The following is a 71,775-nucleotide window of genomic DNA, read 5'->3' as shown; positions in this document are numbered from 1 at the left end:
TGTGCCTCACCCCTCCCCTTGTAAAAACTGTCACCAGGGCTGTGTTCAAGTCTGCTGAGGGGAGGCAAAAAGGAGCTTTGGTTTCAGAAGGAATCCTGTCCCCTCAGCATTGCCTCAGCCTATGCCAGGGCTGGATTTCCATCAAGGGTGCCGTGCACAGCACCTCTGGTTTGCATCATCCCAGGATCTGACCTGCATCCACCCAGGGGTGCAGCTCACTTTGGGAAGCACCTGCCCAACACCAGTTAATGCCTTTTCCATGTCTGGCACTCCTGCAGTCACCAGAGGAGACAGGATTAGAGCCTGAATCTCACCGTGGCACCTCAGTGCAGTTAAAATGTCTATTCTACTAATTCCCACCAATAAAAAAGTAAAACAATGATGGGAGCTAAACTCATTACAACCTCTTCAAAGTGTAGTGTGAGAGCAATAAAAAAGCGAGAGAGACAATAATTCTGTGGATGCTGATTTCCATGCAGTGAAAGGACCCCATGAGAGGAGCACACTACAGGCAGGACTTCACCAACCAGTCCCACATCCTCCCTGTCAGGCTCTGCAGGGGAATTAATTTTCCCCAAGACACCGACCCCAGAGGACACCATGGGATCTGTTGTGGGGCAGGAAGGTGGAGACAGGCAGGAATTTGGAAAGGCAGAATGAGATCTGGGCAGCCAGAAACGGGGCAAACCAGCAGGATTCAGCGTCAGGTCAAGAAGCCACTAAGTGAGTCAGGGATGTGCTGTGAGAGTCTGTCCCAGAGATATGGTAATCATGGAAAACTGGGAGATGCTGGGATTCCATGAAAAAAGAATGGATGTGATTGTAAAGATGGCTCAAGGCAACCTGAGGACAGCTTTTTGTCTGCAGAAATGAGTGAGGGAGCATAGAGGAGCCACAGGAGTGAAGGTCACTCAACACCTCCCAGGCAGCACCTAAACCAGTTCAGGCCAGGAGCACAGGTTTGGTCCTTGCTGTGCAGAAAAGCTGTGGATGGGCTGGAGAGGATCCAGGAAAGGGCCACAAAGATGATCCAAGGAAGGGGAAGCTGCCATGTGAGGAATGGGAGGAAGCTGGGTTTGTTCAGCCTGAAGAAAAGAAGGCTGGGAAGAGACCATATCACCATGTCCCAGTATTTAAAAGGTGGCTACAAAGAAGATGAAGAATTTTTACAAGGAGTCACACGGAAAAGATGAGGGTAACAATGGGTAATGGGTACAAGATACTGCTGGAGAGATTCCAGTGGACACATGAGGAAAATTTTTCACAGTAAGAACAACCAGGCATTGAAATAATCTCCCCAGGGAGGTGGTGGATTGCCCAGTGTTGGGTGCTTCCAGGATTTGGCTGGGCAGAATGCTGGTCCATGTCATCTAGACCATGCTTTTGCCAAGAAAGATTGGACCAGATGATCCCTGATGTCCCTTCCAACCTGGAAGCAATGCAAATAAGCCCTATAAGGAAAAAACTGAAAACAGAAGGACATTTTAAAAATCACAGAACTGAACTGGGCAAAAGCAGTTTGCAGGACTGCATTGATTTAAAGTGGGACAATGTGTCCAGTTCCAAGGGTGCATGAAAACTCCTGCCTGTGGGGAGAAAAGGACTGATACCTGTTTCTCTCATGAATGCAGTGCAAGAGGAGCCTGCCATATGGGTTATAAACACAAGATTTCTCCACAGCATTTGCAGAAGAGGTGCCAGGTTGAAAGTCTTCACACATGAAATATTTCTTACTGTGTATTTTCCTGCCCTCATCTTGATTTTCATCTTCAACTCATATTCAAACACAACAGTAATCTGCATTATCTGGGCTGAGGCTCAATTGCTTTCAATCAGCTTCCCTCAGGGAGGTATGGGATGCTCCCTGATGTACAGCAGCTGTGAGACCAGCCCTTGGGTAGGAAAGGTACAATGCTGGGCATCCAAATCCTGCTGGAAATAACCTGTGTGTCCCACAGTATTGGGTTGCAATGCAAGACTGTAACCAGCAGCGTGTATTGTATCACCAGCTGTTAAACCAGGTGTGGCAGGGTTCTTTATCTCTTCCAGGACCCATCCTCCCTGCAGGGGATATCTGCTGTTCATGGGCCATCGAGGCTCACTGCATGGTTGAGACAATTAAATCACCCACTGGGAGATGCTGCACCCAGGGGAGGAGCCCAGCATTCCCACCTGGATAAAGCCTGGGATTCAGAACACCAGGAGCAAACAGCCTGTGTGCACTGGATTCCCAGAGGAACACCAGACCCATCTCACCACCACTGGACCTTCAGAGGGAAACTACACCCTTCTACAGGATCATTGCTCTAACAGAACCACAGCTGTCACTGCAGGAGAACTTAATTGGACTGCTCCCAACATCCTGATCCACAGGGTGTCAAGCTGTGTTCTGACTCTGTCAGTGTTTTTGGTTTTTTGGTTTTTTTTTAGTAGTGCCTTTTTATTTTAATTTTTCTAGTAAAGAACTGCTATTCCTATCCCCATATTTTTGCCTGAGAGCCCTCATAATTTCAAATTTATAATAATTCAGAGGGAGGGGGCTTACATCTTCAAGGGAGGCTCCTGGCTTCCTTAGCAGACACCTGTTTTTCCAAACTAGGACACCCATTTGCACTCTCGCTCAGATTGCCCTTTACTGCAGGACTGATGTGGAGATAGGGCAGGCACAGGGTCTGTATTTGGTACAGGGAAGCAAAATATCTGCAGTGGAGGAGCTGTGTGCACTAACACATTCATTTGTCATTATGAAGTGCAGCAGAGCAGATAAAACCATTAGATATTTAAAAATTAGTTAATGCTAGGATGCAATGATTTGGGCATTCCTAATGCAGCTTTAAATTGGATCAATATTTTCCAGTTCATTTTAGTGTGGGTTTTTAACCCTGCTCTTGCACTCGTGCTCTGAGCAGTGGATGAGGAAACATTCCTACCGGGATGTGACCGTTTGTGTTCCAGGAAGTGCCTCAGCTCCTGGAAACTTGCTAGGCACCATCTCTTTTATTCAAGAGCGTTTAACTGTCATCCAGAACATCTGGGACGATCTCTCAGGGGTTCGTGTTGACAGAACATTAACTAACACACGAAAGCTCTGGGATCCCATGACATGATCCATCACTGAGCAAAGACAAGTTGCCTGTTTCACGTAGGATGAATTCATTGAGGAGCCAAATCATTAGCATAGAAAGGTCATCTACTTGTCTGTCATTATTGTGTGAGGCAGATAGTCTATAATGTGTGCAGCAGTTCCCCATGGAGCCGCAATCAGCCCCTTGCTACACTATTTGATTGTTCTTTTTAAAGCTGGTGAAGAGCCTTCTCACTGAGATCTGCAGCTGTAAACACCTGAAAGGAAATATATAAATTTTGCCTGCTTCTGACTTTGGTATATGAGCATGGACACCCTGAGATAAAAAAGTTTATGAGTATTACTGCTCTCCACTAGACAGTTCAACTTATGGATCCAGATATTGCTTGTAGGAAAATGAGATTTCAGTTTGAAATTGCAGAAGTTTGCACCTGAAACAAAGACTGCATCATATTTTTCTCCATGGTTACAACCAAAGCTGTACCAGATAGTTCAACCAAGTGGCTTTAGATGCCCGCCAACAAATGTCAGCACTGCTGATTCCTCTGGTTGTATCTCCCAGAAGTCAGGCAAATCTTGCCAAGCCAGCACTAGCTGGACAATTTTCACCTCATCGGCCAACCTGCTGAATCTGCAAATAACATCATGAAAATGCCCCCAAAGCAACATATTTTGGAACAAGAAAAAAAAAAATTCAATCATTTTGTTCTGTCAGTGGTGAGCGTATGGTTTATGTCCTTTCATTACAAACTTGGATATCATCCCATTTGGCACTTGAAAAGTAAAAATCCATCCCAGTTATGAATATTATTTTATTGTGACTCGGGCTTTGGAGGTTTGCAGGTTCTCCACTCTTTTCCACAGCGCTTGGTTTCCAGTGCTGCTTGGAAACATGAGCTGTTCTCTGTCATCTCCTTTACCGTACTCATCTACCAAGGGTGGCACCTCATTTCTGGACAGAACACCTCTGCCCTCTCTTGCACTGAGTCCACAGCTGGTGCTCTGCAGCTGGGAGCAGAAAACCAGTGGTAAATTGGGCAGGTAAGCCTTTAGATATTAGAATTCTGGAAACTTAGATTTTGTGTCCTTGAAACGCCATTTCGGGCAGCGCCTGTTGCCCTGCACAGGGGTCTGTGAGCATTCCCACAGAATGACAGTGAGCACACAATGATGAAGTTGCACATTTCAGCTGGTCTGAGGGTCAGGATGAAAACTGGCCCCTAATCACCGGTGACATGTCTTTGGAGTGTCAGTATTTCATGGACCTTGGAGGTTTTGCAGCGCATCCTCTCAGAGGCAGAACCGTCCCACCTGCCTTTGTGATAACCTTGCAAACAGATCTATAGCTCTTCATAGTATTTCATTTCAGAGGTTCCCATTCAGAAAAGAGGCACTGAAAATCCATAACAATTGAAATATAGTGGAATTTGAACCAAGGTCACGCTAGCTTGACAGATGACCTGCCGTGTTCAAAATCAGCCTTACCCAATGTATGTGCTGCTCAGTTTAAAAGTGATGCTCTGACACCCTGAAATTCAGAGTAACTAAAAGAAAAATGTCTGCAGGAAGGGGTGGACTGGGCAGAAGGAAGCGGTATGATCATTTCACCTATCCTCATGCATAAAACAGGCTAGCAAACATTACTCTGAAATTCCTGTAGCGAGATCATAGATCTTCTCTGAGCTCCCTTTACCTCTGTGAAGAGTCAGGAAAAAATCCAGAAAAAAACCCCCAACCTTATTGACTTTTATAGGGCCAAATTTCCAAGATGCCTTGGGGCAGAACAAAAAAAATCCATGTTTTTCTATGCTATAAGCATGACTGCATCCCTGCCCAGCGAGCAGGGCTGATTGCTTCTCTGAGCTCCATTAATATGCTATTGGCATTTTATGCATGGAAAAGGTGACCTATTGCTTTGCCTGTTAATAGATCTCCCACCCAGGAATGTCTCTGCAAACCAGCTCTCTCCATTTGGAGTCGCACTGGTTGACCTCAGAGGGTTGTTTTTCAGAGGATTTTGCAAACCTATCGCAGAACAGCTGCGTGATGCGCTTCTACCAGTTTTGTCCTAATTGACATCGACTACAAACAGGCTCAGCCTAAGCCAGAGTAAGTACTCTTGTGCTGGGGGAGGCTCTGCGCAAGGCTGGCCGTGTGCAGGGAAACCGGGTCCAGTTTGGCTGTGGCCAAGCTCTTGGGTAAAAGCCAGAGGGTTTTGTAAAATGAACAAGGGCAGTTCAGAGGGACGTGGGAGTAATCGGCTGGAGATACCCACATCTGAAGGAAATCAGGGTGATTTGGTTTCTCAAAGCTGTCTTCAAAGCACACATTTAATGCTGCTTGAAAGTTTTCTAAAGAATGCAAGCTCATCAAAATGGAAATTTTCTGCAGGAATGTGTCCACTCCAACAAGGGCTGATCTAAAAAAACCCCTGAAATATTGAGCTCAGGGGGGTGGCAGCAAACCCTTCAGCTTGACACCCCTGGGCTGGAGCAGTCAAAGTTAGTTTCCAAAGGATTTTTTGGCATCCCAACCAGAATGTGGTTTTTTTTCATGTTGAAAGCAGCATGCGGCCATCCCCTCCCCTTGAAACAGGAGCTCCGATTGACCGAATGCCTTCACAAATCCTCTCTGGCAGAAAAAACTGGAAATATTCTACCAGGAGCCTAAGCCTGTGCTAATACTTTTAATTTCAAACACTTGATTTCCTAATTCTTGAGCTGTCTAGTCATGGACATCAGGGCAGCCATCCAGGTGTGCTGCTGGTGCCAGGCTTTGCCAAAGCCACCGCGGATCCAGCGTCTCCTGGGACGCCAGGGCTGGGCTGGCAGGGGCTCTGCACCCCACGCTCCCAGTGCTGGTGCTGACGGCCCCGGGACACAGAGAGCAGCAGCCAAGAGCTGCCACAACCACCTCAAGCTCTGCATGTCTCAAGCAGGGCTGGCAAATAGTGACAAATACACCGGTGCTCTGACTTGCATTTGTCCAGTGTCTACTGTATTAACAAAAGGCAGGGGGGAGAAGCCTAAGTAATGGGTTTTTTTCTGCTTCATTTTACTCCCACCTTCTCTGCCCCCTGTAATCTGATTTTTTACACCTCATTTATGTGTTTTTATTCAGCTCATCTTTGTGTTTTCTTTTTTTTTCACACCTTTGGATCAGCTCGCTCCCCATGTCTGGCACCTGTGATTATATCCTTCAGCTTCACAATGCAGACTTTGCAGAGCAGCATTTAATAACAGGGAGGATTTGACTGACTGGAGCTTTGATAATGGTGGTGGGAAAAGCACAATCACTGCCTTTTTGACAATATACTTTGCGCAGAAAGCGTTCGACAGTGTCACAATCTGATAAAAAAAAAAATCCCAGATTCCACCCATAATTATACCTTCTCTCCTTTACCTATCCACCTTCTTTTCAAAACTAAGCTATTGTGGGTGACACCAGTCTCCGGGAAGGTGGGGGTGCTGGGACACAAACCTGGAGAGAGACAGAGAGGAGGAAGAGTTCATTTCACCACGATTCTGCTCAGCCTCTCCACCTGCCCACTCTCCCCCCTGCCTCTTTTCAGCTGATACATTTTTCTCCGCCATGGGCAGGCCAGCACCGTCTGGGATGGGGTGAGGTTTTAGGATGAAAAAAAATCACCTGATTGCTCCCATTTCTAACAAAAAAGAAGATTGCTGCATATTCAGGAATTTAGAAATCCAGGTGAACTAAGAGGTTTCAGTGTTCGATTGCCAGCTCCACCCAGAGTCCTTGTTGGGAGGAGGAGGAGGGACTCTGGATGTTCAGCTACTGCTGAAAATGAGGTGCATGTGTGCTCTGCTGCCTTGGGGCTTCCCAGGGTGATGGACCCCAGAACATCTACAAGGAACATCAAGAAAATGCCCCAAAAGCAACACGAGGGTGGCAGGCCATGGCCCCAAGGCATGCATGGTGCTTCCCAGCTTTGGGTGGACTTTGGGTTAAGTCACATGGACTTAACTGCTGCAAAACCATTTATAGATATAGGATGGACTGTCCAAAGTTCTTCAAGAGGTGCCCATGCCCTGGCAGCCAGAGATTAAAGCACACTCAATGCCCCCAACACCACCAAGACCTCAGGAAATGAAACTGTTTCGGGGTGTGAGAAGGGGACAGGGCTGTGGCCACCCCCTCCCTCCCCAGGTACCCACCCAAACACTGCAAAGCCAGAAGCTGAGACCCCCCAGCACTGGTCTTCTGAATTAGGCCAGCTAAAATAAAAATAAGGCAGGAGTCTGGGGGCTGCTGTGTCTGAGGAGGGTTTGAGGCAGTGTCAGCGCTGCTGCAGGCAGTGACAGGCCCTCGAGTCCCTGCTCTGCCATTCCCCACGCTTTGTCTCACTGAATTTCCAGTAAGCCAGGATGCTGCATCCTTCAGTGCTGGCAAGGGACCAGCAGTGTGCAACAGTTTTTAAGAAGCATCCCTGGGAAGAGAATCAAGTCCAGGCTGTCCCAGCTGGTGTGGGCGTGGCACACCTGGTGTTAAATGGCTGGGGAAGCAAGAAGCTGAGCAAATATCCAGGAAGGTTGTAAGGGTGGGGGTTACTGGCATCAGCTTCTGGCTTAATATAGTAATGTGGGAAAAAAAGCTGCGGTTGTGATGGGCCCAGGGCTTGGCCTTTGGCAGGAGGGGCTGCCCTCAGGCTGTGATGGATAACAGAGCTCACAAGACTGACCGTGCTGTCCACACAGGAGCTGCTGCGGGCAGGGGTGCAGAGCTGTGCCCATGCCCAGACAGAGCCAGAGAGGGCTAGACACCAAATCCAGAGTCACAGAATTATGGAATGGTCAGGGCTGGAAGAGATCTGAAAGATAACTCATGCTCACCCCCTGCTTTGAATGTTCAGGGACATCTTCCACCAGTCTGGGTTGCTCCAAGCCCTGTCCAGCCTGACCTTGGACACTTCCAGAGATCCAGGGGCAGCCACAGCTGCTCTGGGCACCCTGTGCCAGGGCCTCCCCACCCTCCCAGGGAACAATTTCTTCCTGACATCTAATCTAAATCTCTCATCTCTTAGTTTAAAAGTATTCTCTCATATCCTGCTGTTATCTACCCTTGTAAAAAGTCACTCGCCCTGCTCTTCCAGGTGTCCTATTTAAATACTGAAAGGCTGCTGTGAGTTCTCCCTGGAGAGAGCCCAGAGCCTCTTCTCCTCCAGATGAACACCCCTGGCTCTCCCAGCCTGGCTCCAGAGCAGAGGGACTCCAGCCCTTGGAGCATCTCCGTGGCCTCCTCTGGAGCCACCAGGCCCATGTCTTTCGTGAGCCGAGGACTCCAGACCGGGATGCAGCACTGCAGTTGCAGGTATTCACCCAGCCCTGCTCGAGGATGGAACCCTTCCCTCGACTCAGCTGCATTCAGGGTCAGGGCCAGAGCAAGTATTGACTTGGGCTTCCAAGGGGATGGTAAGAAATCCTCTGGGATTTTGCGACGGCAGGCGCAGCTCGGAGGGCAATGCACTGCTGTAAAATGGGGATTCCATTTTTCTGTAAAATGGGGATTTCTGGGTCACGAGCACAGCACAACCAGGGCAGTGCAAGGGCTCAGCACCCCGTCAGCATTCCCACACCACGCAGGGCTCCTGCACCTCAGGGTGCTCTCAGCACACTTCTCTCAGTTCACAGGTGATCCCACAGCCCTAGGGCAAATAACAGCATCTGGGGCTGGGCTATGGGAACCACCAGAACAATCCCTTTTTTATCTCTGCTGCTGCACTAGGCTGAACTAGGCCTTTTTCTGTTCAGGCTCACTTTGAAATAACACGTTCAAAAAATGAGCCCCCCCACCATCACTGAAAACAGAACCCATCTGGTCTACAGATATAACTGAGATTTGACTTTTGAAAAGTGACCTTGGCTTTTAAAATTAGATTTTGATATTTGTTATATTATGGCTAAGGCCATGCAAATTCTCTTGAGTAAAGGATATTTTTTCCAAAAGAGAAAACTAAGTTCAGTAATGTTAAAATATAAAGTTTATCCCAACACCCACAGGAACATCACCCCTAGACCCACTGCTTGGTTCAAATGTTTTCTAGGTGCAATGTTGCTCTTTTTTGTTTACCTAAATGAAACTTAAAAGCAGAGCTGTTCTCACTGCTGTTCTCTTCCATTCCCCAAACAAAAACACCTATTTTGTCATTGAATGAGACATTTTTGGTAACTAAATTTTTATCGTTCACCCACGGGGAAAAAAAGAAGTGTTCATCCAAAGCATTGCATTTTGGTTAGGCAGTAAATTCAAAGGAAATCTGTATTTCACACAGCTTTAACAGGAGCCCTTGTTTTAAATAACAGAGTGAAAAAGGAAATATCTGTTCTTATACTGTGAACGGCTGAAGCAGTAGAATATCAGAGTAATGAAACAAACATTCACTGACTTATTTTTTCATCTGGGTGGTGATCAGCCCACCCTCCAGTGTGGGTTCTTTGCTTATAGCCCCAAATCAGCACTGCAGCCACACAGTGGGATGGGAATGTCAAGGAGCCAGCCAGACACTCCTTGTGCAAAGGAATAGGAAACAACTCCGTGCTAGTCACTACTTTCGTTATCCCATTGTGCTATTCCTTTTGGGGGAATCGTGTTTTTACACTTTATTACCCAGTGCTGTGTCCTGCTCCATTAAAATCAATGGCAGCCGAGCTGGCAGTCGTTTTGTTATGGCCTTCCAGGCAGCTCCGACACTTCTGGGAATCAGGAGCACAAGAATAATGCCTTTCAATAAGCAGCTTATCGACCAAGCAGGAGTTAAGTGAACCTGTGGTGTACTTCTCAAGTTTCTCTCCTCTCACATGATTATTGCACTTTACTCCTGCTTTGCTTTTGTTCTTTGGACAATCAATCCCTTAGAAGGACTGGCCCCAGCCCCAGCCCAGCAGGAGGGGTGTGCTTCAGTAAAGGGACTGTGGCTTTCTCCCCTTGGTCCCAACAGCTCCTTCCTCTCTAAATTCTGGGATCACCAGCTGCTGCACCAGTAACCAACCCACTGGAGATGGAATTCCAGCTTTCCAGCAAAAGCTGGGCTCAAAACCTCACCCTCAGAGGGGCACAAGGAAGGAGGAGAGGCTGCACAATCTTCAGCACAAAGATTTTCCTTGAGAAGCACAGGAAATATTGTCCATGCTTCCTCCTAACTCCTTCAAACAATTACAATAGAGGCACCGCAGAGAAATCCAGGGAGGAAAAAAGCAAAGTGCAAAAGCAAAGCCAGACTCAGTTTTGATTTTTTTTCAGGGTTGAAATGGAGAAGCCTAGCTAGATGCAATCTGATGATTCACAGTAAAGCCAAAACTGGGACATGACAGACCTTGTGTTTGCTCCTTGGGGATGAGCTGATCACCTCTCAGCTCTGGCCTGGCTGGGATGTCCCACACCCACTACAAACAAGGCCAGCTGGATCCTCTCAGGTGATGGACCCTGAGCAGCTCTGCTCCAGCACACGGAGCTCTGACCTCAATGCCTCCCATCACAGGGCTTCCTACAGACATCCCAAAGCAGAGGGGAAGGAGATCTTAATGCAATTTATGCTCCAGTGTTACAGGAGAGACGCAGCACTGAGGCTGGAAGTCCGCAGGACCTGAGAGCTGACATCTGTTAAACACCCACTCAGGTAACGGAGGCTATGCTGCAGAACCAACAGCTCCTGACCTCTGCTTGGCACCAGGAAAAGCACACAGCCACCCTCAGAGGTTTTATTTCTTTAATGCCATTGTTTGGTACATTTTACAACAGTGACAACAATATCTGACACTCTCAAAGACAGTAAGCATCCACGGATTACAACCCATACCCTGCAGCTCCTCTGCGTTGTGCAAAGCAGCACTAAAAGCATTATTTAAGCTCCAGCCAGGGATCATTTCATTGACCAAGACAAGTAGAGGTGAAAGCACGTTGTGGGTTTCTCCTGTGCTCAGAAGCTGCTCCGTGCCTGCGGTGTGCACAACATCTGCTGCGCAGGGCACCTGCTGCGGTGCAGGAGCGGGACGTGTGGGAAGGTTTTAATTACTCACCATGGCAACCCACATTAATAGCTGTGATCCCCCACAACAAACTGGGTTGGTCCTTCTTCCACATCTGCAGAAATACCTCCAGGAAGGGCATTCATACTGTAGATCTGCTCTGGGGCACCCGATGCCAGCTGTGGAGCCTCAGCGTAGGCCTCGTGTAAAACAGGAACGCATCCCTGGAAGGGTTCAAGGATAGGCTGGGGGAGACTTGGAGCAACCAGGTCCAGTGGAAGGTGTCCCTGCCCGCGGCAGGAAGGGGTGGAACAAGACTGTTTTTAAAGTCCCTTCCAGTCCAAACTTTTCTCTGGCTGTAAAAACCAGCCTGCCCCACCTGTGAGAGCTCTTTGGTCCAATGGTCCAGGCCAGATCTGGGGGCCCCCACCCCCCATGTCCATCCCCAAACCCACAGAGCCTCCCACATCCTCACACCTCTGGCAGCTGAAACCAGCTCATCTTGCTGTGCAATGAACCAGCTTGTAGCTGACAGAGGTTGGCTTATCCTGAACTCATTGATCTTACCCCATTGATCCAAAGTTGGGATTAATTTGAAGCTAAACCTCTCCCATCAGTGTCAGGGAGATGGCCCTCCAGGAATCAATGCTGATGAAATATTGTGTCCCTCCTCCCAGCAGACTCCCCTGAGCCACACACCTGCATCCTGCCCTCCTGCTGCACCCAGGAGCAGCTGTGAGAGCCTGTGTGCTGTGCCAGCAGGGTACCCACTGCCCCGCATTCCTGCAAGCAAGGACACACCCCGAGACAAAATGCAAATCCCCAAAGGAAAACAGAACATAAATTGCCAAACTGCCTGACTGACCCTGCAGGGGTGGATGAGGAAAGTTCTGCCAAATTCAGTACAGAGCTGCTAAAAACTATGACCAAACTGCAGAGAGGAGTTGGGCACGCAGCATGCAAGCACAGCTTTGGTGTTTTCACGGCTTCCTCACCTTTCAGTCCATAAAGGTGACTTGGGCCACTGCCAGAACCACCACGGCCACTTTTGGCTCTTGAGTTCCACTTCTAAACACACCATAGTTAGCCCCAGATCTGACAAGCCTGCTTGGGAACAGGCTGAAGGGCCATGAGCTGTGCAGCCCCTCCTGCCATGGGCAGCTCACCACCACGACACCGTTCCTTGGCTGGGAATGGCCAACAGGAGCAGCTCAGGTTTCCCATGTCTCTGGTACCAACATTCCATGTCTGTGTAATGAGCCCATCCTGCTTTCTTTTACACAAAATCTCAGAGGGGCTCTGGAGACGACTGGAGCTGCAGCACGGGCAGTGCAAGGTGATCCCAGGCTCTCCTCATCCTTACTGAGCTGGACTTCCTCAGCATTTCTCTTGGAGCAGTGTCTGCATTCACCTCCCACCACGAGCTGTTAAATCCCCTCTGGGAGACTGCCATGAGAAGACAACAGCAACATCTGTGGGGGACAAGGCTGCCCCCACAAACCCCACACTGCAGGGGGAGAGAGACCCCCTCATTTCCGTATTCACTCCCACGTGCTGAGATTCTGGAGCTGCAGCTTCCCTAGGAGGTGACCGAGCCCCTTCCTCTGCAGGGGCACAGGCCGAGGGTGACGTTAATTATATCAGAGGCAGATGTCTGATAAATAAACAACCTTGGAGAAATGATGTGGCACTTCAGCTGCAGCGTCCTCCGCCTCACCTTGCAGGCTCCTGGGAACGTGGCTCATGGCCCTGGCCTTTGGGAAGGACCAAGGAGGGGAGCAGCACCTGCTCCTGCCCTTTTCCCTGCTTATTGCAAGAGCTTCTCCTGTTCCTCATGCTTGCCTGACTTGGCTCTTTTTGGTGTTGTTGCTTTTTTTGGCATTGATTTTTTTTTTTTTTTTTTTTTTTTTTTTTTTTGTTAGTTTTTGTTGGGGTTTTGGTTTGTTGTTGTTGGGGTTTTTGGGGGGGCGTTTGGTTGGTTGCTTTTTTTTGGTTGAGGGGTTTTTTTGTGTTTTTTGTTTTGTTTTGTTTTGTTTTGTTTTGGTTGGTTGGTTGGTTGGTTTTGGTTTCTTTTTGGGGGGGAGGTTGTGTTTTTTGGTTTGGTTTGGTTTGGGGTTTTTTTGGCCAATCCACTGACTCCAACAAAGCAAAAGAGCTTCTTGGGCAGGCATGCACCTGGTTCTTCCTGCATTTGCAGAAACACTTTGCACAAGTCTCATGCTTTTTCGTGTGAAGATTTTAATCAGTCTTCCACAGTACAATCCCATGAGGTGGGCTATTATTCCTATTTCATGATGGAGAGAATAGAAACACAAAGGTTAAGGAAACTATTTAACAATATGCATTTGAGACGTAGTGTTAGCTACAGATCAGCTTGAGGGCTGGCAATACTGGGAAAAAGCAAAATTCACCTAGCCCAGATTCCTTAAAACATGTGGACATGATCCCATTTTTTAATGGGACCTTGAGCTGGTTTTGCAGGACCCTGACCATCTGAAACCTGGATGTTCAAACAACCCCAAGCCCTCCCAGAGGCATCCAGCTGATGATGGCCTCAATAACCTCTTTCCAAACAAACAAAAAAAGGCTCTCACTGGCAGCACAGACAGGAGCTGAGTGCTTTTGGAAAGATTGCCTGGATTTCAGGTATTGTCCATAGCGACAGATGAGGCAGGCAGGAACGATGCCAACGTCGTTGTGATATATGTCCTAAAGTTAATTCGTGTTAATAGGATATAAAATGTAATACAAGCCATATAAATATCAGTTTTGTATAAACTAGCATGTTATAAGTTAAGTTTTGTTCAAACTAGCATATTGTGAATTAACTCAGGGGAAGGTGGCTCAACAAAATAAAGGAATTTCTCTAGGCCGAAAAGGCATGGGAGGGACACGAGGAAAACATGATCGGAATTACCAGAAAGAAACACGAGAAAATGCCGCTGCCGGGAATCCTTAAAAGGGAACAAAAGGCGACAGAAAACGGAGATGATAGCCCAGAGAACCAGATAATAACCTCAGATCCGTATCTAGATCATCTCCATCAGGAATTAACATCTCCACACCACACCTGGACCCAACCATTAAGAGCATTGTCCTCCTCCACCGATCCATTCAGACTCTCAGAACCAAAACCTGCATGATTAATGAAGATGCCTCGAAGGAAGGACTGTCGAAATCCCGAGCCTCTCTCCGCGATCCAGTGTATAAAAAAGAGACTGCTGCAAACCAAAAATGTGAACTTTGGGGATAACAGACTGGCAGAGTGTGTTATCAAGTGTTCACCCAGCGGTGACCCCGGGCTTGATGCTGTCCTTTTAATTGTGGCTGTCCGAGACTGTTATTTTGTCTCTCAATAAAATTCCAAATTTTGATTTATCTAATTTGGTCCATCTTATTTATAACAGTCGTGAGGGTCAATCTTACCATGAGAAAAGGGTTTTGCCCAGCAGCCACTTCTGAGGCTTTCCCTTCCCACACAGAATCCTTCTTTCCCGCTGTCCTTGCCTGGAGATGTGCAGGAGTTGATTCCCAAGGGCATGGCTCTCCCATGGGTGGGATCCACGAGCGCCTGGCCCTCCCTCACCTGTCCTGCACATCCTGAGGGGTTTGGGCTGCCTGAAGCCACAGGTGACCTAATCCCACATAAATCCAGCAGAAGAAGTCCTGAATGGCTGCCAGGTCCTACGGAAGACAGGATTAGGCTCAGTTGGCTCTTTTGGGGGGAGGAGGGGAGAAGAAAAAAAAAAAAAAAGAAAAGAGGGAAAATAAAGAAAAAAAAAGTTACATTGTTTATAGATTACTCACTCTTTTTTAATTAAAAGTTAAAACAGAGCCCTGAAACCTGAGAAGGAACACTTCAGCAGAGCGCAGTCACATGGAACCAAACCTTAAATACCATGAAAGACCTGATTTATACCAGAGGGCAATAAAACATCAGTGGGAAAAGAACAGCAGTGTCAGTAGGAGCAGACTGTCATCTCACCTTTGACCCTGTTTTATACTGGTGCATTTCTGCTGGTTTTCATCTGGAGTTACTGGGGTAATTGGAACAAATGAGTCCCAAGACTTTGATTTGGGAAGAAGATCACTCTCGGATTGTGCTGAGCACCAGCCCCAGTAAATAACCTGGCTTTGCTGTGGGCCAGGGACTTTTAACCCCTTCCACAGGCATTTGAGCCAAACCCCAGCAGGTAACGAGATTAGATGGTCTCAGCGGGGGGGAATTTTTCAAAGTGGGGGAAACTCTCCAGCAACTAAGTTTTGCTGATTTTGTACTGGATCACCCCAGACCATTACACACAGAGCTTCAGCCCACTGTGAATTAGAAGACCCCAGTTATAAAATCCCTGAAAAGTGGAGCTGCTCATTAACTCCTGTTGAGCAACTGGGCTGCTCCAGCTCTCAAAGCAACTTCTTCCCAGCTTGGCAGAGGATGTAGGGGCGGGCCAGGCTCTGTGTGTGTGTTAGCACAAAAGAGATGCGATCTTAACTCAGCTTGACTCGCACTATGAATGTTACAGTTGTATACCTATGTGGCAATTGAAATAAATACCCCAGAGAAGAGCTACAAGTGTTTAGCCAGAGCTGTGAGACAAGCCTGTGGAAGAGCCAGATCCTGTTTCTCGTCTCCAACACTCAGCTGAGCTGCCTTGGGTCCATGGTCCACAAAGTTCAGTGTGGTTAAGTCTTCTGTCATTTCAGGGGACAGTTACACACTCAGGCGTCATTTAGAGCAAAAGAAATTCAGAAACTCCGGGCGTGGAAACTCAGGGAAGCTAGAGGCACGACAAGCAGCAACAAAGCAGTTGCTTCATTTCAGCAGGCAGTTTCTATTTCTCCCTTTTTGTTTTGCAGACAGAGTAAGGCAGCAGCTGAGTAAGTGTGAAAAGCCATAAGAGCAGTCTCTCTTCCAGGCAACCGGCTGGTTTAGTGTAGGTTGATGGAATGATAAGACAATATTTGAACATAGCTGTAATATAGGGAACAAGAAAGCTGGAAATTTGCTGTCAGGTGAGAAGGGGAGCTGAAAAAGATGCAGGGTCAAACGGCAATGCATCTTCAGGAAATGCTAGCATAACACTCCTGGAAAATCTGCAGAGTTTGAGTTAAAATTTGTCTGCACCATCTTAAAGATGGGGCAGATCACAGGTCAAGGAATTTGGCCATTTTAGGCTTCAAAATACAGAAGGTGGATGTGTCCTGCTGATCCTGTGCTGATGCTAAACAGGGTCAGCACAACCTGGTGCTGAACACCTTCCCTGTGGTTCTGCTGAGATGCTGCTGGGCATCTGTGAGAACTCAGGGTCCTACACAGGAGGGGAGAAAGGTGGTGTGTGGGGCTGGTTATTTTGGTGTGTATTTTTGATCGTTCATGAGAAATTCCTGTGAAAAGATATACTCTCCTGGCTCTTCCTTAAATTTATGCCACTTGGCAGAGTAATGAGAACTGAGAAGTTTCATGGGTAAAGGTAAAAAAGGTTTCTATCTTTGCAAATATTCCATGTTAGGGAATTAGAGCTGGAGACCCCAAAGTAGATTCTCTCAGATAAAATTTAATGGAAAGCATTTTTCACTGAAACACACAAGAGAGAAAAAGCCAGACTGCTTCTAATGGGAGGTGAGAACCGGAACACAGCATAACAAGGGATTTCTTCACTGGTTTCACAGGAGACAGCACAGCCCCAGGCTCTGGCATTTGTGAGGAATTCAGTGCTTTGGTCCTGGTCTGTTTGGGGTTTGGATCCTTGCTGGGAAGGGCTGGCCTGTCCTGGCTGCTCCACATCCCTCCCACGGCTCTTGGCAGTGCAGCCCCAAGGAACTTACAGGGATGCCCAACCCAGCCCAAGGGTCACATAGGGGCTCATTAACTGGGAAACGTTAAGAACCCCCTAATGGGAAAAGAGAAAAGAAAAACTGGAAGGCTTATCATGCTTCCTCCCAGTCCAACATGGAAGTTTAAGGCATGAAGCTGACAGGCACCTGAGCAGCCTCAGGGAACAGTAACAGCCTCTCACAAACACCAGGTCACTGCAGCAGGGCAGGGGATGGCTCCCACCACATGGTCCCTAAAGCAGGCGGGGTCTGGATCCAGTTCCAGGGACACCCACCAGGCAACAACCCCTAAAAACTGGAAAGACTCACAGATATGAGCAGGATCAGGCCCTCTAAGCCATTAACAAAGCAACACCCTATAAATCAGGCATTTTGGTCTTTTGAAGTGTTCCTCATAGCAGTAAATTTTAACATCCTTTCCTTCCCTAATACTGCTCTGCATCCCCTAGGTGAGATTGTCTGGATCCAAGGGACTTGGTGGCCCCAGCCAGTACAACCCACCACAGGATGCTATGAATTAAAACAATATTCCAAGCAATTAATCACAGTGTTTCTCTACTGAAAAGTGGAAGGTGTGAGCTGGGAGAGAGAAGGAGGGGAAGGAAAAAAATAAATAAATAAAAAGAAAGACAAGAACCTTATCTAAATCTATTTACATGGAATGATTATTCAATTAATTTTTTCATTACACTTGCCAAAAAGAATTGCCTGTGTCTTTAATGCTGTGTGTGAGATTTCATTAATAATTAATAGCAGCAGCTCTTTCTCCTCTGCTTAGCAAGCGGGAGCATTTGTCTTTGGAGGTCACACCCCACACGTGCAGGGGGGCACAGCCTGAAGGGGTGGGGACTGTGCTGCCCCTGAGTTGTGTGTGGGGACAAAGTTGTGCCCAGCTGCTGTCAGTGGGGCTTTGCCTCCAGCGGGGTGGTGTTTGGGGAGACACAATGAAACCTCCCCAGAGCCCTCCATGGGCACAATTTCCCAGCGCTAGATGTGCAGCAGAGGGACAATGGCATCACAGGATGGTTTGGGTTGGAGGGGAGCTCAAATCTCATCCCACCCCTGCCATGGCAAGGACACCTTCCATAATCCCAGGCTGCTCCAAGCCCCATCCAGCCTGGCCTTGGGCACTGCCAGGGATCCAGGGGCAGCCACAGCTTCCCTGGGCACCCTGTGCCAGGGCCTGCCCACCCTTACAGGGAAGAATTTCTTCCCAATATCCAACCCAAACACACTCTCTTTCAAGGGGAAGCCATTCTCTGTGTCCTGTCCCTCCAGCCCTTGTCCCCAGTCCCTCCTCAGCTCTCCTGGGGCCCCTTTAGGCACTGGCAGGGTCTCTGAGCTCTCCCTGGAGCCTTCTCCTCCCCAGCTCTCTCAGCCTGGCTCAGAGCAGAGGGACTCCAGCCCTCTCAGCATCTTCTGCTGGAGCCAGGGGGCTCAGGAGTTCTCACACAAGGGCCCCTCCAGGACAGCACTGTGCACTGTGCAATGTTTGTATGACCTTAAGTTCTACCTCAATTGTGGGACACCCAGGTTAGCTCAGAGCATGGAGTGATGAAAGCAGAGTGAGCAGTGCGAAGAGCAGCTATTAATCACTCTAGCTTGTTCCCAAATATAACATTTGTAAGAGACCCCTGGGCTCTTATAAATATTTAAACAATTTTTTAGATGTTTATGTCTTACATCTGTCTTTATCAACCTGTACTAATTTCTCCATCCACATCCCACTCCACTGCCTGCTAATCCTCATTGGCTGCACTCCATGAAAATATGTTTTCTTACCTTAGTTTGGACACTGATCACCTGAACTCTGCCTGGCAGAGTAGCTTCTCATGGAGTAGGTAAAAATGAAAAAGAAGAGGTCTCTGGAGACTTAACCATTACTCAACCAAATCAACTAAAATATACATAAGAGTCACAGAAAGATTTGGTGTGGAAGGAACCTTCAAGATCATCTCACCCCAACTCCCTGCCATGGGCAGGGACACTTTCCACTAGACCATGCTGCTCCAAGCCCCATCCAACCTGGCTTTGGACCCTTCCTTCTCTTGGAACGAGTATCACAGTGCAGCCAGCTGTGCACACCTGCAAATTTTATTGCTTCTCCTCTCCTCTTAGTGCCACAAAAGCTGTATTATAATGACCTGGTTTCTTCCAAGAGGTGTGTGCCACTCTGTTCAACACAGGGAAAAAGTGGAAGGACAAAGTTTATCCACAAATTGTTATTCCTATTCCTGGATCTTTGCCTGAGCACCCCTTAATTTCAAAATTATAATAATTCAGGGGGAGGGGGTTTACATTTTTGATTTCAAGGGAGGCTCCTGCCTTCCTTAGCAGACACCTGTCTTTCCAAATCAAGACAATGGCTCTTCCTCTCCTGCTAAGGTTCTTCTGATGATCTGTGAACTCCCAAGCCCCAGGAGGAGGAAAGGAGCAATGAAAGCATGAGCTTTCCCCGTGAGCCTGGAAATCTGCCAGATCTTGGCTTCCAGCAGCTCCTCAGGAGCGCTGCTCACTCCAGCCCACCCCACCACCCCTCACTGCTGGGCTACCAAGGCACAGCAGGTGCAAGGTCAGGCTGGGGAATTCCTCCTCTCCAGCCCCTGCTTCCAGCAGTGGGATGAGATTGGCCCCTCTGGAGGACACCTTGGTGCAGGAACTGTAGCAGATGCCTCCAAACCACCCTGCAGCCTTGCCTCTCTCGGCACCAGGGATGTTTGCCCCTGCCATGTTGCCACCAGCCCTCACAAATGTCCCCTCTGAGAGCTGCTGTGGGCAGGGAGCCCACGGATGAGCTGGGCCTTGCTGTTCCTCCCCCAAGGAGCAGCGTGAAGGTGCCAGAGAGCTGCACAAGCTCCAACACATTCCCTGGGCTGCTGAGCACAGGTCCTGACACACGGCCAGGATTGGCCCTTTGTCCTGAGCTGTGCCAGCCCAGCAGCCACAGGGACCACACAGGGATCAGCACAGCATCCTCAGCCTGTCCTGGCACCTCCAGCACTTGCTGGAGATAGAATTACCAAAGCTGGGTTCAGTTCCCAGCTCAGCTACACTTTATTTTTGTCCCTGTGGGCAAGTTGCTGAGCCTTGCTGTGCTCTAGTTTGCCATCTACAAGCTGGAGTAAAGTTACAGCTTTTTTTTCCTCACCATTATTTTGACTTGTCTACTTACATTACAATCTTTTGGGAGAAGAGGCTGTACATGCATATCTACCAAATCTAATCTAAGTGATCTAATCCTGGTAGATTTCTCTAGGTATTACTGTCACACGAATTCCAAGGGCTGTGTCTATATAGACAGCTTAACCCACTCTCAGGCGCCAGTAAGTGACTTATCTCAGCACTGCACCCGTGCACCAAGGTCTCTGATTGTTTTACATTTGCATTTCAGAACCTGAGCTCCTGTTCCCTGGGATTTCCAAACCCAGAGACCCGATCCAGGCAGCCCACACCGTGCCTATGGGTGCAGGGCATTGCTAATATTTGACTCCAGAGCAAGATATTCCTGTACCATTACCCCTCTGTAGAAAAATGGGTCTGAACGAATGATATAAATTGCATTTATATAGGAAAGTTAGGTCAATCACCACCAATTTTATTCACTCTAGTAAGTGAGCCAAAGAGGATTATTCCTTTTCTGTGCTTTGCCCGTCCTCTTTCAATCTGTGGGATATGATTTTCTCACTCTTATTTAATCAAGAGCAGGAGTCAAACATTTAAAGTTATCTACCTTCTCTTCAAGGGCAACACTGTCCCACCTGCACATCCACCTCAGGGGGAAGATGGACCTGGGATCTTAGCAGCCAAGGCACTTCCCTGGGGAACCAAGCTGCTCTGGCAATTTTTTATAGATATTTCCTCTCTCCCCATTTCTCAGCAGACACTGTAAGGACATGCCATGACTCTGCTCAGGGCTCTGTGGTCCTTTCAGGCCTAGCTTAGAGCATCTTGCAGACCACACTCAGGCCCTGTAAGAGAAGAGCTGCTGCTGCCACGTGTCTGTCCAAGGCTGGACCCTTGCTCGGACAGGAGGCATGGGCTTGGAGCAGCTGCAGAGCAGATAAAAGTCACCTCCACATCCATACAAAGCTCTGCTGCCCACCCCCCTCCATCCTGCTCTCTCCCTTGGGATGGCTCAGCCTATTCTCACTTTTAGTTCAAGGAGTGGAAAAAGAAAGAAGTGAAAGGCAGACAGCAGCCTGTGCAGTCGCTGTGTCCGTGGCTCCGGCACAGCTCCAGTGCCACGTTTGCTCCAAGGTGAAGAGGAAGCACTGGGGACTATGGACACAGCTTTGATTTTATTTTAAAAGCTTTAATATTTGGAGCTGTATTGATTTATCTCAGCATGCCAGTGTACCACTGGTAACTAAGCAACACCGATCCTCTGTGTTCCAGGAAGCTCACGGGATTTTTGCCTATGAACAATATTACTTTGTGTATATGAAGCTAAATGGACCATAGGCACTATTTGTAAGTGGAGGATATTTGAGTTCCATACTTTTTTTTTTTTTAATTTCTTCTTGCTTGTTATCTTTTTTGGCCTGGAATAGATTTGGCAGAACCACACGTGGGTCTGAGACAAGTTGCAAACCAAGCACACTCCCATCATGACCTTGTGCACAATGCTCTGCACTGACAAATACTTCCAATTAAGAAGCACAACTACCTCAGAACCACAGGTTATTTTGAGTTGGAAGGGACCCATAAGGATCATCAAGTTCAACTCCTAGCTCAGTACATCTCCAAGAATCCCACTATGTGCTCAAGGCATTATCCAAACACTTCTGGAAGTCGGTGCCGTGCCCATGACCTGGGGAGGCAGTTTCTGTGCCCACCCACTGTACACATGTTATATAAACAGGGTCACCAGGGCACACAGAGAACTCCAGAACAGCTCTCCTTTGCAGGTTCACACCTCGGGTTAAGGCACCCAAAGAAATCAAGTCCAAAATCCAACTAATTAAAAAATAACAGAAGAAGGTGAGTATTCTGGGAACAGCATTGTCCATCAAGCCTGATGCTCAGAGCACCACAGAATTAACAGATGCTTTGTTTTAAATTCTCAAAAAAAGCCCCTCACACCAGAACAATACTTTAATTACTCACTAAAAAAAAAAAAAAAAAAAAAAAAAAAGCAGCATATTAATGACACACCAGCTGGCAGCCTAGGAGAGGAGATGCCGAGATACAGGGACAGGAAAGCCACTCTGCAGCATCAGGCACTTCAGGCTCTCAGTCTCAGAACTGGGCAGCAGCAGCAAGCGTCCTCCCTGAGCCACTGCAGCTCAGGGTAAATCCCATGGCCACTGATTGCTCAGCCTCTCCTGCAGCCACCCAGACACGCAGCTACCAGGGCAGGTTGAGGTGAGGCAGCTGCCTACCTGCTGCTGCTACCAAAACGAGCTCCCCATCAGCAGCAGAGCGGTGATTAACTGATGATACTTCTCAGCAGCATGAGCTGGATTTGCACCAGCCATCTACCAGCAAAAGCCTCCGACTCCCAGGAAGGCTCAATATCAAAAGACATCAGGGAAGAGTCTAGGCTGAGAGAAGAATGGCCATGAATTAGGGAAAAGGGAGCACGAACCTGTCAGGAATTTCAAAGGGAAACAAAATTTTCAAGATGTCATTTGGCTGTTTTTATCCGCAAATTGAGTTTTATCTGCGGGAGGAAAAATAAACCCTACAGAAACACTTAGCACAGTGGAAAAAAATAATGTTAAATTAAGCTTACGAAAATGTTTCTCTTTTTGAAAATCTTGGCTGGCGACAAATGGCTTGTGCCAAGTTATAAATCAAGTGTTGGGTTTCTTTAACGCTCAGCATCCCCTGATTTATGATGCCATCACAAGCTCTCGATTGATTTCTGACTCAGTGATCCATCTTCCCCCAAAGGTACCTGCCCATTATAACGCCTTTTCCTGAGCAGGCAGCACATTTCACTTCCCAGAAGGGCTTTATAAAGGAGAGGTTGAGTGGAGGCCTGCTGGCTGGCAGAGCACAGCCCCGAGGGAGAGGAGGTGGTTGGGTTTGCACACAGGAGCAGCTCCACTCGTTTGAGAGCAGCATGCAGGGGTCCAGGCTTGCTGCCCACGGAACCAGCACAGCAGGGCTGCTGCTGGAAACACCAGGAACGAGCTTCCTGACTTGTTTGGGATGACAGAGCCTCGCTGCTTCCCCAGGGTTTTGTTCCCAACAGCAGCCATCCTTTACAGGTGAAAACAAATTAAACCTTACAGTTTGGAAGAACCTGGCTCACCAAAACCTTTCACCCAACGGGAGAGCCTTTTCCTCTAAAAGCATCCCGCTCCTCAGCAAAGCCTGTTCCCACCAGCTGAGCAATCCAAGGACACCAGGGCTTGCACAGGGCTTAGAGCACCAACGCTGTGACACATTCCCAAGCAATGTCGTGGCCAAGCTGCACCTCCCCATCAGGTACAGGTGGGTGGAAACTGTGCAAGGACTTTCTCAGCTGCAAAGGTCACCAACCCCATGGATATCCCAGCCCAGAGAACACTCTCCAACCTGCTCTTGCCAAAACAAGGTAGATTACCCCAGCACAGCTCCTTATACTGAGCCTCCTGCAAGTAAACCAGGTGGTTTTCTGAGAGCAGCAGGGAGGGCAGCGGGGAGCAGCTGGAGCACTCAACCCCAAATGCAGCACAGCTGGAGGCTCTTAAGGAAACCCTGGAAATTAGAGACTATGGGGATGTCAAGGGGAAAAGGTAACAAATACTGAGCACTGAAAGCCCTTTGAGGTTTCCAGATTTCAGTGTGTTAGGGCTGTGTCCCAGGCAATGCATCAGCCCTTGGGGTGAGCACAGGGATCATGAATATGGGCTCGAAATCCCTGGAGTTCACTCACAGAGCCTCGCCTGGATCAGCCAGGTTATATATCTATATCTAATGCAGCCTCTCCTATATAAACATTTTCTTGGGGAGTCCAGAAGCTGGCTGTCCACTCGGTGCCTTTTTAACTTCCAAGATTTATAAATAAGGCTTTTCTGTGTCACTATATGGCATTATTTACAGCAGGAAGGGCCTGTGAATGGCACATGCTGTCAGTTCAGTATGTAAATGATGCCAGCCCCGTTTGCCACATCCCATCAATTATTCTCATACATTTTTCTTTGCTTTCAGCTGTAAGAGGAAGAGTCACCTTGATGTCTTGAAGTGGTTTTCTATTCTCATTTCCTTTGGCATGTGTGACCCTAAGGTGGGGAGGAGAAGAGGATTTTTCAGAAGAGAGTTGAGAGAGTGGTGTGAGTTGATGGCCTTTTGAGTTCCTCCAAAGAGCCAGACAGAACAGCTGCTTCTCGATTAAAAACTGCTACAGCCCACAGCATCTGTACCTCTGCATAGGAGCTGCAAGGCTGGGATGGCCTAAGGAGCCAGCCCTGGCCTCAAGGGAAGGGTAGAACATGGTGCTCACATCAACAGAGGGAGCAGGATGAGGCCCTCAGCATCACCACCTAAATTTGTTTTAACACACCTTTGCTTATCCCATTCTTGAAAGCTCAGTGTTGCTGGCTTCCACCCTCTTGTGCCTTTTTTTTTTCAACTCTTTCTCTACTTTCATCACTGGTCTTTGGATTAGATTGTTCACTTTCCACAATTCCGTGGGTGTCTGTCTCCCATCTCCACACAGCAGCGCTGGATCAGCCCCGCTTTAGACCCTCAGCTGGTACAAACCTGGATTGGTGTTAGCAGTCACTGACCTGACCCAGTCACCTGTCCCTTAGAGAGAACTTTACAGGGGTTCAACAGCAGCCTTGCAGGGCTTTTGGAAGCAGAGATGTCCCTGTTATTTGTCCCCTTCTCGTGAGCAGGCACATTCCCTTGGACACCCAACTCCAGCAGTCGAGCTCAAGGTGCTCATTCTCTCTTCTGATGCAGAGATGGGGGAAAGAAAGAAAATAAAACAAACCCATAAATCACCAAGCTAGCAAATGAAAATAAATACACTTAAAAATATTTCCATGCTGCTTTTTATTATTATTATTTATAATGGTATTACAGAATTTTGTAAAATTAAAGTAAATGTCAAGCAGAATGTAATAATTTTCCTTGGGGTTTGGCACATTTGTGTGCCTGACAGTTTCACATTTTTCTTTATATCCGTGAAGACAGGAGCCTGACAGGGCTATATTTTGTTACCCACTTTGTTCAATTTTGTCATAAATTGGAGTGAACAAAACAGTGAAAATATAGACACCAAATTAATCAAAGAAATTACATTTTAAAGCACCTCAGACAAACGTATGAAATAATCATACTGTGCCAGGAAAGCACATGAAAACACCAACATTTTCCACTCCTAAGCACACACACTTTGCCCCAAGAAGGGCAGGGACTTCACCCCAGGGCCATTAGTGTTAGCACCAGATATTGCTCCTTGGCTGTTTCACCTTGCAAAGCACTCAGTGAATTTTTCTCCCACGAATTTCTCTCCCTGCACCTGAAGTTCATCCAAATCTCAGCTATTCCATCCCGTGGCAATGAGTTGCATTTTTTTTTTTTTTTTTTTTTAACACGATGGTGGGTGCCTGACACGCAGCAGCTACTTTGGTGTGCCAGCTCACACGGTCACACCGCCACCTTTGCACGGGTTGTGCTCACGTTCTCACCTCCATCCTCCCACTGCGGCAATTCCTGGCACAGCGCTGTCACTGCCGGGCCACCCCAAACCCTCCCTTGCAACCCTGGCTGTCCCCGTTGTTCGAAGAGAGGCATTTGCAGCTCGTAGGAAGAAGCACCCTGCATTAAAGAACTGCAATTTCCATGAGAATGGCAAGGAGAAATGCGAAGTGAGTAGCAAGGGCTATCCTCAGGCAAATCCTTTCTGCCCGAGCAAATTCGATTTGAATTCCTCTTGAAAGACCAGCTCTGCAGCACTTGGACTATATCGAAAAGGTCACTGGAGGCAATGTCACACAGACTCTCCAAGCTGCACTACAAGTGCACTGAGAGAGATTCATAACAAAGTATTACTGCAGCTGGAGATCCAAAGTGACTCTGAGGAATCCTCTCCACTTACCTGGCAGCAGCAGACTGTTCCACTACTGCCGTTTAATGCCTGGATGGAGGCATTCCTGCCTTCTCTCCCGGCCAAACGCTGGGTTGGAAGCTCTTCTTGGAGCTTGTGAGACTCGGTGAGGATGGCTGGTGGAGTCCTGCAAGCCCTACATCCATTCCAGCCACTGAAATGTCCACTCTGGTATTCACTTGCCTTCCGGTTACCTCTGAGCTTCTGAGCACTTTTGGGATAGAAATGAGAGCAGGAGCACAGCAAAGCCATAGTGGCAGAGCCAACACCACCAAAAACTCACCTTTGGCACAGATATCTGTCCTGATATCCTGCCAGGATTAGGTTTAAAACCTGGAACAGAAAATGTTATCCCTGCCCACGGCAGAGGTAGGGAGCTTAGAGGATGACCTTTCAGCTCCCTACCAGCCCAAACCATTCAATGACTGTCTCCTTTCCTCTCAAATTCAGTATTTTCCCCTGCAGCACAGGGCTACAGGGGAAAACCTGTTTTTTCCCCTCATCCCACTAACAAACCTCCCCGTGGTGCTGGGAGCAGGCAGTGCCAGGAGTCCCTGTGCTCACCCACCCCAAAGGGCTGCAGAGAAGCGGCGTCACAGAGCACAGCAAAGGCAGGGATGAACAGCAGGGACCTGGAAAGCTGCCACACTCCTCTGCAAATGTGCAAGCGGTTCAGTGGTAGATTAAAGGATTTTTTTTTTTTTTTTCTCCCAAACTACATACATCCACCAATATATGGCAAATATGCATTTTAAGCTTATTTGTGTATGCATTGCTAAATACCATAATGGTCTCCAGCTGTATGGCAGGAGGATCCATTCACTGACTTTTTACTGTTCAGTTTATTATTATTTTCTTTTCCCTTATGTTATTATCAGTGTATTTCCCCTCATTTTGCTTTGTGGTCGTAGAATGCGTGATGTATCCTATCACACCTGTTTTCTATTATTTGTCCTATTATTTTAATTCCCCATCTATTGTGTGGATTCTGAAAATCATCTGATAAATCCCATTCTCTACTCTTAAAACAGCCCATGAGAAGGTTTTAATAAGTGAAATCTGTATTTTTCCATACCAGGCTCAATGAAAGTGTCCGGTGAATAACCCCTGATTGTCAGGTGTTCCCATTCCCATCATCTAAGCAGGGGGGATAATTAGCAGACAAATGAAGGTTTACAATTCTGCAAGTGTTCAGAAAGACCATTTGGCTGCTTGATCAGTAGAAGGATATTTTTAAAACTGCCATTTGAGATTCAGCTGTATTGCTAATTAAATGAGAATTTCATAAAAATAATCTGAAAAAGTCTCTGTTAATTGGAGAATGATAATGAACAGACTTACTAAACAGAGGCATAAACGTCAAACAATTAAAGAGGAATAATAAAATTCTGCGTTATCGTGCAATGCCAGGCAGCTTTCCTACTTTTATTTGAAGTTTTAACTTTTAACAATTTTTTATTTTATTTTATTTGCATTTGTGAATGGCATTCAAAAATGTGCTTTGCCATCATAATTTCCAGCTCTTGGATTGGGTGTGAGCAATGCATGGCAGCACTAATGGTGTCCTTGCTTCAAGTCTTCTTGCATTCTGTGAACGGCTTTTGTGCTCTGCAATGAATGCGAGGGGGGAAGCGCATTAATAGCGTGTGCTTGTTATTCCTGCAGGGCAGTGGCATTATTGAATTAGTGATTCTTTGTAACAATAATGACTTCCAGTGCTGTATTGTACAGTGAAATCCACAGAGTCAGGAAGGAACTCAGGAGCCTGTTGTTCGACTCCAGCACAGTTCTGCTGGTGCTGCACCTGTGCAGGGAGCAGAGTGCCCCTCTCTGCCCCACACCACCGGATGAGGATGGAGCAGGTATTTATAAGGGGCACAGGAGCAGGCAGGGCTGCTGGGACAGTGATCAGTGCTGGCTGCTGTGAACGTGCAATACTAACTCCACAGCTGGCACAGGGCAGTGGAAATTGGGATTGCTTGGGCTGGAGAAGAGAAGGGCCCAGGGAGCTCTGATAGTGATGTTTAGTACTGAAAGGTATTGATGCCTTAAGTTTCAGCTTTCATGTTTTTCAGGTTCTGTGCTGCCCAGGGTGCAGCTCTGAGCTCACATTCAGGGTCACTCCGGTCTCCATAGAGCAGGGACACAAAACAAATCCTTTTCCTACTGGAGACCAAGGACAACTTTCAGGTCCAACAGCACAAACAGCGGTGGCTGGAGGGAGGAACAAGAAGGATGGGACCTCACAGCCTCAAGCTGTAATTGGACAATTAAACCCCAATATGCAAATGGACCAAAACTTATAAAAGTGTGAGACCTTGTGACCATTTGTCCATTTTGTGACCATTCTTAGTCCACCTTGGGTGTAGCCATGGTCAGGCTCTCGTCCTGCCCAAGGTGTATCCTAAAGGCCTTTCAATAAATAGCTACTTTATTCTCTAGCTCTGTTCAGTCTCTGTTCCAGGTCACCCTTCCCAAGGCATCAGTGTCTAGGAGAAAGAATGGGACAAACATTTTAGCAGGGCCTCTTGTGGTAGAACAATGATTTGGTACTAACAGAGAGTTGATTTGGACTGGATATTAGGAAGAAGGTTTTTATGCTGAGGGTGGGCAGGCCCTGGCACAGGGTGCCCAGAGCAGCTGTGGCTGCCCCTGGATCCCTGGCAGTGCCCAAGGCCAGGTTGGACACTGGGGCTTGGAGCAGCCTGGGACAGTGGAAGGTGTCCCTGCCCATGGGAGAGGTCGAATGAGATGGTCTTTAAGATCCCTTCCAACCCAAACCATTCCAGGATTCTACGATCTTGCATTAACAAAAAGCTGGTGCCTTCCAACCTCTACTCTGCCATGCTCCTGCCTCAGCCCTTGGCTCACAGTCTCACAGCAGCTGACACAGACCTGCATGGAAAAGTTTGCAGTAAAATTACTGCATTAATTTTACACCAGCAGAGAGTTCTGAACCTGTGGCTGTCTCCCTCAACATAAAATTAGCCTTCAATTTGCCTCTGAGTGCTGCCTTCACACTCTCACAGCTCAAAGAGAGCAATTGTGACACAGAGACTTCAGCCTTAGCACAAAGTGTCTCTTGGATATTCCACTTCTGAGAAAAAAGCCCAAACAAACCAGCTTTGTGAAAGCCCAGTGTAATGAGAATTGACTGCCCTCCACAAGAAATACCTATTAATTACTCTGCAGCGGGAAAAAAGGCAACTGTGATGATACACGTTTCCCAGCCACAGCACAAACAATTGCTTTTGAGGCACAGAGCCTGGGCTGAGGAATCTGGTGGAATGAAGTCATCTCCAGGAGGGTGACAGCAGCCAGGGTTACTGGAGTGCAGGAATATATCTAGATTTTGGCCAAAGAGACTTTCTTCTAACAGTGTTTGAAGCAAGGTCAAGTGTTTAAATGACCTGGTGAAGTGGCAGGTGTGCCTGCCCATGGTAGGGGGTGAACAAGAGGGTCTTTAAGGTCCCTTCAAGCCTAAACCATTCTGGGATCCTGTGGTAATTTCATGCACTTTTGGTTCAAGTTCCATTTCAGCTTTTCTAGAAGAGTTCCTTGTGGGAACATTTACTTAAGAATCTGCTTGGGTTCCTACCCGCAAGGTGCCTTCTGGGGAACACCCTCAAAGTTTCTGGTGCTGGTGGCAGACCTCTGGCCATGCTGTTCTGCTTCAGCCCCGTGCCACCTCCCTAATTCACTTAGACACCACAACAGGGACACTGGCCACGACAATCTGACCCACTCTAGAAATGGAAAAAATCATTGCAAAATGGTATTTCTGGGAGCAGTAAGAAAAGTCAGTTTTGCAGGGCTGGACTGATATGGATCAACATGAGAATAGGAACCAAAAAGGCAAATGAAGAAATCAGCTGCACATCTGGCCCAGCTGTGGGCATGCTGTGCCTTTCCCAGTAAGCGATGCACATGGCCTAGAAAAAGAAAATTATTAGAAAATATTAGATGGTATCTCCTTCTGACCTGCTGGTTTCACTGGCTTGAGAGGTGGGACAGGACTTACAGTGGGTGAAATCCTTGTCCTTCAATTGCAACCAGGTACATCCAGAGCCTACACTGCACTCAATCCCTGCTGGGAGCCCTCCAGGTTCAGCTCCTTTCTTAGACACAGCCCTTGGGTGACCTTAGTCACTCCACCTCATCTGTCTCCACAGCAATTCTCTTCTGGTGAATTGGGTGTAGTGCTTCTTCTGGGCATGCTGGGAAGAAAAACACATTATAGCTGGTAAAAATCCAGATAATTGGATAAAAGCAGAAGGTAAGTAGAAATAAGTTTCCCCCATGTATTCAGGCACCTGGTTTACTCCCCCCAGGGGTGTGTTGTGTAGGATTGTGCAGATGAGTTATTAGAGCAGCTGATTCACAGCTGCACTTTGGGTCTCCAGTGCCACAGGTAGTGGTTGCTCTCTGGGAAGTAGAAATTGCAAGGATAAGCTGCATTTATAGTATGTATTTATAGATTATAGACACACAAGGCATGGCCAAGAGTTTGCCGAGGCTGTAAGTTAATGTTAGTGTGCATTTTCCAGCACATCCCCACACAGCTGCTCCTGGTGAGCAAAGTGTGGGGCTGCTTCACAATTCCCACCACGCTGGCAAGGCGCTGGAAAATCCCAATCCTGGGGCAGGAGGACAGGCAGCTGGACCTGCCACATGTGTCCTCGTGATCCAGGTGTGCCCAGACTGACAGCGGTACAGAAATGGAGACTTTCCCTCCTAAACTCCCTGCTGCCACATTTGGAGCTGGATTTAAGAACACAAGGAGCCAAACTGTCAGAGGAGGTACAGCTGACACTGAAGAAGGCTCCAAGCACCAGCGCCTTGTTATCTAAGAGTCCTTCACACCTTATCTGTGTAACCTCCCATGGACAGTTCCACACAGCTTTGGCTCTTTCTCTCCTTCTTCTCTCTTCCTTCTGCAGTTCTGGCTCACTCCTTCCTGTCCCTGTCATGGCCACCTAACCCTGTCTGTCCCATGCATGGCATCTTACCCTCTCTGTCCCTCACATGCCCTCCTGGTCCTTTCCTCCTCACAGCACAGCCAGCAGACTCCAGCTGACCCTTCACCAGCTAACTCACCCTTTTATCACACACACAGCTGTGAGGCCAAGGCTGTTCTCACTCTTTGGTAATTAACACAGCTGCAATACATGGGGGCTAGATTGCCTTCAGCACCATCTCCATCTGTATTCCCACACCACACTGGTTCAGCTCTTCTCCAGTGCTCTGTGTGCACCATGGGCCTTGGCCATCACCTGCTACAAGTAACTTATGGGACACACTATGGGCAGGGCACCACAAAGTGATTTAAGTTGTGAATTTTTATGACATTTCTACACTAACAAAAGCTTTACTACAGACAGAATGAGATGTGAAGTGTTGGCAGAAACACAAAATCAGTCTCAGTGCTGTAACTCTCTGCTACACCACGAGTGGAGGGAATTCTGGAGCCTGGTTCTACAAACTGCCACCACTGGGTTTTTCTGGTGCTTCAGGGAGAACTTGTAGGTGGCATTTGTCCAGTCCAGCCCAGCTCCGTGCACTGCCTTTCAGGGTTTTGGAGACACCCCAGCTTTACCCCCATGTCCTGACAAAACATCTCCATTCCAATATTGCTGTGCCTGTATCACAGCCATATTCGCTGGAGTGACAGACTGCAGTAAGTGCACGCATGCAGAACTCTGCTGGCAAAAGCAGGTCCTTCTCTCCACCCTTACCAAGATCTGTAACTGCATACACATTGCAAAATTTATCAGCTCTGAAACATCTTCTCTTTACACTCAGGCAATATTTGAGCTGCTCACACTCAGGCAGTTTCAAAGGTCATGGAAGGTCAGGCTCAGCCCTCAGACAACCAGTCCAAGAAGCAATGTGTCATGAAGACACTTTGTTGAATCCCATTGGCACCTTGATTAGGTCGAGACAAGCTTTAGCCCTGCCTCTGCTCCCCAGCCATGCCCAGGGTGGGGTTGGAGCACGGAGGACAGTGCCATCACAGGAGGCCTGACCCCTTCAGCAGCAGTGAGTCCTGCATGCCTGAGCCTGGGAGCTGGGACCCTGGGAAGCAAGTGGGCTCTTCTTCCCACTTAGCCTCTGCCACATCAGTCAAGTAACTCCAGCAAAAATAAGATCCTAACTGGTCTGTTTGAAAGGGCAGAGGTGGTCGAACCAGCTCATGAGAGCAAAGGTGCCAAACTAATTATCAAAGATTTTCATAGCCCAGAGCAAGAACAACAGGCTGGGATGGGTTAGAGGCTCATTTACAGTCCTCATATGCCCAGCATTTTCCTTTTTCTCCTCTGCTGCTCCTCAGGTGTTTCTCTAAGTGGTGCATGGCAATTCTGGGCACACACCACACCAGCTATTAATTGGATTTGTGGGCCTCAGTTCCAGCGGCCCTTGAAATGTTCCAGGGGATCATAAAGGATGGGGACTGCACAAAGTAGTAAGAGGCAGGTACAGTGTGGAGAGGACCCTTTTGTTAATCCTGCTCTGCCTATCTTTCATTAGCACACCTCATTATGACATTCCATAGACTTGTGCTTCGGCTTCACTGGTGAGAGGCAAATGATTTAATGAATGATGGTGCCTCGAGCTGATAAGGGACTGTCCCTCACTCCCATTGAACAGAGACTGTGCTCGGCACCATGTGTCCAACTGCACTTAACGTAATTGGATGAAACTTGTAATAGTTTGTTCACTCCAGGTGGGTATAAAAGTCACGGCGAAAAATCCCAATGATAAAATATCAATTGCTGTCTCTTGCTCAAGGGTGTAATTGTGGTTAGTGGTACTTGAGGAGACAAGAATCCAGGCTGGGAGAAAATGGGTAGAAGCATGTACAGCACAAGGCAGAGACACCTTCAGCTCAAGGCTGCAGAGGCAGGGGCCAGAGCAGGCAGAACGCGTGCAGACACTGGAGCTGCTTTTGGAAACTCTCTCCCCTGAGCAGTGTTTACTCGTTGTGTGCTCAGAGGATACTCAGAGTAACCTTGTGGGGCTCAGTCCTGGTGCACTCATCTTCCTCTGGCTGTGAGGGTGGGCAGGCCCTGGCACAGGGTGCCCTGAGCAGCTGTGGCTGCCCCTGGATCCCTGGCAGTGCCCAAGGCCAGGTTGGAGAGGGCTTGGAGCAGCCTGGGGCAGTGGAAGATGACAAGAAGAGCTTTAAGGTCCTTTTCAGCCCAGATCATTCCAGGAGTCTGAGGTTCCTGCAGCTGTGGCACAGCACTGGTGTGGGAGTGATGGCCATGCCAGGGCCCTCCAGCTCCGTGCTGCTGCAGCCCTACGTGCCTCAGCCACGGTGTTTTATAACATTTTCCCAAAGACATAACTTTTACACCCTGAATGATTACTTCATTTAGCACATACATCAGAACTAAAGCACCCAATATTAGCTCATTTAAGTTCATGCTCAGTGATGGATTAATCGTTTCTCTTTTCTGGAGCAAAGCCCAGTCCATTTCATCAGAGGACTGAGGAGAAATGTTCCCTTGTATCTTGAAGTCTGAGACATCTGCTGTGCTTTGCAGATCTGCTTGTCCACAAAAAAAAAAAAAAAAAAAAAAAAAAAAAAAAAAAAAAAAAAAAAAAAGCTTATATATATTTAAAAATAACTTGATAATGCTATAGACCACACCCATTTTTCCCCTGATTTCAGAACAGGTGCAAAGGAGTCATGCCCACAGTTCAGTCAGCATGAGGCTGTGTCTGTGTGTCCTTTGAGGTTTCAGATGTCACACCATGTTACAGTGGGTACTGCAGTCTCCTCCTGTGTCATGGGCCACACAGGGAAATGAGGAGATTGAACAAGATCCTTAATGGACAAACACAATGAGAGCAAACACCTGTGCTAGCTCAGGCTGAGACCAGAGAATCCTGTGTGCTAAATATTAGGGCCAAAATAAAAGCGATGTGTGGGTGATCAGGCTGAAACTCCTGAGGTCTCCTGTTCCCCAGAACTATTAGAGGTGTTGGTCAGTCAGTGCAATGAGTAAAGGATGTGAGGAAATCCCCCCCTCTGTCACCCTCGTGAGCAGCAGATCTTTAGCAGGAGCCAAGGGTCTATGGCATGTTTTTAAAGTAGTACATTTTTATTTTATTTTTAGTTAATTAGGTATTTATATGATTTTTTTATATTTTTGTGGGACTAATCTTAAGATCGATGTGCGCAGATAAACATAATTTTTACATAAATTTTATTTTATGTATTATTTTATTTTATATATATCCATATATATCCATATATATATATATATATAAAAATTTTTTTAGTGCTTTGACTGAGTGATGCCTCCCAGTTTGCCAAACTGGGAGGCATCACTCAGTCAAAACTACCTGGGCTACAGTGACAGTTTCTCAGCTCCAGGACCTCTCTTCTACAGAAGCTGTGGCTGATGATGCCCATTTTCTTCCAAAGCATGGGTAACAGACTTTGGTTTTGGGATGTTTTTCTCTCCTTTCTCACTAAAACATCAGCAGATTGTGAATAGCTGACAAGGAAGGAGGGCAAAGAGAACTGGGCACCAGAGCAGAGATGTCCCCAGGCTTTTAGATTCACTCTGTTATTGAGATCTCTCTGTCTCCTTGTGTTTCATCATAGACCAAGAATGCCACAGTCTTTGCATTGTGAAAAACATGGAAGAAGAAAACATTTCAGGCAGTCTCCCTTATCCTTCTTTCAGCAGTTACTCCGACTGTCAGCAGGAGGAAAGAGGTATGTACCATTTGAAAATATTTAGAACTGGCTGTGTGGTTTCAAAACACGGGATCTTTCAAGGAAGTCCTCTCTTCCCATTTGGTGTCACAGGCAATTAAGTTTTTAAGAGGTTCTCTGTAGCATTAGCAGACCATATAATATCTTGAAATGCCTTTATAGCATCCTATAAGGACAAACTTTGCATTTTCCTTGGAAAATCAAGGGCTAAGTTCCAGTACTGGAAGCTGACCAAGTTCCTTTTTTTGTACAACTCAAGGTGGCTGGGTGTACACTGCTGCTGCTGCCCCCTCCAGCCAGGGCTCTAATTCTCTGTGGGGAACTGCTCCCCAAAAACCAAAGCCCTTCACCAGGGAGGGAAGTCTCAGCCCTGCCTCTTTGCCCTGTGTCGGGGGGGCATCCAGCTGCAGGGAAAGTAAAAACCAGAGCAAAAAGGGTAAAAAGGAGCAAGGAAAAAACCTTCCTTGGGACTGGCCCTTAGGTGCTCCAGAAGTATATTTCTATTAGACACTGCCATCCTTTCAGGCTGTAATGTATTCCCTCATTATGGTAAACATCCACATGGCATTTGTTTTTGGAATGATATTGCACAAAGCTGGGTAATAAAAATGCCTCTGATCTCACAAAGCACAAGGCTCAAGACAAATAAAGTCTGTAAACAGTTGTGCACTCCAGGATGTTTTATGAGCTGGACCAGCGTTTACTCAGGGCTAATGCTGAAGAAGTTCATTTCATCTCCTGGAAAAGGCTCTGTTCCCACAGGAAGCTTCACTCCTCAGGGGAGTATTGGCATTGTCACCATGATCCAGCTCTCAGCTACCTTCTTCCTTTTGCTGCTGCAGGTCACTGTCATTCACTGCACAGTTTCCTCTCCCAGCAATACTTCCCTGATATTTAGAAATGTATATAAATGTGTCTTGGTTTGGAAAGACAGGTGTCTGCCAGGGAAACCTGGAGCCCCCCTTGGAATGGAGAATGTAAACCCCCTCCCTCTGAATTATTATAATTTTGAAATTAAGTGGCTTTCAGGCAAAGATATGGGAATAAATAACAGTTCTTTACTTGGAATATTAAAAATAAAAATGTGGTAGTACAAAAAAGCAAAGAAAAAGAAAACATTGACAGTGTCAGAATACAACCTGACACCCTGTTGGTCAGGGTATTGGGATCAGTCCAATCACATCCTCCTGCAGTGAGAGATGTGGTTCTGTTGGAACAATGATCTTGTAGAAGGGTGTAATTTTCCTCTGAAGGTCCAGTGGTGGTGAGATGGTTCTGGTATTTCTCTGGGAATCTAGTGCACACAGGCTGTGCTGGTGTTCTGAATCCCAGGCTTTATCCAGGTGGGAATGCTGGGCTCCTCCCACTGGGTGGAGCATCTCCCAATGGGATGATGTAATTGTCTCAGCCACGCAGTGAGCCTCGATGGCCCATTAACAGCAGATATCCCTTGGAACGTGTGGTGTCTGTCTCTCTTGGAGCCCCCCGGCTCCGTTTTTGCCTTGGCTAGCTTGAGAGACAAATCACAGAGCGGCTGTGAACCTTCTCCTTTAGAGAGAGCAGGCAACCGTCGATGGCAAAGGAAAGGTTTGCACTTGAACCAGGGGAAATCAGGACTTTATTCAGTCTTTCTCCTGTGGTCCTGTCCCAGCAGGGTCTGGAGCTCTGTCCCTCTCCCCGTCCCCACGCCAGGAAAGGGATCCATGTGCTTATCCTGGTGTGTATCCAGGGGGAAGGGGCTAGAGGCAGGTACAAGCCACTACCCAATCAGGGACAAGGTGGGAGTGGAACAGAGTTGGATTACATTCCAGTGTGGGAGAATAGGCAGGGAAAAGGAGCAGGGACAAACCTCGTGATGGTACATTTTCCAGGGGAACAGGGCGGCACAGAAGAAACCATTACAAAACCCAGTATAAAAATGAAATACAATATAAGCCCAAATAATGCATAACAACAGGAGGGAGGATGGGTCCTGGAAGAGATAAAGAACACTGCCACACCTGGTTTAACAGCTAGGAATAGAATACACGCTGCTGGTTACACCTTGCATTGCTACCCAAGGCAAAATGTCAGCAGGTTGGCGGAGGCCTGGAGGAGTCTGCAGGCAGCAGGAAGGTGTGGAGCTCACAGGGATGGGTTACACTGAACCCTGAGTGCTAGGACAGGCCCAAGCACTCCCCTCCCAGGGCTCCTCGGCTGCACTCGGGGAGCCTGACAGCGGGCAGTGGCAGGAGAGGACAGGGAGGGATGGCATCTCTCACATTATCTCCAGCAGTGCTGGTCTGAGGTGTGCCGTGGGTGCACAAAGCCAAGGCTGTGCAGGAGAGAGGGACAGAGCCTTGCTTGAAGTCCCTGTTTCACAGTGAAAACTGGAGCAGGGCCACACATGTGGTGTGATGAGAACATTACAAGGATCGTAGAATCACCATGGAATCCTAGAATGGTTTGAGTTGGAAGGGATCTTAAAGTTGTTAAAAAATTAACTAGTTTCTGCCACAGGCAGGGACATCCTCCGCTAGCCCAGGCTGCTCTAAGCCCCATCCAGCCCAGCCTTGAACACTTCCAGGGATGAGGCAACCACATTTAATTGAGGCTCTGAGATGTTACAGACCAGGCTGAGGCCAAAAAGCCTTTTGCTCACTGCCTGAAGTCACATGGATTTTTGAATTTTATAATACAGCTGTCAGTTGGGGCACCTCCTGGAAACAAAAGGATAAAACCAGCATGACCCATCCAGGCTGACTGCCTGACAGCCATTCCCAGGGGCTGTCCTGCTCTGTGCCCTAAAAGGTGCTGGCCAATCACCCCACACAGGTGAGGGAGACTCAGTATCCCACCACACCCCATAATGAAACCAAGAGACATTCCAGAGTGTGATGAAATCAAGAGATGCCTGCTGGGAAGCAGGTGGCTCCAAACCAAATCAGGGCCAACTGACCCACCCTGTCCAGGTGAGCTCTGAACATCTCCAAAACTGGAGATCTTACAGCGTCTCTGGCCTCTTATCTCATTTGACTGTCCTCAGGGTGGACACTTTTGACATCATATCTCATCAGAACTTCCCACACTGCAATTTGTGCCTGTTCCCCTTGTCCTGAATCTCCAAGCACAATCTGCCCCTGCCTTTTGCACACCCTCCTCTTCAGGTCATCAACACCAGTGAGATGTCTTCTCTCCCTACTTAGAACTCCAGTTTTTCTCATTCTTGTCCCAGTACATCGATGCCTTTTTGCAAGGGAAACCCAAAACTGGCCACAAAACCTCCAGTGCTCAAGCACACGTAGAAACAACTCTGGGAATCACCTCTGCAGCCCATGAGCAGCTCCAGCTGTGCTGCACTAATTCATCACCCACTGGTGGGTGTCAGGAGCTCCTGCAAAAAAGCAGAAGCCAGAGAATTTCTCGGTTGGTTCCCCTTTGACAGACTTCAAGCATTCACTCTTCTCTCATCTGGCCATTTTTAGGGGGTTCACACATCCATGGCCACTTCATTATAACTTGTCTGCACTGCTGGAAAGCTTCATGGGTTCAGGACAGTGCACATCTACTGTTCAGAGGCCAAAGCTGAGGGGAACACAAGCCACGTTAGTTACAGTATGAGGGAAACTCATTGCAGCCAAGCTCAGCTACAGACTTAGGCTGATTTCATCTTCCTGCTGCCTCTACCTCACACAAACCTTTGAGGGAAAAAAAAATATGGTTGGTTGGTTTGTTTGTTTGTCTGGGTTGGGTTGTTTGTTTGGTTTTTTTCCCTAAAATAAATTTATTAGAGATTTTTTTGGGGGTCAGACCAAAAAGCCCAAGGGTTTTGGAGGATACTGGGAGGAAGAGGAAGGGGAAGATGCCCCCAGGCAGCACCAACAGGATGAGATGCTATTAATGCACCAACTCCCCTGACCATGAACCCTTTCCTTAGGAAATTCCAGAAGGGTCCAAATCTGGTAGGTGAGAGGAGAAAACTATTTTAAATAAGGCTGGTCCAGGTCTTCCTCAGGTTTACAGTCAGTTCCTTCTTGCAGCTTAAATGGGGATTATGTACATTACATGATCACATCAGATGCTGTGGTCCCATGCCTTTAGCAATTTCCTTCACTTTTTTGAGCACCAAACCAGAGATTGTGGAAAGACAGAAGGTATGACTGAAAATGGGGAAAAAATGGGGATGGAGAGATGGTCTTTTGCAGCCCTGACTGAAAAATGGAAAAGTCCCCAAGTCAGCCACCCTTTTGGAAACCTCTGGCCTCAAAATACGCTTTGTAACTGATGTGTTTTAATTCCAGGAAAAACACACTGAGCTGAGGCTTAGACCTCGGGCAAATTCGCCTTTTGGCTCAAACAGCAAAGATCTTGAGCTGAAAATGCCTGCTGCTGACAGGCTGTGCCATGGCTGTGTCCCAAACACTGCTGGCATGGCTGTGGTGGAAAAAATAAAATACGTTTCATTCCCCAATGGTCATGCTGTAATGGCATGAAATTAGAAACTCTAATCAATAGTGCTTTACACAGCATGACTCTCATGTCAAAAGAGCCCATGGTTTAAAAATGAAGAGTCACAAAAAAATATGAAAATCAAGGCTGTGAAGCGTCAGTAATGAAGTATAATTCTGTCAAGCAGTCCTAGCCAGTGATTCTCTTCACAAAACCTTCACTCACTCAATCCTTCCTTCTCCACACCTCCCTGATCCTCCATCTCCACATAATTTTCCTGTATTTATTTGCCCTTCGCACATGAAATGTCACTGATTTGAGCGTGAGTGACGAAACTGGGGAGGGCAGGGCTGTGCTGCAGCCTCTGCCTGGTTCTCAGTTCTGTCACCTCTCTGTTGCTTTGGAAAAGGCCCCAGCCCTTACCTGCTCACCTTGCTGGGGCACATGCTGAGACCAGCAACACTCCTTTCTTCCAAGATGCACCTCTTCTGTTCCTACAAAATGTAAATAAAATGCGGATTATTATTATCTTTATAACAACAACAGAAGAGTTACTCTATTTATATCAAAAATTATAGACAGCTCTGCTAAAGACCCTTATGTTTTGCTTGTGCAGGCGGCACTGCCAGAAGAACCACCAGAGAGAGAAAGTATTCAAAAATAATAAGCAAGCCCCCAAAGGGATGGAGAGCTGACAGCTACAGGGCTCTCTGTCTGTCATACAAGCCTTTTGGGAGCTGGTGGCATTTTGTTCAGGGACAGGGTTTGGGATTTTTCCAGCACTAGTTTTAAAGTTCCTCTCGCCATGCACTGCTAACATTAGCACAGCTTGGCAGGTGGAGGAGTGCCCTGGAAACAGCAAATTCTTGGAGTGGAGATTTTGTTAATTAGACCTTCTTCCTGCACAGTCCTGGCTCTCCAAGCAGATCCTGTGGCAGAGGGGCAGTGATCAACCAAAGTTTAGATGCCTTCAGGAGAACAGATAAGAGCTGCCTGGCTTCCAGACATAAATGTCCTCATAAATGTTCCAGACATCAAAGTCCTCCAGAAAGACCTGCTGAATCCAAAGGGTGAGTGGGAAAGAAAACCTTATATGTCCTCAAGAGAAGGTCTCAGTCTTTGTGAGGGGTGTCTCTGGCAGTTTCTGGGTCCTTCTCCTAATTTGCCACAGTACTTTGGTTAATTGAGTTACCTGGAGCCTTGTCTTTAGCACAGAAATGGGTGGCTTTCCCTGGAGCCAGTATCAGTCAGGACAGAAAAGCAGAGGTCCCACGCTGAGCCCATGGCCCAAAGCCCAGATGGAAGCAGTGAGCACAAGCCCCAGGTAGCAACTCTGTACACCATCCCTGAGCAGGGAGGGTGGACTGGGTGACCTCCACAGCCCTTCCACCCACACCCATTCTGTGGTCCTGTGAATACCTGGAGAGAGAGGTGTGTTTTGGAAAGGGCATGTGTGCTTTCTGCTGCTGAGGTGAGCCCCCCAAAAACCTTCTGAAGGTGCCCACAGCTCCCATCAGAGGCAGGGAACCAGGGGCCAGGCCCTGCAGAGCAGTTCCCACAACATTGGTTCAGCTCTCTCTCTGAACAGTTGCTTTCACTTCAGAGCAGTCACTTACATCATGCCACGTCTGAAAAGTAGGATGAAAGCCAAAAATTATGTCTTTCCCAAGCCCTCAATGAAGCCAGTGACTTCAGCAATACATACAAAGCTTTAAGTTGGGGAACTTCAAATCACCAAGCATCTGTTAATCAGCAACATGCCAGTCCCTGGAGATTGTGGGGATGTTGAAAGGTTATCCTGCCCTCCCGCACACTGCACTGCTCAGCTCTATTACACGACCAAAGGATGATTTCATGTGTGGCAAAGAATTTTTGATTCTCCGGATATTATTTTAGATGTGGAAACCCAGCTGCTGAATGCTGCTTTTCAGGTTAAACAAAACCTACAGCCAACACTCATTCTCACACTATTAATGAAGATAATCTTGCCCTGCAATTGACTTTTTTACAGAAATAGCAGGAGAGGGATTTTCAAATCCTTTCAGGTTTGCAAAACGTTATCTCACTCTATTTCTTTAATCTCCTGATGCTGAAAGATGGACCTTTTCCTCTTATGGCTGGATGTACTTCTACACTTCAGCAGCAAACCATGAAAGAGAATCAGGCTTATGGAAAGAAATAATGAAGAATTTGCAGCGTTAACATTTACTTGGGCATGTCTGGACTTCCTCAGCTTTGAATTCCAACATGATCGACCAGATTGAAAGTTACAAAAAGGAGACAAGCCAACTGACAGACTCTGTGTACAGAGGACTTCTGGGCAGGGGAAGGGACTGTGCTCTGCTCCAGGGCAGAGGTGGACAGGACAAGAAGCTGGAGAGGTCATGCACAGCCAGGGGGAGAGGTAAGTTGGGGAAAAGCTTCTTACATCAGCACCAGTACTGAGCACTGGGAAACACTGCAGGGTCTCAAGTGTCAGAGTTTTAGGAACATCTTGAGCTGAAGTTTATCCATCCTTGGAAGCATTCAAAGCCGGGTTGAAGGGGGCTTGGAGCAGCCTGGGAGACTGGAGGTTGTCTCTGCCTACAGAGTTGAACTAGATGAGCTTTAAGGTCTCTTCCAACCCAACCCAAATCATTCTGTGACTCTGTGATGATGCTGCCCTGGAGGAAGAAGGAAACCTGGAAAATCTCCCAAGGTCCCATTCACTTTCTGGTTTCTAGAAAAACCCACAGATAAACTGCACACCTTCAGTAAAAGGCAGAGCAGAGCGTTCCCTGAGCAATTCCTACTCCCGAATTGCAGGGAAGGCACAATTCATAGCCTGCTTTTTCATTTCCATGCATCTTAATTGTTCATATAATAATCACAGAAGTATTTAATAATACAAAGCATATGGGCCAGATGTTCAGCTGGTGTAAATCAATAGCACTCGGGGAGCTTCGGTGGTGCTGTGCTGGCGTAATCATTTGAAGCTCTGGTGCTGCATCTTTAAGGTGGCTCTCAGGATTTTAGTACCTTCTTATTGTTTCCACTAAAACCAAGTCACTGAGTTTATTGCACACCTACAAAGGGCCACCTCCCACCAAATGCTCCAAACTGAAGATCAAAAACCCGAAGCTCAAAATAGATTGACTTAAAAACCTCGGGTCCAGCCTCTTCTGGCCATCACCGCATTTTATCATGGCCACATTCTCCTCCAACTGACCTCACCCTGGCAAAGGCAGCACTCACTTCACCAGAGTACCAGGCAGGCAGTGCTTTGTCTTAGTCCCAGCTGCTGTGTGAGGTCTGCTTTATTTGCTTCCCACTGTTAAAAAAAAAAGAAAAAAAAAAGAAGAAAAAAAAAGCTTTTAATTCACTTCCTCCTGGGAGTTTCTGTGATGCTCATTGATCCAGTCTACAAGTCCTTCGCAAACACTAATGGATCCAGTGAAACTCTCCACTAATCTCCTCCTGAAACTTGGCACCAAACTGCTCATTTCTGAAAGCTTCTCCTTTTGCAGTTGTTTTGCTTTGCTACCTGTTTCAGAGCCACTCCAGGGCTCATTAATTGTTCATCCTTTGTACCTTGAAAATTTTCCTTTTAATCTTTCCAGTCACATGGTGGATATTGATGTGAAACAGACTTCAATTTGCAGGTCTTTCACACCTGCAATGATACTACTTGAACTGATCGTGGCATTACCAGTTGCACATGAACATCTGTAATTGAACTGAAAAGCTTTGCAAGACGTACTCATTGGACTTCTGATCTCATTTGTTAGAGAGCCTCAGGGAACAAGCAATTTCCACGCCTCAATTTATGACAATGGGTCATAGTTTCTTAAACAGAATAAAGTAAATCCGGTGGCGTGTGTCCCTTCTGGAAACGAGGTTGACAATTGTGCTCAGAAGAGAATTAAATTGCCCAGTGACAGTTCTGTATTGAGAGAAAAACATATAGATGGAAGAAAGTCATAGTAAAGTTTTTTGTGGAGGTCCCCAGGTTAATATTCCTTCTGCTAATGTGACTCCCTGGTTGAGATTCTGGGAAATTTCAATAAATTGTGTCGAGACTATGCAAATAAGCTGGTCTGCTGCATTTGAAAATAACCTATCCTTGTGCTAATTCTGTATGGGGCTAAGGGGTGACCTACTCCACTTCCATAACTAGGGCTGGATTTTCAGCTGCCAGAAACAGCTGGATTTTCAAAAGACTTGCTGACCAAGCCAGCGTGGCTGGGCTCTTTGGGCAGCCCTGTGCATGCAGGAGGAATTTTACTGACCACCCAACCATTAGCCCTCAAAATGTCACTCCCAAATTAGTAAATCTTTATTTTTATTCCACGTAACAAGCAACTTAAGATTTTTTCTTTTCCCCCTTGGGTTGACAGCCCAGAATCTGGAAATAAAATCAGCTGATTCTATACTCAGCCAGTTTTAAAGCTGAGGTTTGTGCTGTGGTCCACACATCTCTCTGTGCACCACAGGCTCCACCTGGCATGCTGCCATAATGCCCAGCGTGGGAAAGGCTGAGGAGCTGGGGACTTTGTTCCCATGTGCAATACTGCAGCAAGAACTGCAACTGGGGAGCCCTGACTTTGCCCCCTCCACTGGCAGAACAGCTCTCCAGCCAGCCCTGAGAGCAGAGTGAACCCCAAACACACCCGGCTGTCTAATTACACCTGCACAGCTTGGCCAGAAAGGAGGCCAGGTCCTGCTGCCTTCTAGCCCTGCCCCCTTTTCCACTTCTTCCTCTCCAGCAAGCATCCCATTCCCATCTAAAGCGTGTGAAGTGACCTCCTGCAGGGTGAGGAGCCAGTCCTGGTGTCAGACAGCACAGTGCCACAGCTATCAGTGTTCTGCTGTGTGTCAACACTGCCGTGAGTGGATTCATGGGATTACCTCAAATCCAAGCTGCGCATTTCTTCACTATCAGTATTCTTTTCCTGTACAAGTTGAACTTCTGTGATTTCCCAGCAGTAGAATAGAGCAACATCAAGCCAATAAATTAAAAAAATCACCAATTCATCACAGAACTCTTCAGCCAGTTGCCAGAATTGTTCCTTTCCCTTGCATGGCTAATGCAGGCCCCAAGGAAGAGTACATCCTCCGTTTAGCTTCCAGAGAGCCACACTGGCTCGTGCTGGTTGAAGAGCTGGCCCTGCATGATTCCGTGAGTTCTTCATGGAGATAATTTCGACAAAGAACACCAGCTGAGCCAGTCATCCAACAAATCTTTAGGCACCCAGCACTGGAAGCACTGGTGCTGGTACAGGCCGTGCCCTTGGCACCAGTGAGTGCTCGCTGCAGTGCTGGGACACAGGGGACATTGATGCCTTAAATTTCAGCTTTTGTGTTTTTCAGATTCTGTGCTGCCCAGGGTGCAGCTCTGAGCTCACACTCAGGGTCACTCAGCTCTCTTCACAGAGCAGGGACACAAAACAAATCCTTCTCCTGCTGCACACCAAGGACAACTTTCAGGCCCAAAAGCACAAACAGCGGTGGCTGGAGGGAGGCACAAGAGGGATGGGACCTCACAACCTGGAGCTGGAATTGGATAATTAAACCTCAATGTGCAAATGAACCAAAAGTTATAAAAATGTAAGATCTCCTGACTGGTCAGCCATTTTGTGACCATTCTTAGTCTACCTTTGGTGTAGCCCTGGCCAGTCCCTGTTCTGCTCAAGGTGTACCCTAAAGGCCTTTCAATAAATACCCTCTTTATTCTCCAGCTCTGTGCAGTCTCTGTTTCAGGTCAGCCTTCCCAAGGCATCAACACAGGGGACACAGGGGACACAGGTGACACAGAGCTTTGGAGGCTGAGACCTTACCGTGCAAAGAATTTCACCGTTTGTTTTTTTACTAATGTGGGAACGTGCAGCATGGGCAGCACATTCTTCAGGTCCAGGCAAGCCAGAGGTGCAATCAGCGGTGTCCCAACAGCAGAAGAACAGGCAATGGATCCACACAGAGCCCACTGCCTTCCTGGTGGGTTTGATCCCCCGGCACACCTGGGGTGTGCAGCTCCTGCTCTGCCAGGAGCTCCGGGCCAGCCCCCGTCTGCAGGGACAGGGGGGCAGCCTGTGCCCTCCTCAGCCACTCTGCTCCTGCTGGGGACTACTGCAAATGGAAATTAGGAACCCAAACTACTGAAGTGCTGAAATCCAATCCCACCTCCTTGCTGTCCACTAAATGGCAATGACAGTAATGTGGTTTTTGTCACTTCAGGTAGTCCAGCTGCCCACATGAAAACCAGAGATATATTTTGACTCTGTCTTGTCTACATTTGTGAATGGTTCAAACACTTGCCATCCTGGCACCGTGTGACTCAAAATGCCACTATCCCAAGTGATGTATTTTGAAGAGAGACCGTTCTTCTGCTGTGGTGTATCAAGGGAATGACAGGTTCTTGTGGTGTACATCAGCAGGAAGACGACACTCTTCTTTTGTGTTTTAGGAACTCCAAGATATATCATGGAAAAGTGCTGCCTGATTCCTGGGACCTAGAGGCAGGCACAAGGTGTTATTGTCAAAATGAAAGAGATAAACCAGGGCAGATCTTGAATCTGACTATCCTGTGATAATAGCAACAGGCAGGGGGTCACAGGGGCATTTTCTTGTGGCAGACTGGGATATTTCCTCATCACTTCATCAGCCCAAAAGTGTGATCCTAAAGCCATCAGTTCAGAATTCACCTTTTGCTTAAATTTTAATGTATGCTTCACTCCACTGGACTTCCAGCGGATTTGCACATGTTTAATTTTAAGCACCTTGCTTTGCTGTCATGCTAGCTGGGGGTGCTAATCTGGATTTTATAAGGCTGCCCTTATTCTATATGGTCAGGAGAAAAACAGAAAAGGGAAATAATTCAGCAAAGAGCAGCAAAGATATGTGAAAGAAGGACACAATTGCCCCCTCACTGTTTCTTTATAAATCCCCTGGCATCAGAGGAGCTAATTCCAGCACAGGTTAAGCGAGAGGCATGGAGCTGTAGTGGCTCCACCAGCCCCCAGCAGCAGGTGAAGTGGAGTTGGTGACAAAGTGCACGAAGGGAGTCACAAACCCCTGCAAGACCCAAATGTGCTTGTGAAACAGGCGACCCCAATGCAAAGTACTGGGTTTAAACCAGGAAGAATAGGGGAAAAAAATTTCTAAAATTTCTTAGAGGCCCAGTGGTAGGGCAACCCCAAATCCCCAAAGTAAGATTTCCCATTTTAGAGCACCCTGGGGCAGGTTTATCACCCAGCCAAGAGACATATGAGTGCTGGCCAGAGCAGGATATCCCTGTTCCTAATTCCATCAGTGATTTACTGGCTCAGGTTTCATCTCTGCAGATTTAAAGCCTCACCCTGGCTCCTAAGGCTATGCTATATAAAATTTGATTGTTACATTCAACGGCCTGTAATAAATTAAATGAACTATCAGTAATAAGTTCACAGGCAACACAATCTTTTTTCAGTCAAGTATGCTTCCTTAAAACACACCAGCAGCATCAAATGTAACTAGATTTAATTTCATGCTGAAGAGTCCGTGAATATTCATTTTAAAACATTCACGAAGAGCCTAATTTTAATTTGTGTGATGTTTCTGCTAATACCAATACCCATTAAAAAGCCTTAAGAATATTAACAGGGAATTCTTACAGAAATGCACTGGAGTTTTATGTTTTGAATTACCATTACGGCTTTTTGGTTTAAGTCTTGTTAAACAGATTTCATTATTAACAAGAATATGTGCCAATTAAAACAAACCCATTAAAACCTAAAATTCCATGCTAAAAAGATTAGGGACATTTCAGTTATATTTCTTCTGAAGGACTAAATGTAATAAAAAGTGATAGGGAGTAAAACCCAATACTCACGAGAACGCCAGTGGCTAGGCAGTGGTGAAAAGTTCCTGATGTGCTTCAGAATAACCTGCTCCACACAAGGAATCCTTTTCCTTGTCTTTTTCTGCTCCCCATCACAAAGACATCATATTTATAAAGCCTTTGTCACAGATCTTGTTGGAATGAGATTGGGCTTTCAGGCTGCTTCCAGCACAAACCATTTTATGAGTCTCTGATCTTCCCCTGGCTCCAAGGTGCAGGCAGGGGTGGGATGGGTCAAGGAGGAGAGGTATGGTCCTGTCATGCTTTATTTAACCCCAGCCAGAAATCAAGCACCATGCAGCTGCTCTCTCACTGCCTCCCCAGTGAGATGGGGAGGAGAATCAGGGGGTGAAGGGAAAAATTTTTAGTTGAGATGAGAACAGTTTAAAAACTGAAGCAGAGAAAAATAAAATAGTAGAAATACTACTAATAATAGTAATAAGAGAGAGAGAGATAAATCCAAGAGGAACAAGTGATTCTCAATACAGCTGCTGCCTGATGCCCAGCTGTTGCCATATTATGTGAGCTTTTGTGAGATGTTTACCGTTTTGTAGCTGAGTTCTCACAGTTGCACTATAAACAATCGGTCTTTTCCACATTCCTCTCTGATGAGGGACAACTGATTGACTTCTAGCCTGGCCAGTGGGATGGAGAGGTGGTAACCTTGTTCTCCAATCCCTGGTCATTGTTCAGAATCTATATAAGCGAGGTCTTTGTAAAAAATAAAGTTCTTTTCTTCAGTCTTCTTGGAGTCAAAGATTCTGTGAGTATTTCTTTGTGTCCTCTAACAACACCCAGCAGCATCCCCGGCAGCTCCCCCCAGTCTCTCCATGGGCCTGGACGCTCCATGGTATGGAACAGCCACAGCTCTGTCCAGCTTGGGGCAGCTGTCCTGGCTGTGCTCCCTCCTCGCTTCTTGTGCACCTTCTCACGGGCAGAGCATGCGATACATGAAAAGACCTTCATTTAGAGGAAGCACAGCTGAGCAACAGCAAAAACATCAGTGTGTGATCAGCATTGTTCTCACCCTGAACCCAAAATCCAGCACTGTACCAGCTACTAAGAGGAAAAATGAATTCTGTGCCAGGCAAAAGCGGGACAAGTCCTCACTTACACCAGCTGGGTTTAGCAGGCCTGGAGACCTCAGACTTGCTCACCAAAGGCTGTGGTGCCTCTGACATTCACCCTGCCCTCTGACCCCTGCCTGCCCAAAGCCAGGCTGCTGAGGATGGCAGGGAGGGTGGTGATGGAGCTTAAATCGTGATCCAGCCCAGAGCTGCAGAACACCTGCAAGGCTGAGTTTGGTGCTCTGTGCAGGACTGGCCTTCCCCTCCTCCAGAGCAATCCCTGCCCCAAGTGGGGCTCCCTGCACAGCCCTGGGAGGAGCTGGGCTCCCTGGAAGGATGTCCAGCACTGCGTATGTAGATATGGATCCAGGGGCAGTGAAAGCACTTCACACTGAAACAGGCACTGCAAATTACACTTTTCCTTCTGCTGCTTTGACTCCCAGCTGCTGTATTGATCCCCTCAGCTTCTAAATAACCCTCCATTCAATACAACCATCAATGAAAAGTCTGCTGCTCTCATAAATCACGTGAATATTTACACTCTGCCCTGTGCAAAATGCATCTTGTCACCTCTCAGGTGCTTTGTATCCCTGTTCCCTGTCTGGTTACTCCTGTCCCTCTCTTCACCTGTCACTGGTGGGGCTGGGGGAGCTGCTGACCCTTTCCTTGGCTCCAGCCAGACGCAGCAAATTATCTGTGCTAAAACTCCCTTCTGTCAAGCTGCCAAATATTCTGCATTAATCCTGAAAATTACAATTAATGAGTGCTAAGAGGATCTTCCCACCTTTGTGTATGGCTCTATTCACTTGGAATGATCCCTCCTGCTCTGCCAGCATACAAAGCCTCTTTGGGTGACAGCTTTTGGCACTGGGGCAGGGCAGTGCGCTCAGGAAAGAGCAGGGGGCTGGTGGTGGGGGGCTTCTGCCTCTGTTTGCTTGATTTCCTGTGACAAGGGTGTTCTACACTGAAGATGGGAGAGCCCTGAGTTAATAGGAGCCCATGGCCACCATGGATGCCCACCATGGGAAAGGTTGTGGCAATGATTGAGGAGCTTGAAGCCATCAGATATTGTGGAGTGTGCCACGAGGTGAAGGACAGGGCTGGATTCAGACTGCCTGGGGTCTCCAGCTTCTCTTGGGCTGGCTGATGTGGCAACTCCAAACAGCTTCACCAAGGCTCAGGGATTCAATTTCCCAAGCTGCTAACCCAGCTCTCTGAGGGCTACCAAAAATCTAAAAATACGGTATTTTTAGCTCTTAAGAACCAAATCCGGGAATCTCATTGGCATGCAAACACATTTCTCTAGGTGTGAGCTGGGGATCTCAGTCAGGTCTGGATCCACTAATCCCCTGACTGTGCATGGTGACATACCTGCAGTAATCTTTCCAATTTGAAAAGAGGTCTGTCCATATTTTTAAGCATAGTCTGGTTGCCGTTTCTCCACAACAATCCCACCTCCACCTGAGCTGCTGAACAGTTCCAGGAAATGCTCCCGTTCTTGATTTTTTCCCTCTGACTGTGACCAGCAAACACTTGATGGTGTTTGACCTTCAGCAAGCAGTAAGGAACTGATCCAGCAGCCCCTGGCTCTGGTCGATTCACCACTCAGAGAAACTGAAGCATCTCCTGCAGCTGAATGGCTTGCTGAGCCTTGTGCTCCTGCTTTCACAAACCTCTTCACTGACATTTCCTCTTCAGGATTATTTGTCTTTTTTTCCCCTCTGTGTGTTCACTTGACTCTAGTCTGAGTTTATCCACACCACTTCACCATGAATGGAGCATTTGTGCATTTCCAGTGTTTCAGTCCCAGAAATAACCCTGCAGAAATCACTAGGATTATGCTGGGGAAAAAGAAAGGGATGTCACAGGAGAAATGAGGTTTATTTCTTTACTCCTAAGAGGAAATGTTAGATAACTAACTGCTTCCCTGAGTTAATAATTTCCACTGTCTTCAGTCAAATTATTTTCCATTTGAACTAGTAATGAATTTAACTTCTAATTACTAGGTTTAATCCATAAATAATATATAATATATATTCAATATATATTATCCTCTGTCTTTGATATATATTAACCTCTATGAGGTTAAGCACTTTTCTTTTCCTCTCACTTTTAAATGCACTTTAAAATTAGAGGATGCAAACACACCCCCAAAAATTAGAGTAGCCCCAGGATCTACTACCCTGAACAAATCCTCTTCTGGAGAGGTCTCTGTCTGTCCAGGTGGGTACCTGGAGGTGGATGGACACCTGGCTGGGACAGAGTTAACAGCATTAGCTGCTCAGGAGTGCACACCCTCAGACTGTGCATGCACACCATTTCAAGCACTTAATGGACTTCTAATCTCAGCTGGGGACTAAAGCTGCTGTCACATAAAGCTGTAACGATTTCAAGGCAAAGGGAGACATTTCCCGGTGGTTATTGCTGACATCAGAAACGTCAGCTCTGTCCACACATCACGTCCAGGCTGCACAGAGGCCAGGAGTGTCGCAGCAGTGCTGGGCCACAGCTCTCAGCTGTGCCTGCACCCCTTCACCCTGCATTAGTCTGGGGACGTCCACCCTGTCACGTGTGTGGGATCCTCACACTCCTACCTAGGTTTTTTAAATTAATGAATTTTTTTTTAAAATTATATATGTTATATATTATAGGTAATGGAGGTTTAGGTAGGAAAAGAAAAAAATATGAGGCAGTCAGCGTCAGTGAACCGTGTTGGTCTGAAACTCGTGAATAACATGCTCAGAGCCCCCAGCTTCTCTGAGACAGAACTTGCTGGTGGCGTTAGGCACTGATGTGTTCCCATTAGTGGGGTCATCTGTGGGGTCACCCATGCACGGTGGGAGAACTGAGGGATTGTAGGGAAAAGCCATGTGGAAAGAGCAGTGTTCTAAGAGGTTTGATTTGCAGGGACTTAAATGCTCGATCTACGTGGGAAACGGCGTACAGCTAAGAGATGTTGGGTTTGGGAAGGGGCAGGAAAGACAGCAGCAGCATCTTACAAAATACAGATATAGTGGGGCTGGTCTCAAAGGAAAGCCTGTCATTATAAAACAACTTTTGTGCGACTTTCTATGGAACAGTGATTGGGCCTTTGTGAGGTGTAGGTCCCAGCTGCATGGTGGCTTTCTGAGCACTGAGGAGCAGGTGACAGCAGAAGGTGGAGGAGGAAGCAGCATCCATCTGAAAGCGCTGTGTCCTGGGGGAGGGTGACAGAGTTTGGGCAGTGGCTCCTGAGCGCAAGGACCACCATGGTGATGGGTGACCACAAGGTGTGTGATGGGTTTAACCCATCCTTGGATGCCAGAGGCCCTCTCAGCACTGTGCCCACTGCTTCCAAAGGGAACAGAGCTGTTCCTAGGATCACCAGCCTTCTTCAGCTACTGGCACTTCTTGTTTGGGCTGTGGGTAAATCCTCCCTTTGAGAGGACAAATTTGACTCCCTCTTGTGAGCACATTAAAAAGGCATTTGTAGATGAAGATGATGCTGGGATAGTGGCACTAATAAAATCAGCAGAGAAACAGCATTTAGCAGCTGGGAGGGGAGGGAAACTTTTTCTTCAGGAACACATAGGCTCCTGCTTTGATGTTGCATTCAAGCCAAAGCAAGGGCATGTTTTAAATTCCCAATAATTCAAGTTTCTTTTTAAGTTACCAAGCCCGGCTGAGCTCTTAAAGACAACAGATCTTGCTCCTGGGGTTGGCTTTCCTAGGCAATTGCAGCTCTGCTCAGAATACTATTTAAATACCAATTATTGTAATTCTCGGCAGAAATATTACAGGCATTCAGATTTTTTTCTTAACAGCCAAAGGGAGACATTTCCAGCATCTATCAAACCTCTTTTATTTTCATCCACATTAAAATCACTTTCCAGAAGGACTGGGCAATGGAACATAATTTATCACCATAGTTTAACAATTTGTCATGGCTGCCCTGTGCCAAGCCAGCCTGTCTGGAGAAACCCTTGGGGAGCAGGAGGGGTGGCTGGAGGGAGCAAAGGATGCTGCAGCTGGAAAGCATGGAGGGTGGATATGTGGGAAGCAGTGGAAACAATATCCCACTCTTTCCTGCAAGCAGCAAAACCCCCACCCCGCACACCGTGGGGAACACACCCAAACTTCCCTCTGGTTTTATGATGGAAGTGAGCAAGGGCTCACCTTGGGACTTGGCTGGCAACCAGCTGGCAGCCTCAGCAGAACTGCTTCTGTGAGGATGGAGTCTGTCACCTGTGGTGACCCCTCCCACGAGGCCTTAGCCCGGCTGTGAGGGAAAAGGGATACTGGGTACCTTGTCTGTCTGACTGCACCGGGTCTGACCAGCAGTGTCCGGAATGGCAAATGGTTCTCCTGCTGCCAAGAGTCAGCATGCTGCCTGACAACACTGCTCCAAAGCTGTCATTTTTATTTCCTTCAATAGGTGCCATCAAATCAGGGCAATAGTCCTGGCACGAACACCGAGTCAGGGGTCCTGTGAGGAAAGCTTTAGTTGTCATTAACAGCCAGTACCGTGAATTGAGAAGTGGATGTTAGAAAAGTGCTGCTGTGTTGCACAAAAAGGGATCCACTCGTGGCTCACTCCTCTGCCCAGGTGATGGAATGGATGCTGCCATGCAGGGCAGCAGAGAAGCCTGCCCTGCTCCCTGTGCCTGTGGAGCTTCTGCTTCCCCACGCTGGCACAACTCTGGTTCCTGAAGAGCACAGGGCATGTGAGCCTGAGCTTCCATCCTGCCTTCCTTCACTGGCTCTTCCCCCAAACCGTTTCAGCCAGCCAGACAATCTCAACCAAATTTGGCGAAGGCAGGAGTTTGAGTATGAAGCTTGTGCAAATTTAGGGGTGAGTTTGGATAATGGAAAGATCCCAGAGGATCCCTGCACAGTGGCAGTGTGATCAGCCCAGGGCTGCCTGCTGTGCCTGGGGTCAGGGAGCCCACCCTGCCCACCCTGCAGGGGCTGGCACCCCCAGACAGCAGCAGGGAGCTTCCAGCTTTGCAAGGAGGGAAAAGGCCTTCCAGGCACAGAGGCAAGAGCAAAGTGTGAGGTAGGGCAGGGAACACAATTACCTGCTCGAGAAACAACTTGTTATTTTAACATGCCAAAGCAGCCAGAACTGGTGAACATGAATCCTGCTCGGGCCCAAAACCCTATCAGCAGCGCCCTCCCTGCTCTCAGCACAGGGAGACTGGTGCCTGTGCCTCCAGCCACTCTGCAAGTTAAGCAGAATCCATAGTTCAAGTCAAGCCAGAAGCTGTCTCCCTTCCTTCCTCCTAGTTCCTCAGCTGCACCCACTATAAACGGAGCACAGCTCAGACTGTATAGGAGCTATAGCAAACTGCATAATGTATTCTTAGCTTTTAAAATACTCTTCATCAGCTGCAATCAAAGAAGAGAGCCAGCATCATGTTGCCAGCTGAATTAATCACAGCTGCCCCTTTCCCCTCCACACACACGTCGTGCACAGCACCGGTGGTCCCCAGACCACGGCTCAGCAGGCACTGGAAAAGGCCAAGGTGGCAAATGTAAATCCTGGCTGCTCTTAATCATGCTCGTAATGGCTATGTCATCAATCATATGTGTTCTCAAGTGCTCAGCAACCACAGCCCAAGGGTGTATTTTTCGAAGAATACCATTCAGTGAGGTCTCTCAAAAGCTGGGTTGCCATTATTCCCACTCACGTGGGAGAGGTTTTCTTCTGACTTTCTTGCACTGACAGTGCCCACAGTCTCAGCGTCTCCCTCACAAGCCTGACTGCAATGAGTAAAGTCAGTAAAATTTATGCAACAGAAAATTTCACTGACCTTTAGAACAAAACAAGAAAAAGAAAAACAAAGCACATCAATAGGACAGATTGGGAAAAACACATTGTTTCTGCCATTTCCCTAATCGTGGTATTTTTCACTGGGGACATGGTCAAAACACTTCAAAAACTCAAGCTTCCAAGCTTCCTAAAAATGTTGGAACATTGAGAACTAATGAGAATTTTAGTGGTTACAGATTTCTCCTACAGATCTCCGAAGGACTCAAGACCTTCTGGCTATGGACACATAGTACAGAGATCCTCGTGTGCAACAACCCACAGGCCAGTGGTAAACATCCTGAATTCCCAGAAATGGTACAGAATGAGCCCCATGGGAGTCACCAAGCCAGACCAGCTCCTCTGGCTGGGTTCTGCCACCAGCTGATGGGCTGGGCTCAGGGTTTGCATCGTGCCCGGTTGCAGGGCTGCCGGGGAAGCGCATCCCTGGCTCTCCTGCATGCCAGCGGTGCAGCGCTGCGGCAGTGATTGCAGGGATTGCATTTCACACCCCAGACAGAGCTCGGCCTGACCTGTCTGATGCCACGGGAGGAGCTGATGGAAGCCTTAACACTTCGAGGAGAGTTCAAGACGATTTTACGGCAGCACGCCTTGGGGAAATTGAAATGTCAAGCATAATTTGGCGCTTGAAACATGAAGGAGAGAGACTTTGCATTTGTTTTCATCTGCATCTTCCCTTCCTCTGAACTGTACATGCTCCATTTCCCGCCCTTCCCTAAGCTTTCATTAGGCAGTGCTGAAATCTGCTGGATTTGAGGAATCTCCGGGGATAAACAAATATCTGGCATTAACCTGCTCTGTAAAAGTCAAATTGACGTGTCTCACTATTCTTCCATTCTTGTTAGGGAAACTAGTCCAAATCAAGCTTTTCCCCAGTTATCTTTCTTTTCCCATCCATTCATTTGATCTTTCATGTAAGACTTGAGGATTACTGCTCACTAGTCCAATTCTTAATAGATAGGGATTCGCTTGAAAAAAAAAAAAAAAAAATAGGCTTTTGATCTGAGTTTCAATCTCAGACCTGGTCTCTGGGGCCACAGACACTCATCAGGGGCTGAGCAGGCAGCAGGCAGGCACAGGGCAGCTGGAAAGGCTGGGAAACAGGAGAGCTTTCTCCTCCCTAAAATAGAAGCTCTCTCATAGCTGTCAGCATGAGAAGGAACGACAGGAGCTGGCAAGCAGGCCCGTGCCAGGTGCAGCTCCTGGGAATGCTGATAGTGTGTTCTTGGGAGGTACATTTTTATTTCTCCCCATCAGATGAGTAATTTTTGGTGGGAGAGAGCACAGAGCCCCACAACACTCCAAGTTTTTCCCACAAGGATTTTCCATGAGGCAATCCTCCCTTGCTGTGTGGGGAATTTCTTGCACCAGTTTTGTAAGTTTAACAGAAGTTCATTTTTAGAGAAAAGTCAAAAGAGTTTCAATACTGTAGAAACATGTATTATTGGAGTAAATTCCTTAAAATATTCTCAATGCACAGCCATTATGAGATATAACAGCCTAAGAAAAATAGTCACATCAATATAAGACATTTCAGCTTTTTAAAGAAAAGTGTTTTAATCCACTTGAAATATGGGTATAGTTTAGAGGGGTTGGGACTGTCATTTTTCAAGAAATTTTTGTTCAATTTTTTTTTTTTTTTACATGAGAATAAAAGGAGCTTCTAATAATTCCCCATAATGTAAAAAAACCCACTTTTACTACAAGCCTTGGAAGTGACCTTAAGTGGCCAACACCATTTCCATCTTTCACAAGGAGCTACAAGGTGCAGCACATTTAGTGTGAAACTCTGCTTGAGTTTTGCCTGAAAAAAAAAAATGGCAGCACAATCAGCAAATTTTTCCTTTTTGCTCAATGGGACAATTTTAGGAAAAATCACGTAAACACCCCCCTGAAGAGCTCTTCAGGAGCACCTGAGCAGATTTCTCACCTGGGGTGCTCACTCCATCGAAGGACCCATGGTTTTGCACAGCTCCAGCTGCAGGGGTAGGGTATTTTGGGGTTACCCTTTGTCACGGGGATGTAAAGCCTGATTTCCCACTGGTTTTCTATCACCACTTCACTCCCTTCTACCAGAATGAATCCAGGGCAAGTGAACCTGGGGCTGCTCAGTCCCCCTTGGGCAGGGGAGTGAGGCACAGCCTTTATTCCACATGTGCCAGGGCTCTCCTTCAGACTTGCTGGCAGCTGCCATAGAAATCACAGGTTTAGGGTGGTGCAAACCCGGCTGAAACCCCAAACCTGGGTTTCAAACATCACCCAGCCACAGACCCACTCGGCAGCAGCTCAGAGCAGCACCGAGCTTCTGTCTAAGTCATAGGATCCCAGAATGGTTTGGGTTGGAAGCAACCTCAAAGCTCATCCAGTTCCAATCCCCCTGCCATGGGCAGGGACAACTTCCACTATCCCAGGATGCCCCAAGCTCTGTCCAGCCTGGCCTTGGACACTGCCAGGGATCCAGGGGCTGCCACCACTTCTCTGGGCACCCTGTGCCAGGGCCTCAGCACCCTCACAGGGAACAATTCCTGCCCAAATCAACCTAAACCCACCTCTGGCAGTGGGAAGCCGTTCCTCTCTGTCCTATCACTCCAGGTCCTTGTCCCCAGTCCCTCTCTGCAGCTCTCCTGGAGCCCCTTTAGACCCTGGCAGGGGCTCTGAGCTCTCCCTGGAGCCTCCAGCTCTCCCAGCCTGGCTCCAGAGCAGAGGGGCTCCAGCCCTTGGAACATCTCCATGGCCTCCTCTGGACCCTCTCCAACAGGCCCATTTCTCTCTTGTGCAGAGGACCCCAGACCTAGATGCAGTCCTCTAGGTGGGATCTCACAAGGTCAGAGTTCTACCAAAACCAAAGTTTCACGGTGTTTCTGGAAATCAGCAGTTTGCAAACCCAGCAGCAACAACCAGCACAGCCCCCAGCATGTGTGAGAAATTCCCCATGAGCGCCCATCTCAGGGACAAACAGAGATAAACAGCAGGATTTTAAATCCCTGCACCGTGTCCCCCTCACAGACACCACCACCCAGCTATGCTGTCCTGTGTGGTGGGGCAAAAACATTTCTCCTCCCGAGGCAGAACATTGTTTTACAGGAGTAAAAGGAAAAGTCATCTGGGTATCACTGTCAGGAATCGCCCTGGATGCAGCACTGCGTGATTATCTCATGAAAGGAAAAAAATAATACCACTCCACTGGTTAAGGAGAGTATTCTTCCTGTGGGTGGATAAGATCTCTCTCAAGTGGAAGACTCTGGTAGTTATTATGTCAGATTATGGCACTTCAGTTATGGGTTCAGATTATAACAAAACTGCAAAAACAACCACTTACTAGATATTAATTTTATCTTACAGATTCTATTGTAAATGGGATACAGGCCCCTATGTATGTACTACAATCCTTAAAATAGCTCCATCTAAATGCAAATGTGGGCCTCTGTCTAACACAGAGCTGAAAGCCTTCCCATTAACACACCAAGAGATAGGGGAATTAATTTAATGCTTAAAAATTCCCAGGGATAAGAAGAACTTCTTTCTCTTCCCATCTAGCATCATTTTCTCTTTGTGGCCAAAGCACCCATAATACGATAATTTTTACCTTTCTCAAGCTTGCTGGCAGTAAGCAGTACAATCTCTCTCCAGAAATTCATAGGCTGTACCTTCCTGATCAGGTCTGTGTATACTTGGGAAGGGAAGCCCAGGGAAAGACAAAAGATGAAGATGACTTCTTCATATTTTGAAGGAAGATTGTTCGGATTTATTTACTCATCTTTGCAAATTATTCAAAAACAGAGATAGTGCTTGACAGTGTTCATCTCTCACCAGCACCTTCTTCTCCACCTGCTCCTCTAAGTCCATCACACCGAGGAGGATCAGGCTGTACCTACTCCCGACACAGAGTGTGGGAGACTGACCACTCCTTGGAGGACTTTGGTGGTCACCCAGTGGCATGTGGAAAGTGCTGGCCTCCACTAAAACGAATCACAGAATGCATCGATCCATAGAATCACAGAATGGTTTGGGTTGGAAGGTACCTTTGAAATCACTTAAAACCTAGTTCCAAGCCCGTGGCATGGGCAGGGATGTTGAGGGGTGCCGCAATGAGGCCTTGAGAACAACCAGCGCTTTTGGGGCGCGGAGCACACTGCAGGAGATGGCAGACAGTATAGGCAGAGGGACGAGTTCTCCTTTGGATATGCAAAGGCTGTTTATGGTAGGAGCTGGAACACGGTGCAGCTTCGAAGGGGTCCAGGGACGAGAACAAGAACTGGTCTGTGGGAACCTTTGGATCCCTCAGGAAAACCTCCAGGCTTTGCCTTGGAAAGATCTACCATAGAGTTTTCCCTGCCTCAGCTGAAAGAAAAAACTTCCCCCATGGTGCTCTGCAGCACAATTACCAATCTACCTTAGATTGCTTCCCCCATTGACCACCTGACCCTGCCCACCCCAGCTGTTTATCCCTCATCCCCTCTCTAGGTTGCTGCTCTTTGTACTGCCCCTGTGCCCTCAGACCATTGGCTCCTGACCCTTACTTAACCAAGCACCACATGGTCTGGGTCCTGTGTCCCTGATCCCTTGGGCGAGGTGAATTTAATAAACCCTCCCTGGAATTCTTTATACAGAAGGCCCTTCCTGTCCTCCCTTCACTGAGCTATCTGTGGGGGTTGTGTGTGTGTACATGGACTGGAAATGACAGTTCCTGTGGCCTTACTCCAAGCATCTTCTGAAGGAGATGCTTCAAGGAAGGCTGCAGCATTTCCACCACCTTGCCATGCTGCTCCATCCGTCTGAGGGCACAGGGTTAAATAAGGGGCAAAAGGGGCGGACCTGGGGGTCAAGGGCCAATAGGAATAAAGGAAAGTGGTGCAGGGGAGTGGCTGAGAGTTGGGAGAACCAATAGGGTGACAGGGGCGGAGCATTGTGGCAAAACCAAGCCATTGGGGGCCGAGGGAAGGAAGAACATTCTAGAGTAAATACATATATGGTAAACAGGGGTGGAACAGGAATGACATAAACTAACAGACCAATAAAGGAACAGAATGTGCAAGTCATTTACATATGGCTGCAAAGGGCCATGGGAGGGAGGCTTTTCTGTCCCTAATTTAGAGGGGCATCTCTCCTCATTTGCCTCTGCCCCTCCAGGGCTGAGACATGACCACCTTGGTGGCCGACTCCTGGATCTCCACACAGGGATGCCATCCACTGGGTCAGGTTGATCAGTTCCTGGATATGCAGCAAGCTGCAAGCAGACATGGTGTGGAAAGCAGGACACAGCTGTGGCTCCAAGTCCTGGTTCCATCCCAGCCATGGGCCCATGGTGCCCAGTGTGTCCCTGCTGCAGTTCCCAACCCCAGGGGATGGCAGGGCAGAGGGGAAGGGTGCTGGTCTGGCTCTGCTCTGAGGCAGAAGTGTGCCATGGAGAACTGTGCTCTGCAAGCAACTCAGTGTCAACGAGGTTGTGTTGCTGTGAATGGTAAGTTGTGGTTGCACTGGCACAGAAGCAGCAGGGAGGTTACATGCAGAGATTTGCTTTGGATTGTCCCACATGACGCTGGCTGAACTTGCCCCAAAACCGCGTAAAGCAGAGCACTTGGAAGGAGCTGCTGTGTTCCTGCTCTCTGAGGTGTTTTACATCACACAGCACTTCTCATTCATTGCTTGCTGCTGAATTGCTCCCAAGGTTACAGCTTGCGCTGCCAGGAGCTCTGCAGAGGAGCCAGGACCAGCCTCTCTGAGCAATGTGGACATATTTCCACAGTCATGAAGAAATCCCTTAAGCTGTTTTCTCCCTGGACCTTGTCTTGTCAGTGCTGGATATTTTCTGTGCAAGAACTCAGTGGCTGGGCCTTTTGTAGACCGGATCATCTGCAAGTTAATGCCCTAAATGGCATAAGAAAACTGAAAAAAAGGGCAAATTCTCATGGCAAATAGATGTGCCTCAGTTCAGGGAACTCTCCAGCTCTCTGAGTACGGAGTCAGGGTTGCTGAGATTAGAGTTTCCTTCAGCAAAGCTAAAGGGTCTGGCTTGGCCTTTTATCATCAGCAACATTTAATAGGAATTTAAAGAAATTTGTCAAATTGGGGAAACAAAAGACTCACTGCAGCTGTGAGCTGATGAAGAGACAACTACGGACTGAAAAGTTGCTGTAAAACTCCACACATAAGTCACTGCCATAAAAACATCATTTTCCCTCCTTACCTTTTCTACTTAAAGAAAAACAACACTTTCAAATGAATTCCTGAAATATAGAAAAACTTTATGAAATATTGACATTATCAGCATTACTGATATTCCCACAGTGATTATTGTTCACAAGTATTAAACAACATGGCACAAAATCTGGTGGGGCTTGTTCTTGATAACTAACCTTTTAGACTTAATTTACTTTCTGCTCTTACAGAGGCAAACATCTTTTAGAGCCTAAAAATTGCTGTTCTTCACAAATTTCACTGGGCTTTATATTAACAAGGACATTATGTGAAAGCAGGATTCTGGTTTCTCTGGGGCTTAGTTTTCTTCCTTTTAACTATTTTTTCTAGCTCAAACGACATCAAATTATGAACTAAAATTGAAGATTGTACTCAATTCTGTTCTTGTTGAGGATCTGGCTTTCTAATGGGAAGTTATTGTGGAAATCTTCCCTGATCCCAGCACTACAAATGTTTGCTTTGCAATACACAGGAATCTGGCCGATCCCCACTCTCCTCAGTTTTCAGCCTCATGGGTTCCAGATTTGGCTTCAGAGTAGAGCGAAAAAATATAACATAAAGCCTTTCAAACAGTCATTGCAAAGCACTCCAGCTTTATGAACAAGAACAGTTATTTATACCCAGGATCCAAGCTTGAAGGAATCTTGAAACATCAGAAATAGTTGGTGAGAGCTTGAGACGTTTTCAGTGAAATGTGGGAGATAAAAAGAAGATTCAGGAAAACCACAGGATAAAAGCTAAAGGAAAAAAAAATGTCATCCCAAAATAGCTCTGTTTGGAGTGTTCTTTGGGAAGAGTTATTATACTGTTCAGTATGGCAAAACATCAAAGAGGGAATATTTCAACCAAATTACTTGAGAGCTGAATTTCTAATCTCCTTCCAAATCATCCCAAGTTGCTGGTTTCCTTAATGTGGTCCCGTGGCCAAGCATGGCAGGGGAAGGCTCAAGTGGAGAGGCCTTTCTTGTGCAGCCAGCCTGGCTACAGGGGCACAAAGCAGAGTGCCGCAGCAGTCCCTGCCCACGGTGCTGCTCTCCCACTCCCCTGTTTCCTGCAGCGTCTCCATCACTGGCATTTCCCTCTGCAAGGGGCTTCCCTTTTCTCCCCATTTGCTCACAAAAGGTCCCAGTCAAATCACGAGTGTCAGAATGTACCTCCAGTCCCCTCCAGTGCCACTGAGGGACTGTCAGTGGCCTGTTCTCATGGACCTCTGCTGGCTCCAGGACTTGAGGAGAATCTGGTCAAACCTCCCTAAACAGGATTTTCCTCTATTCCTAAAGACCAGCAGTGTTTTATCTACTTCAACAAGCTCTAGTTGTGGCTTTAAGAATGTAATATTATGGATCAAGCTAAGGAAGCCATTTCAGCTTCTAGCCCAGGACATTGTCAGAGGTGAACTTAAACAGCTTTTCATTGACACAAATCCTGTTTCTTTCCATTCCTGTTTCTTCCTCGTACCCCCCACTGCCTCTCTCTCTCACACACACCCCAGCTCTTATAGAGCAAGTCCTTGAGATTAACCACAATATGATTACAATTTAATTGAGGCCAGCTTAGTGTGGGGACATCCTTTTAACTCAGGAGGCCTCAATTCCACAGAACCATAATGAACTAATAATGAATGTGCTAAAGTCATTAAATCAAAATTCATAAAAGGGTGAATATTGCTTTCTTTTATAATAAAGCAATTAAAATCCCATATACTATAATAGATACTACTAAGGTGCACTAAGTGTTCTTTAAGGAGGTTAGTGTTTAATGCCACCACACACAAATTTGGGGATCTTTTCAAAATAGGACTGCAACATTATTAACAGATGATCAGAACTCTTTTCATGTCTTCTCTGGTTCTGCATTATTGCGTGCTTTAACAAATACTGGCATGCAATGGGTGAGAAGAAAGAATAGGCACAAAGTAACTTGCATCAGATAAAAGAGCCAGCAGCAAACACAAACATCACCAATCCCATGCCACTGCCAGACCCTGGTGTCCTCCAAAGGCTTTTGGATGCCATTCGGGGAAAAATATAGTTATTGTGTGCCAAAAAGCTGGGATCTAAGCACAAAATAGTTTGTTGTTACTCACAAATCCACACAAGCAACAAATGTTCTTCCTCTTAATGACACAGGCATGAAAACCCAGAACTTTGAAGACTGCTCAGACGAGAGACCGGTGGAAAGCGCATCCCAGGGCAGATGGGCATGGGTGTCTGAATGAGGGAGAAGAGCAGATTGGCAGAAGAAGAATTATTAAATTGTACATGGTGGAGTAGGGGATTATCTGCAGAACATGATATAAGAACAGACAGATTAAAGGAACACGAAATATTTATTACAAAGTCCTGCATATCATATGCAATAATGCATGCCATAGCTGCTGCTGAATAATACAGGCAACAGCCAGTTGCTGAGATTGCTCTGAGTTGGATAAAATAGAATTAGAGGTTTTTATCCACTGGAGGCTGTGTGCTGTTATACATAATAATCAAAATTACTCAGAAAAGAGAGAAAAATAGCTCCGTGATCATTGTAACTACATCAGATAAAACACATTATGTCCAGGTCACCACAGACCAGTGCTGTTCATGCAGGGTGGGGAGGCACCAGACAATCACAGTTCTTTTCCTCCCTGAATTTTGGAACGGATGAGCCCAAAGGGATACAAGGACTTCAGGCCATAAAGGATTGAAACTGGTGGCTCCCGGTGAGTCCAGGGGCTCTGCACTGGGCCATGAGCCAGTTTGCTGTACACTGGCCTTAGAGGGAGGTGCAGCGTGCTTTGGGCAGAGCCAAAATGACTCTGCTTCTGTGGCCATGACACAGACACACCATTTAGGCAGCCTGATTCTAGAGCTGCAAGGAGCAAAATGATATTACAATCTACCAGTTCATCTCATGAGCCCATTCCTTCTGCTCACAAACTCGAGCGGGTGGAGGAGATGCACTCCTGGGTCCCCTGAGTAGGCTAAAAATTAATTTATTTAAATAGAAATTCTCCTTGCTGTGGCAAATTAGCCCTCAATATCAACTCATGTCTAACGCCTTATACACAGGCAGGAAAAGAGAGAGTTACCAAACAGAAGTAACTTGTCATCATGCAGCTGCTCTGTATCTCCTTTCCAGAGCCAAGTCCCTTGTGCTGCTTTCACAGCCTGGCCAGGAGCTCCCAGCAAAATGAGATTTCCCTTTGGCTGTGTAATGGCCACCAAAACCAGAGGGATCCTTTCCTGTTGTGGGGAAGGGGGGAAGAGGTAACAGAAAGAAAACTGGTTCAGGACTGGGACTTTCTAACCAGACACAGCGATTTTTTTCAGGACCACTGCCCAGTAGTGGGGACTGCCGAGGAATTACCTGGGATGGCAGAACGGTCTGGGTTGGAAAGCACCTTAAAGATCATTCCCACCATCCTGCCATGGGCAGGGACACCTTCCCCTGTCCCAGGCTGCTCCAAGCCCCAGTGTCCAACCCGGCCTTGGGCACTGCCAGGGATCCAGGGGCAGCCACAGCTGCTCTGGGCACCCTGTGCCAGGGCCTGCCCATCCTCCCAGGGAATAATTTCTTCCTAATGTATCATCTAAACTGACTCTGTCAGTTTGAGGCCATTCCCCCTTATCCTGCCGCTCCATACCACATAAACAGTTCCTCTGCAGATTACTTGTAGGATTCAGCAGATTTAGCAAAGTAAATTCTCCCTCCTCAGAATGCTATTCCCATTTTTTACTTCTGGGGGTTTTGCACAGGCAGCTCCCACTTGCAGCAGCAGGAATTACCTCAAGCAATCCACCACAAGCCAGGAGAACAGGGATCCCAAGGAGTGTTGTAGTTCTCCATTTCTCCTCCGTACTGAGGAGACGAGAGCTGACTCACTGCAGGAAACCCAGGTGCTGATTTCATCTTACAAGCTGCTTAAAACTCCAAACAGATGTTTCTGTGTCTTTCCTGCTCCTTATGCAGGCTGTGTGGAAGCACCAGCAGATTTACAAAAGAGCAGATGCATGAGCCATACATGCTTTGATATCGATGCCCAAGCCCTTGGAAAATGTGTCCATGTATTTTGAGCAGTGCTATAGGAATATAAGATCAGCCTTGTCCATAATGGAAATGTAGATTGGCCAGGCTGGAGTCAGAGTGGAGGCAGCAAAATTACCACAGAAACTGGCAATTGTACCTGTCCTAGTGTGTTCCCTGCTCCTGCAATGACTCATGAAAATGTAGATTGGGTATTTAGGCTGGATCTCATCCAGTGCCTGGGGAGGTGTAGAAAAACAACTCTTACTTTAATGGATATTTTATCAGGGTCCTTAACTTTCCAAAGATGATGGAAGGATCGTGGATCGACCAGTAAACACTGTGACAGCTATTAGAGTCTGGAAAAGCTAATTCTCACACTACATCATTTTTTATACTCACAGAGCTGTGAAAATTTGTCTCAGTATCCAAAATTTCTCAATGCACCCTCACCAAACACCACAGTCCCCCAAACCCGTGATACTGGTTTGAATAGCAGACACAATTTAATATCTCATTTCTGGAAATACAGAATGTTCCCAGTGTTTCCTAATGTTTAGGATTTACAGCTTGCAATTTTTTAATGCAAACTACTACTTTCACAGGAGAAACTGAAATCTGATATTCTGATGTGCTCAGATAACTTCAGGAACCGAGCTTTAATGAGAAATAAGATGATTAGACTTGTAGATTAGAGGAGGTGAATCCCACCTGAGATGACAACAGCCTCTATAGCTGCACCAAAGCACAGGGGCAGGATCCACCCACAAGGGTCCCAGGTGGTCCAATGCCTTTTTTGGCTTCCTTATGCATAAAGCTGGAGCTCCTGAGCAGTTGGGATTATTCAATTGCTTTAACAGTGGTTCTTAAGGCAACTGGAACACAATCACCTGAAGGTAAATCAGCCAGCCACAGGCCACAGCTCTAAGGTGGATCGGGGAAAGCATACATTTAAAATTTGAACTTCTCCCAATCTCTCCATGGATCAAGGCATAGGACGAGGATGAAACTTCATAGTATCACCCTGATACTGTAAAAAAATTATGGTTTTAAGGAAATTGGAGGTGGAGGTTGAAGTCCCAATGACTCAAAGTTTCTGAAGGTGTGCAACACCTGAATATGTGACCTTCTAGGTGGGTATGTCCCAAATTACTGCCTCTGATGGAAAAAAAAAATTAAAAAAAAATTACTACAAGCACCAGAGAATTCTCAGGGAGAATTTTGCAAGCACCAAGCACACTGATGTCAGAGAACTACTTGTTTAATACACACGAGACAGACTTGTTTTCTAAGGTAATGCCTGATAATAGCCAGTTATTAATCCCTTCAACTGTAAATTGGATTTTCCAGGTACTATAGACATCATTGACAGGGAAGTCACTGAAGCCTGACAGCAGAGACTGCAGGAGAAATCCTGCTCTCAGTGCAGGGGAACTCTGTCCCTGCCTCTTACAGGGACACAATTCCACAGCTCCATGTGAGCTGCAGAGATCTCTACCAACTGGACATCTCAGGGTTACCATTTCAGAGACTTTCTTCCAATAACATCCTAGGTCATTTTTAAAGCCAGGAAAAGATTTGCAGCAAGCACTGGATGTTGCTGCTTCCTCTACCCCCACTGAATTTCACATGTTGCATTTCCTGACAAAAAATGGGTATTTCTGAAATACCAAACCTGCAAAGGAGAGCTCTAATGTATGAATTATACAGTGCTGCAAAAGCTATCATCATGTCCAGTTTTTTTTGGCATTTCAATGTATAAATATTAACCCAAGGAGCTTTTATACTAATGGATAATTGCCTGCAGTGCGCACTTAACCTCTGTCCACTTGAGTTGACTTGGTGGTGCTACCTACGTACATCAAACATCAATTCATCCAAACTGGCACCACATGAGAGGCATGTGGCCAAATTCCCTCTCTCCTGCAAAGCTCAGCTCTACGGGATTTGAACAGTGATGCAGAGGAGAGCCCATGCCACTTAGAGTAATTGGACTAGATCCTCCAATAGCCCATTCCACTTATGCCGGGGGAGATATCCTGAGTTTGGGCTAGCAGGAAATCAGACACCATAAAAAGCTGGTTATTGGGCCCACACAGACTCCAATTAACTGCCAGCAAACAATATCACCTGGTGTGACACATTATTCCTCTATCCAACATGAGGCTTCTTGAACAACAAAAAACAAACAAACAAACAAACAAAACAAACAAACAAAAACAAAACAAAACAAAACAAAAAATTACATTTCATAAGGGCACATAAAGGCAGTGCACATCCTCCTCTATGTGTAAAAATGCGGTGCTGATCTCCTTGCTCCAGGGAAATAAAATACGTCCCTTAAATTTTGAGAGAAGTGGAACAAGCAGGGATGCTAGAAGGGGCCATTATCTCTGCTCCAGCTCCTCCACCTGTGCTCCATGAGCAGTGGGACACTGAAGGTCGCTTTTGGCTTGGCAGTGTGCATGTACAAGATACAGCCACAGGCAGCAGCAAGGTGGAGAAAACAGGAGCAGGGAAAAAACAAACACAGCTGGTATGGGCACGGCAGCACTCGTGAGCCTTTCTGCACACAGAGGCCTTCAGGAGTGAGGAGTAACCACAGATGAACGAGAGCCACCAGAGCTCTCCCATCGCCTGAGGGCTGGCTCAGGATGAAGCTGGCATCTGCAAGAAAGCAAAGTGCTCATATTTGGCTTTTCTCCTCAAAGACCTCAAGGCTTCCTACTGGCCCCAGGTTAGCTCAGGCTGACTGACCCACAGCAGCCACTGAGAGGCTGATGAAGGTGGCTCCAGGGCTGGCCCCGTGTGAGGTGCAGGGGGCACACCAGGCACCACACTTGCCATGAAGTTTGGAGATGCTCTGCCTGCCCAGACCTTCCACGGAGACTCACTCGTGTATTCCTTGTGCTTGTACTCAGCAGGGAGCTGGTTTCTTCATTCCAAAGGCTGCTGCTAAAGTGCATTAATGATGCAGCAGAGCTCACCTTTGTTCTGTGCCATCTCCTGCAAGAGGGACGGGGTGTTTGTCTCAGTGAGTCCAGCAGGGCTGTGCCCACCAGGCCCCTCCAGGCTCACCACAGGTGCTCCCTGGAGAGCGTTTGGGGACCAGGGACACACCACGGGCACTCAGCTCCGCACAGCCCTGGTCAAGATCTACATTCCCTGCGTTATCTTTGCACTCGGATGAAGTGCAATTACCTCCTCATTTTGCAGCTCTTTGTGGCCATTTATTCTCTCCCATTTTGTTTCTGACATCTCCAACAATCCAACCCTGGCATTCCTTACAGATACTGCAATTACAACACAGAGCAGCTCTTGACAGGATGAGTTGTATTTTGCTTCCTTTCTGTCGCACTCAGGCCACCAGTGGCCTGGCTACATGTAATGGCAGCAGAAATCATCCCTGGTGATTTATGTGGGTCCCTAGCAGAGAGTGATACTGCTCTATATCTGTCTTAACCAATTACATGGCTGGAAGCTCCCCAGAATACACCAGCAGAGCTGCAATTTACACGTGATTCTGTTTCCAGGAGTAACTCCGATTTTTCCCTTCCTTTCCTTCTGTTTAGGTTGCAGACTTTGCTGTAGCCTCTCCTGCTTTGCTGCCCCATGTCACACTGCAGCTGGGGGAAACTGTCCTCAGGTTTTGACATGCCCATGACAATTGGGATCGTGGTGCAAGACACGGGAAGAAAAACAGTTCCCAAAATACCCTTGACAAATGGGCTTTTTGCTTCAGCCAACACAGAAATGGGCCAAGCAACACCTTCTGTCTGATCACAGAATGACAGAAGGGTTTGGGCTGTAAGGGAGCTCAATACCCCTCTAATTGCACCCCTGCCATGGCAGGGACACCTTCCACTGTCCCTGGCTGCTCCAAGCCCCAGTGTCCAGCCTGGCCTTGGGCACTGCCATGGATCCAGGGGCAGCCACAGCTGCTCTGGGCACCCTGTGCCAGGGACTGCCCACCCTCACAGGGAACAAATCCTGCCCAATCTCCCATCGAAGCCTATTACCTCCCAATTTGAAGCCATTCCCCCTTGTCCTCTCACTCCAAGATCTTGTAAAAATCCCTCTCCAGTTCTCTTGTAGAGGAAGATCCTGAGGATGACTAAGCAGCTTGCAGAAAACCTCTCTACACAGTGCAAGGCAAAATCAGATATTTTTCACTACTTTCCCAACTCCCAGGATATGCCAGGATGTGTCATATTCCCTTTTTTTCTTGGCCAAGAAAATATTGCCTCCAGCTGCTCCATCAAAATCCAAAGGGACCATTGGCTGGCTATAAAAACTGGATGGGCCTCGTGGTAACCCTGCAGCTCATGCCCCTTCCTTATACCATTTGCAGCAAAAACCAAGCCCAGGAAGTCTGTGCAGAGATCCCAGTATAATGGATTTCCTGATTTCTGGTGTCAGTTAATCCCTAGGTAAGGTGGGATCTCAGAAATAATTGAATCCTTCAAGAACAGGTTTGATTTGCAATAGGACCAAAGGATTTGGGCATTCTCCTGCCACTGAATTCGTTTACACCTTACTTATATACATTAATCCCACGCTTTGGGACTTTTCAGGTAGCGTTTGGCTACCTGCAGGAATCAGGAGGGATTATTTTCCCCTGCTGATTCCCAATTTGCCTTTTCAGCTTCCTCTTTATTTTCTGGCTCTTCTCCAAAGTGGTCAAGTTTTAAATTCATCTTCAAACCTGGGGTTAAGGAAAGACTCACTCCTACCTAATGTGTAGGATTTGCAGCAAGACAAATCTCAGCCTTTGGCGCTTTCATTCCCTGCAGAGCGTCATGCTGGAGTTGACCCTGGCCTCGGTACTTGCTGAGAGACCAGAGTGACTCTCCAAGAGAAGCCATCACACCCTGTCAAGGAGTCACTGTCCCCTCTGCACCAGGGAGCTGCACACAGGCGTTAAGGACACCCTTAGGAGGGGCTCAAGCAGGGAATTTCTGCAGCTCACAAGTATGGGATGAGGGGCTGGGAGAAAAGGCAGAGCCCAACATCTGTTTCTCAGCCCAGCAGTCCCACTCTCTTTGTGTGACCTTGAACATGTGCCATCAGCAGCACTCCTGGAAAATCCACTCTGCACTGAGGATAATTAAACCAACCCACCTGGCAGGTGTTGGGGAGGCTTCTCCTCCACAGTGATTTGTGACTGTCAGAGCACAGCGTACGTGCCACGAGGGAGTGGGGTTTGTGTAAGAGGAGCTCAGCTGAGATTAGCACTGCTGGGGCCCCATCCAAACAATGGATAAGGGATTGTGCCTGCCTCTGGGAATATCTAATTCAAGACCACACAGCTCCTAATGAACAGGGGAAAAAAAATAAATAAAGGAAACTGATTACTGATTACCGATTACCCTGCCTGTACCTTGGCAGAAAGTATCTTAATAGATGCAGTGGAATTAGGGTGATGCCTTCTTCATTTGTAATGGTAAATGTAGCAGTGTGCTTGTATGTATTCCTTAAAATCAGGTTAAATATTATTTTTAAGAAATTAATGAGTACTTATGGTGTATACTGAAGATGCAAAGAACATTCAGAGCTAGTGGGTGTTAAGGAAAGCTCACAGACTCAGTCTCCAGAAGGATGTATGCATACCAGATGTATTTGCTGCCAATATTATGACTGGACTGGTTACACCAGTATGAAGTTTGCTTTCTTCCTACCCTCATTATAGTTCAACAAACTAATCCCTTTATCGATGACATAATATGCATCCCTGCGCTAACAAATTATTTGCTGTGTGCAATTGATTTCTGCTGCTGTAATCACTACACACAAATATCTTCTGTATCGTTGCTCTGTAGAAAAATATGCCTTCCAGCAAGATTATACAGAGTAATAGCGCGATTACTCAGCTTCCATGAAGTTATCTATCTGTTTAACCTCTGTGCAGCCTTTACAGCGGGTTTATACAGATATGCTCCAGGAATTTATCCACCTACACTTTGTAAAACACCTTGTTAAACCACCTTCCATCTCAGCCTGAGGATGAACTTCCAAGTACTTCACAGACAGGACTGTGTCTAAGAGTAATTGCTTAATTTAGGAGAGCCAGCCAGCTTTCCTTTTGGGTGATATTACTCTTCCAAAGTGAATTTCACACAGATGAAAGTCTCAAATCAGCAGCTCTGTGGACTGGACTCCTCTCCTGAGTACAAGCACGGTTTACTCTTTGATCAAAATCTGGTCCCAGCCCAGTCAAAGGGAATCTGCCCCTTACACCAACTCAGATCTCAAGTTTTATATTTGGAGGATGGACAAGGTGTACAAGCTAATGAGTCACTGCATCTGCAGTCTCCTGTCCACCAGGACTGTGTCCAAGTGCACTCCACAGCCCTTTTGTCCCCCTGTCCCAGGTACAGGTACTCCCAAGCTGCTGTGTCACTATCTTGTCCAAGGGGGAGAGTGAAAGGAAGTGAGCAGTGCCTGGAATTGAGATGACAGTGAACTGCCAGTGACACAGCGTTGCTGGGTCAGTGCCCAAGCTCACCGGCTTCACCTGCTCCACAGAGATTCCAGATAAAGGTTTGCTGGTAGGAAGATGCTGGGGCTTAGATTTCTTTCTTTTTTTCTTATAGAATTTTTTCCCGTAATTTGCTAGGAAACTAACTACTGGGCACTTACTGGTACTTAAGCAAAAAACAAAAGAAGTGGCCAAAGGAGAGGAGTGTAGCACCTGGCTACACCTTTTCTGGTCTCTGGGAGTTTGAGGAGGAAGGTACCACGAGTTTTGGGGGCAGGTAAAGGATGGGGCTGGGGGCAGCTGGGCTCGCTCTCAGCATTGGAAGGAGCAGGGTCAAGCTGTTGCTGACGGCAGGGAGAATTCACTGTCACCACTAGAGCCCAGTCCTAGGGACCTACCACCATCTGCTCGTGTGCCCAGGAATTCTGAGCTCGCCTTTTCCTGCCCTGATGGACCTGGGCCACCGTTGTCCTGCTCCTGCTGCTCCTTGGACCTGCTCTGAGTCTTTGCTACGCTGTAGCCCCACATCCCCTGTCCTGCTGGGACATCCCCTGCAGTTCCAGCTACCACCAAGGAGCTTCTGATCCATCTCATCCACCAACAGGAGATTCCTGCTCATCCCTGACATTCCAGCTACCACCGAGGAGCTTCTGATCCATCTTATCCACCAGCTCAGGATTCCTGCTCATCCCTGTCATTCCAGCTACCACCACAGAGCTTCTGATCCATCTCATCCACCAGCTCAGGATTCCGGCTCATCCCTGTCATTCCAGCTACCACCACAGAGCTTCTGATCCATCTCATCCACCAGCACAGGATTCCTGCTCATCCCTGCCATTCCAGCTCGGTGCTCCTCAGAGTCCTGCAGGGGCACTGGGCTCAGCCTGCCCCGGAGTTTTGTGAAGCAAAGCCTCTCCTCCATCCCTTCCCATCTCGGCTGAGAAGGCTGTCACGAGGTTCCTGGTTCTGTTTTGTTGTTAATGCTGTAGTTGTTGTTTTGTTTGCCTTGTTACACCAGTAAAAAGCTGTTATTCCTACCCTCATATCTTTGCCTGAGAGCCCCTTAATTTCAAAATTATAATCATTTGGAGGGAGGGGGTTTACATTCTCCATTCCAAGGCAGGCTCTGGCTTTCCCTGGCAGACACCTGTTTCTCAAACCAAGACAAGCCGTTCCATCCACACCAGCTCTGGGTCTGCTCAGCACAGCTTCACCACAGCCTCCAAGCAGAGGCAGCTGCTGCTGCCTGA

The 71,775-nt window shown here is 47.3% G+C and overlaps 2 long non-coding RNA genes across 3 annotated transcripts; one reads left to right on the top strand and one right to left on the bottom strand.

Moving 5' to 3' along the window:
* The first annotated feature begins 23,681 nt into the window (after nucleotides 1-23,681).
* Nucleotides 23,682-24,641, top strand: LOC120761501 (uncharacterized). The gene is made up of 2 exons (XR_005703669.1): nucleotides 23,682-23,793; nucleotides 24,046-24,641. It is a non-coding gene; the product is annotated as an uncharacterized LOC120761501 (long non-coding RNA).
* Nucleotides 24,642-27,508: 2,867 nt separating this feature from the next.
* On the bottom strand, nucleotides 27,509-31,017 carry LOC120761409 (uncharacterized). 2 transcript variants are annotated; one of them, XR_005703633.2, is made up of 3 exons: nucleotides 30,961-31,017; nucleotides 29,973-30,168; nucleotides 27,509-29,883 (listed from the first exon to the last, which is right to left on the bottom strand). It is a non-coding gene; the product is annotated as an uncharacterized LOC120761409 (long non-coding RNA). The 2 variants fall into 2 exon arrangements; XR_005703634.2 differs by having other exon boundaries at nucleotides 30,815-31,011.
* Between the last annotated feature and the right edge of the window lie 40,758 nt (nucleotides 31,018-71,775).

This window comes from Hirundo rustica, chromosome 19 (genome assembly GCF_015227805.2).
Source record: "Hirundo rustica isolate bHirRus1 chromosome 19, bHirRus1.pri.v3, whole genome shotgun sequence".
Taxonomy (NCBI): Eukaryota; Metazoa; Chordata; class Aves; order Passeriformes; family Hirundinidae; genus Hirundo; species Hirundo rustica.
The sequence above is the reverse complement of the archived record's forward strand: the minus strand, read 5'-3'. Positions and strand labels throughout refer to the sequence as shown.